Below are 72089 nucleotides of genomic sequence, written 5' to 3'. Positions count from 1 at the left end.
AAGGAGAAAAGCTCAATCGTTGAGCGTGTGCTCAGATTGTCTGAGTACGACAATCACTTGAATCAAGTGGGAGTTAATCTTCTAGATGAGATAGTGATGGTTCTCCAAAGTCACTGCCACCAAGCTGTGAGAGCTTCGTGATGAACTATAACATATGAAGGATAGATACAATGATCCTTGAGCGATTCGCAATGTTTGACACTTCGGAAGTAGAAATCAAGAAGGAGCATCAATAGTTGATGGTTAGTAAAACCACTAAGCTTCAAGAAAGGCGAGGGCTAGAAGGGATACTTCATGAAACGGCAAAAGAGTTGCTGCACTAATGAAGAGACCCAAGATTAAACCCAAACCCGAGACTAAGTGCTTCTGTAATGAGGGGAACAGTCACTGAGGCGAAGCAACCCTAGATACTTGGTAGATAAGAAGGCTGGCAAAAGTCAAAATAAGTATATTTGATATACATGATGTTGATGTGTACTTTACTAGTACTCCTAGTAGCATGAGGGTATTGGATACCGGTTCGGTTGCTGAGTGATTAGTAACACGAAATGAAAGCTACGACATAAATGGAGACTAGCTAAAGGCGAGGTGACGATACGTGTTGGAAGTGATTCCAAGGTTGATATGATCAAACGTCGCACGCTCCCTCTACCATCGGGATTGGTGTTAAACCTAAATAATTGTTATTTGGTGCTTGCATTAAGCATGAACATGATTGGATCGTGTTTATTGCAATACGATTATTCATTTAAAGAGAATAATGGTTACTCTATTTTCTTGAATAATCACCTTCAATGGTTTATTGAATCTCGATCGTAGTGTTACACATTTTCTTGATATTGGTGCCAAAAGACACGAGGTAATGATGATAGTACCACGTACTTGTGGCACTGCCGCTTGAGTCATGTTGGTATAAATTGCATGAAGAGGCTCCATGCTGATGGATCTTTGTACTCACTTGTTTTTGAATCACTAGTGACATGCAAATCATACCACATGAGCAAGGCCTTGTTTTTCATTGAGATGAAATAAGATAGTAACTTGTTGGAAGTGATACATTTTGATGTATGCAGTCTAATGGGTGCTGAGGCACGCAATGGATATCATTATGTTCTTACTTCAATGACGATTTGAGTAGATACTAGAGTATTTACTTAATGAATCACAAGTCTGAAATATTGAAAAGTTCAATTCTGTTTTGGAGTGAAGTTCGTCGTAACAAGAGGATAAACTATCTACGATATGATCATAGAAATGAATATCTGAGTTACGAGTTTTGGTACACAGTTAAGACAGTGTGGAAATTGTTTCGCAGTTCATGCCACCTAGAACATCATAGTGTGATGATGTGTCTGGACGTCATAGCCACACACTATTTGGTATGGTGCATGCTATGATGTCTCTTATCGAATTACCACTATCGTTTATGGGTTATGCATTAGAGACAACCGCATTCACTTTAAATAGGGCACCGCGTATTTCCGTTGAGATGACACAGTATAGACTGAGGTTTAGAGAAATCTAAACTGTCGTTTCTTGAAAGTTTGGGGCTTCGACACTTATGTGAAAAAGTTTCAGTTTGATAAGCTCGAACCCAAAGCGGATAAATTCATCTTCATAGGATATCCAAAACAGTTGGGTACATCTCCTATCTCAGATCCGAAAGCAAAGTGTTTGTTTCTAGAAACGGATCCTTTCTCGAGGAAAGGTTTCTCTCGAAAGAATTGAGTGGGAGGGTAGTAGAACTTGATGAGGTTATTGAACCATCACTTCAACCAGTGTGTAGCAGGGCGCAGGAAGTTGTTCCTGTGGCGTCTACACCAATTGAAGTGCAAGCTGATGATGGTGATCATCAAGCATCGGATCAAGTCACTACAAGCCTCGTAGGTTGACAAGGTTGCGTACTACTACAGAGTGGTACGGTAACCCTGTCTTGGAGGTCATGTTGTTGAGCAACAGTGAACCTACGAGTTATGGAGAAAGCGATGGTGGTCCCAGATTTCAACAAATGGCTGGAAGCCATGAAATCCGAGAGAGGATCCATGTATGAAAATAAAGTGTAGACTTTGGAAGAATTACTTGATGGTCATAGGACTATTGAGTAAAAATGGATCTTTAAAAGAAGACGGACGATGATGGTGATAAGTCACTATTAAGAGAAGCTCGACTTGTCGCAAAGATGTTTTCGACAAGATCAAACAGTTGACTATGATGAGACTTTCTCACTCGTAGCGATGCTAAAAGTCTGTTAGAATTATGTTAGTAGTTGCTGCATTATTTATGAAATATTGCACGTAGGATGTCAAAACATTGTTTCCTCGATGGTTTCCTTGACCAAACATTGTATGAGATACAACCAGGAGGTTTTGTCGATCCTAAAGATACTAGCAAGTATGCAAGCTCCAGTGATCCTTCAATGGACTGGTGCAAGCATCTCAGAGTTGGAATATACACTTTGATGAGATGATCAAAGTTTTTGGGTTTGTACAAGGTTTATGAGAAACTTGTATTTCCAAAGAAGTGAGTGGGAGCACTATAGAATTTTTGATAAGTATATGTGGTTGACATATTGTGGATCAGAAGTAATGTAGAATTTCTGTAAAGCATACAAGGTTGTTTGAAAGGTGTTTTTCAAAGGAATACCTGGATTGAGCTACTTGAACGTTGAGCATCAAAGATCTATGGAGATAGATCGAAAGCGCTTAATGGAAGTTTCAACAAGATGCATGCCTTGACAAGTTTTTGAAGGAGTTCAAAATAGATCAGCAAAAAGGAGTTCTTGGTTGCGTTGTGAGGTGTGAATTTGAGTAAGACTCAAAACCCGACCCCGGCAGAATAAAGAGAATAGACAAAGGTCGTCTTCTATGCCTTAGCCGTAGAATCTAAAGTATGCCATGTTGTGTACCGCACCTGATGTGTGCCTTGACTCAAAGTCTGTTGAGAGGTACAGAGAGTAATCCATGATTGAATCACTAGCAGCGGTCAAAATTTATCCTTAGTAACTAATGGACTAAGGAATTTTTCTCGATTATGGAGGTTGTTAAAGAGTTCGTCGTAAAGGGTTACGTCCATGCAAGCTTTGACACTAATCCGAATAACTATGAGTAGTGAAACGAATTCGTATAGTAGAGTAGATATTTGGAGCATTTCCGAATAGCACGTAGTAGCAGCATCTATAAGATGACATAAAGATTTGAAAAGAACGCGCGGATCTGAAAAGTTTCAGAACCGTTGACTAAAACCTCTCTCACGAGCAAGACGTGATCTGACCCCATAACTATATGAGTGTTGGATTCGTTGGAATCACATGGTGATGTGAGCTAAATTATTGACTCTAGTTCAAGTGGGAGACTGTTGGAAATATGCCCTAGAGGCAATAATAAATTACTTATTATTATATTTCTTAGTTCATGATAATCGTTTATTATCCATGCTATAATTGTATTGATTGGAAACACAGTGCATGTGTGGATACATAGACAAAACACTGTCCCTAGTAAGCCTCTAGTTGACTAGCTCGTTGATCAAAGATGGTCAAGGTTTCCTGACCATAGGCAAGTGTTGTCACTTGATAACGGGATCACATCATTAGGAGAATCATGTGATGGACTAGACCCAAACTAATAGACGTAGCATGTTGATCGTGTCATTTTGTTGCTACTGTTTTCTGCGTGTCAAGTATTTGTTCCTATGACCATGAGATCATATAACTCACTAACACCGGAGGAATGCTTTGTGTGTATCAAACGTCGCAACGTAACTGGGTGACTATAAAGATGCTCTACATGTATCTCCGAAGGTGTTCGTTGAGTTAGTATACATCGAGACTGGGATTTGTCACTCCGTGTGACGAAGAGGTATCTCGGGGCCCACTCGGTAATACAACATCACACACAAACCTTGCAAGCAATGTGACTTAGTGTAAGTCGCGGGATCTTGTATTACGGAACGAGTAAAGAGACTTGCCGGTAGACGAGATTGAAATAGGTATACAGATACCGACGATCGAATCTCGGGCAAGTAACATACCAAAGGACAAAGGGAATGACATATGGGATTATATGAATCCTTGGCACTGAGGTTCAAACGATAAGATCTTCGTAGAATATGTAGGATCCAATATGGGCATCCAGGTCCCGCTATTGGATATTGACCGAGGAGTCTCTCGGGTCATGTCTACATAGTTCTCGAACCCGCAGGGTCTGCACACTTAAGGTTCGACGTTGTTTTATGCGTATTTGAGTTATATGGTTGGTTACCGAATGTTGTTCGGAGTCCCGGATGAGATCACGGACGTCACGAGGGTTTCCGGAATGGTACGTAAACAAATATTGATATATAGGATGACCTCATTTGATTACCGGAAGGTTTTCGGAGTTACCGGGAATGTACCGGGAATGACGAATGGGTTCCGGGTGTTCACCGGGGGGGGCAACCCACCCCGGGGAAGCCCATAGACATTGAGGATGGCGCACCAGCCCTTAGTAGGCTGGTGGGACAGCCCAAAAGAGCCCTATGTGCATTGGAAGAAAAATCAAAGAGAAAAGAAAAAAAAAAGAGGAGGTGGGAAAGGGAAGTAGGACTCGGTTTGGGGGGGGGAGACCTTCCCCCTTAGGTTCGGCCGACCCCCTTGGGAGTCCTTGGACCCCAAGGCAAGGCTCCCCCTCCTCCTCCTATATATAGTGGGGTTTTAGGGCTGATTTGAGGCAACTTTGCCACGGCAGCCCGACCACATATCTACACGGTTTTACCTCTAGATCGCGTTTCTGCGGAGCTCGGGCGGAGCCCTGCTGAGACGAGATCATCACCAACCTTCGGGCCGCCGTCACGCTGCCGGAGAACTCTTCTACCTCTCCGTCTCTCTTGTTAGATCAAGAAGGAAGATATCATCGTCGAGTTGTACGTGTGTTGAACACGGAGGTGCCGTCCGTTCGGCACTAGATTGTGGGACTGATTGCGGGATAGTTCGCGGGGCGGATCGAGGGACGTGAGGACGTTCCACTACATCAACCGCGTTCACTAACGCTTCTGCTGTACGATCTACAAGGGTACGTAGATCACACATCCCCTCTCGTAGATGGACATCACCATGATAGGTCTTCGTGCGCGTAGGAAAATTTTTGTTTCCCATGCGACGTTCCCCAACATTGTTTTCATACATAGCTCCTATCTCGGACTTAATGGCCTCTAGCCATTTGTTGGAATCCGAGCCCACCATTGCTTCTTCATAATTCGCAGGCTCATTGTTGTCTAACAACATAATTGATAAGACGGGATTACCGTACCACTCTGGAGCAGTACGCCATCTCGTCGACCAACGAGGTCCGATAGGAACTTGATCTGGAGTTTCATGATCATCATCATTAACTTCTTCCTCAACCGACGTCGCAATTACATGGGTTTCCCCTTGCCCTGCGCCACCATCCAGAAGGATGAGAGGTTTGACAACCTCATCAAGTTCTATCTTCCTCCCACCCAATTCTCTCGAGAGAAACTCCTTCTTGAGAAAAGCTCCATTCTTAGCAACAAACACTTTGCCCTCGGAGTTGAGATAGAAGGTATACCCAACTGTCTCTTTTGGGTAATCTATGAAGACGCACCTTTCCGCTTTGGGTTCCAGCTTTTCAGGCTGAAGCTTTTTGACATAAGCATCACATCCCCAAACTTTAAGAAATGACAACTTTGGTCTTTTGCCATACCACAGTTCGTATGGTGTCGTCTCAACGGATTTTGATGGTGCCCTATTTAAAGTGAATGCAGTTGTTTCTAATGCATAACCCCAAAACGATAATGGCAAATCGGTAAGAGACATCATAGATCGCACCATCTCTAATCAAGTACGATTACGACGTTCGAACACACCATAACATTGTGGTGTTCCAGGCGGTGTCAACTGTGAAACAATTCCACATTGTCTTAAGTGAGCACCAAACTCGAAACTCAGATATTCACCCCCACGATCAGACCGTAGGAACTTGATCTTCTTGTTACGATGATTTTCAACTTCACTCTGAAATTTCTTGAGCTTTTCAAATGTTTCAGACTTGTGCTTCATCAAGTAGACATAACCATATCTACTCAAATCATAAGTGAAGGTGAGAAAATAACGATATCCACCGTGTGCCTCCACACTCATCGGACCAGACACATCGGTATGTATGATTTCCAACAAGTCACTTGCACACTCCATTGTTCCGGAGAACGGAGTTTTAGTCATCTTGCCCATGAGGCATGGTTCACACGTGTCAAGTGACTCCAAAAGTCCATCGGTATGAAGTTTCTTCATGCGCTTTACACCAATATGACCTAAGCGGCAGTGCCATACAAACATGGCGCTATCATTGTTAACTCTAACTCTTTTGGTCTCAATGTTATGTATATGTGTATCATCACTATCAAGATTCAATATGAACAATCCTCTCACATTCGGTGCATGACATAAAAGATATTACTCATAGAAATAGAACAACCATTATTCTCTGACTTAAACGAGTAACCGTCTCGCAATAAACAAGATCCAGATGTAATGTTCATGCTTAACTCATCCTGATGGTAACTGAAGTGAAACTGTGCCGACGGCGATTGCATCAACCTTGGAACCATTTCCCACGTGCATCGTCACTTCATCCTTCGCCAGCCTTCGCTTATTCCGCAGCTCCTGTTTCGAGTTGCAAATATGAGCAACAGAACCGGTATCAAATACCCAGGCACTACTATGAGAGCTGGTTAAGTACACATCAATAACATGTATATCAAATATACCTGATTTTTCTTTGGCCGCCTTCTTATCAGCCAGATACTTGGGGCAGTTGCGCTTCCAGTGACCGATACCCTTGCAATAATAGCACTCCATTTCAGGCTTAGGTCCAGCTTTGGGTTTCTTCGTCGGATTGGCAACAGGCTTGCCGCTCTTCTTCGAATTGCCCTTCTTTCCTTTGTCGTTTCTCTTGAAACTAGTGGTCTTATTCACCATCAACACTTGATGCTCTTTACGGAGTTCTGACTCTGCGACTTTCAGCATCGCGAATAACTCGCCGGGTGACTTGTTCATCCCTTGCATGTTATAGTTCAACACAAAGCCCTTATAGCTTGGCGGCAGTGATTGAAGAATTCTGTCAGTGATAGCCTCTTGCGGGAGTTCAATCCCCAGCTCAGCTAGACGGTTTGAGTACCCAGACATTTTGAGCACATGTTCATTGACAGACGAATTCTCCTCCATTTTGCAAGCATAGAATTTATCGGAGGTCTCATACCCGTCGATCCGGGCGTTCTTCTGAAAGATAAACTTCCACTCCTGGAACATCCCGTATGCTCCATGACGCTCAAAGCAACGTTGAAGTCCTGGCTCTAAGCCATACAAGACTGCACATTGAACTACTGAGTAGTCCTCCTTACATGTTAACCAAGCGTTCCTAACATCTTGGTCAGCCGTGGCGGGTGGTTCATCTCCTAGCGCAACATTAAGGACATAATCCTTCTTCCCATCTTGCGGGAGCAACTTAAGATTACAAGCCCAGTCTACAAAGTTGCTTCCATCATCTTTCAACTTAGCTTTCTCTAGGAACGTATTAAAATTCAGGGTGACTGTCGCGTGAGCCATTGATCTACAACAAAAATATATTCAAAGTGGACTTTAGACTATGTTCAAGATAACTAGAGTTTAACTAATCAAATTACTTGCTAAACTCCCACTCAAAAAGTACATCTATCAAGTCATTTGAGTGGTACATGATCCAATTCCACTAGCTCAAGTCCGATCATCACGTGAGTTGAGGATAGTTTCAGTGGTAAGCATCCCCATGCTAATCATATCAATTATATGATTCATGATCGACCTTTCGGTCTCATGTGTTCCGAGTCCATGTCTGCACATGCTGGGCTCGTCAAGCTTAACCCGAGTGTTCCGCGTGTGCAACTTTTTGCACCCGTTGTATGTGAACGTTGAGTCTATCACACCCGATCATCACGTGGTGTCTCGAAACGACGAACTGTAGCAACGGTGCACAGTCGGGGAGAACACAATTTCGTCTTGAAATTTTAGTGAGAGATCACCTCATAATGCTACGGTCGTTCTAAGCAAAATAAGGTGCATAAAAGGATTAACATCACATGCAATTCATAAGTGACATGATATGGTCATCATCACGTGCTTCTTGATCTCCATCACCAAAGCACCGGCACGATCTTCTGTCACCGGCGCCACACCATGATCTCCATCAACGTGTCGCCATCGGGGTTGTCGTGCTACTCATGTTATTACTACTAAAGCTACATCCTAGCAATATAGTAAACGCATCTGCAAGCACAAACATTAGTTTAAAGACAACCCTATGGCTCCTACCGGTAGCAATACCGTCGACGTGGAAGTCGATATTAACTATTACAACATGATCATCTCATACATCCAATATATCACATCACATCATCGGCCATATCACATCACAAGCATACCGTGCAAAAACAAGTTAAACGTCCTCTAATTGTTGTTGCATGTTTTACGTGGTGACCCTGGGTATCTAGTAGGATCGCATATTACTTACGCAAACACCACAACGGAGATGTATGAATTGCTATTTCACCTCATCCAAGGACCTCCTCGATCAAATCCGATTCAACTAAAGTTGGAGAAACCGACACTCGCCAGTCATCTTTGAGCAACGGGGTTGCTCTAGCGATGAAACCAGTCTCTCGTAAGCGTACGAGTAATGTCGATCTGAGCTTCTTCGATCCAACAATACCGCGGAATCAAGAGAAGACTAAGGAGGGCATAAAATCGCACATCACCGCCCACAAAAACTTTTGTGTTCTACTCGAGATGACATCTACGCATGAACCGAGCTCATGATGCCACTGTTGGGGAACGTCACATGGGAAACAGAAATTTTCCTACGCGCACTGATGACCCACAAGTATAGGGGATCAATCATAGTCCTTTCGATAAGTAAGAGTGTTGAACCCAACAAGGAGAAGAAGGCTCTGATAACGGTTTTCAGCAAGGTAATAACTGCAAGCACTGAAAGTAGTGGTAACAAGTGATGGTGTCGTAAGGTGAAACGTAGCAAGCGAAAAGTAACAAGTGACAAGTAGTAGCAACGGTGAAGCAAAGTGGCCCAATCCCTTTTGTAGCAAGGGACAAGCCTGAGCAAAGTCTTATAAGAGGAAAAATGCTCCCGAGGACACACGGGAATTTCTGTCATGCTAGTTTCGTCATGTTCATATCATTCGTGTTCGTTACTTTGATAGTTTCATATGTGGGTGGACCGGCGCTTGGGTACTGCCCTTACTTGGACAAGCATCCCACTTATGATTAACCCCTCTCGCAAGCATCGACAACTACGAAAGAAGAATTAAGACAACGTCTAACCATAGCATTAAACTAGTGGCTCCAAATCAGCCCCTTACGAAGCAACGCATAGACTGGGGTTTAAGCTTCTATCACTCTAGCAACCCATCATCTACTTACTACTCCCCAATGCCTTCCTCTAGGACCAAATATGGTGAAGTGTTATGTAGTCGACGTTCACATAACACCACTAGAGGAAAAACAACATACAGCATATCAAAATACCGATCGAATACCAAATTCACATGACTATTATTAGCATGACTTATCCCATGTCCTCGGGAACAAAAGTAACTACTCACAAAGCATAATCATAATCATGATCAGAGGTGTAATGAGTAGCATCAAGGATCTGAACATAAACTCTTCCACCAAGTAATCCAACTAGCATCAACTACAAAGAGTAATCAACACTACTAGCAACCTTACAAGTAATAATCGGAGTCGTGAGACGGAGATTGGTTACAAGAGATGAACTAGGGTTTGGAGAGGAGATGGTGCTGATGAAGATGTTGATGGAGATGACTCCCCTCCGACGAGAGGAGTGTTGGTGATGACGAAGGTGACGATTTCCCCTCCGGGAGGGAAGTTTCCCCGGCAGGATCATGCTGCCGGAGCCCTAGATTGGTTCTTCTCAAGTTCCGCCTCGTGGCGGCGGCGAATCCACGAAAAAGCTCCACCCTAATTTTTTCTCGGACAAAACCCTTCATATAGCAAAAGAGGGAAGCCAGTGGGCCACCAGGGTGCCCACAAGCCCTGTTGTCGTGGCCAGGGGGTAGGCCGCGGCAACCAGGCTTGTGGGCCCCTGGCAGCTCCCCTCTGACACTTCTTTCGCCCAGTATTTTTTATATATTCCCAAAAAAATCCACGTTTATTTTCAGGGCATTTGGCGTTGCGCAGAATAGAGGACTCAAACTTGCTCCTTTTCTAGTCCAGAATTCCAGTTGCCGGTATTCTCCCTCTTCAAATAAACCTTGCAAAATAAGAGAGAAAAGTCATAAGTATGGTTCCACAAAGTATAATAACAGTCCATAAAGCGATAAATATCAACATGAAAGCATGATGCAAAATGGACGTATCAACTCCCCCAAGCTTAGACCTCGCTTTTCCTCAAGTGAATACCAAGACCCAAAACATGTCCACATGTTTAGGGATGAAGGTGTCAATAAAACAAAATACGGTCATGAGGGCATCATGATCACACATAGAACAGTAATACATCATAGAGATTCTTATGGGAAAGTAACAATTCCTTCACAAAGCAAAGTACGAAACAAAAACCTTACCGAGAAGTAGGCCACAACAGTCCATAGTCATTGAAGCAACTGCAATATATCATATTATCAGAAAGAGTCAATAAGAGCTTGTAAGGAAAATCCACATACTCAATCATCTCTTTTGTTTTCCACAATTGTTACAACTCACATGGTACTCATGATGTGAAAGTTTCAGTTGGACACAGAGAAACATAGGGGCTTATAATTTTGCCTCCCAACCATTTACCTCAAGGGTAAAGTCAACAATAATAAAGCATAAGTACTCAGCTCCAAGTTGATATATGAATATAGATCTTTCCCAAGCATATGACGTTCACCAAGAAAAAGGCTAAATAAGGAATTGGTGAAGATCACCATGACTCTTACAAAGGCAAAAAGTAAAGGTACAAGATAGGCCCTTCGCAGAGGGAAGCAGAGGTTGTCATGCGCTTTTGAGGTTTGGATGCGTCTCCTCTTAGTGCGGAGGAACGTCACTTTATATTGCCTCCTGTGATAAAGAACTTTATTATGTAGTCTGTCGCTTTTATATCTTCCTCATCACAGGTTCGTACAAAGCTTAGTTTCCACACACTAATAGATCATACATATTAGAGAGCAATTTTTATTGCTTGCACCGATGACAACTTACTTGAGGGATCTTATTCAATCCATAGGTAGGTATGGTGGACACTCATGGCAAAACTGGGTTGAAGGTTTATGGATGCACAAGTAGTATCTCTACTTGGTGCCGGAGTTTTGGCTAATATGAGGTGGAAGCAATCGTCACATGCTAAGGCATCTTTAATCATATAACATTGTTTGGAACCAAGCAAACAAAATTCATTATGTTGTCTTCCTTGTCCAACATCTACTTCTAAGCATGTAATAGTTTGGTGAGTGCTCACAATTGTAAAAAGTGCCTTAAGATGATATATATATATGTGTGTGTGTGAACCTCTATTTCCTTATAACTTCTTATTAATTGCAACAATGACTGGGGTCTATGTTGGTCTATTCTCAACAAGTTTCAATCATCATATTTATTATATGTGAAGCTATCACTTTCCATAAGATCATCTCCTCATCTTTCATGTTATCGTTCTTTTCATACTTTTGATCACGGCACAAAACAAGGCCCTTGACTGAGATACTCTTTATTATATAGCTCGCAAGCTCGAATACATCGGGGGAGACACAAATCAAAAGACTCAAACTAAAACACTAAAGACATATTCCACTAAAAGAGGAAATAAAAACTGAAAAGGAAAGAACTAAAACAAAGGTAAAAGCAAAAGATATAAAGGTGATACGGTACCAGGGCAACTCCCCCAAGCTTGGCATAAGCCAAGGGAGTTGCCCATACCAATGCTTAGTTGTCTTCCTTTGGTGGTGATGGTGGTGGAGTTGTTGAAGCAGTCTTGAGCTTGTCTAATTTCCACTCGAGCATAAAGTTTTGCTCCCTTAGATCGTCATTTTCCTCCTCAAGCTTCAACACTCTATGGCAAAGTTCCTGCTTACTCTCCTGCAAGAAACGAGAAGGGATAAACAAGGTCTTAGGCTTCTTCCTTTGGTCAGGGAGGCTTGAATTCTTGAACTCCACATGAGTGCATCCTGGTTGAGGTAGAGGAGCTTCCTCTTCATCGGAACTCGTTTGTTCCTTCCCTTTGGGATCATAGTCTTCTTCCTCGTTAGTGGTCCAACCATATGGTTCCAAGTCCCCATAGACCTTGGGGTTAGCAAGGTAATCAGCCAGATAGCTCTCCCCCTCTGAATCCTGGGAAGACATCTTGACCTAGATCTGTGGCAGAAAACAGGCTCGAAACGAAAATAGAGGAAAGCGGAGCGATACGGAGATCAAAACCCTCGGGCGAATATATAATGATTTTTTTCTGGACTAGAAGGAGTGCTCCGCAAGAAAACGGAGTCCGGGAGGCACACGAGGTGCCCACAAGCCCTGTTGCCGCGGCCAAGGGGGGAGGCCGCGGCAACCAAGCTTGTGGCTGCCTCGTGCGCTCTCCGGACTGCTTTTTATTTTTCTAATTTTCCATAAATTGCAAAACGGAGAAAAATTCCTATTGGAAAAGTTTTGGAGTCCAATTACTTAACAAAACACATACCTCTTTGTTTTCAAGGTCTAAAACAGGCTGACAAACATCCCTTATGTACTTCTTTGGAGTTATGATATTGATATTGGTCTCAACATTTATGGGAGTACCAGATGCGTAATGCTTGATTCTTTGCCCATTTACCACTCTAGGAAAATCTCCTTCCGTGTTATTGATTTTGGTGGCACCAGAACGATATACTTCCTCGACAACGTAGGGACCTTCCCATTTAGAGAGAAGCTTGCGTGCGAAGAATCTTAAACGAGAATTGTATAGCAGGACATAATCACCTACATTGAACTCTCGTTTTTGTATTCTTTTATCGTGCCATCTCTTAACCTTTTCCTTGAACAGCTTGGCATTCTCATATGCCTGGGCCCTCCATTCATCTAATGAGCTGATATCAAACAACCGCTTCTCACCGGCAAGTTTGAAATCGAAGTTGAGCTCTTTGATTGCCCAATAAGCTTTGTGTTCCAGCTCAAGAGGTAAATGACAGGCCTTACCGTAAACCATTTTATACGACGACATGCCCATGGGATTCTTATAAGCAGTCCTATAAGCCCATAGTGCATCGTCAAGTTTGCTAGACCTATTCTTTCGAGATCTATAGACGATCTTTTGTAAGATCAATTTGATATCCCTATTACTCAACTCCACTTGACCACTAGACTGAGGATGATAAGGAGATGCAACTCTATGGTTGACATCATACTTAGCGAGCATCTTGCGGAAAACACCATGAATGAAGTGTGAACCGCCATCAGTCATCAGATATCTAGGGACTCCAAATCTTGGGAAAATGACTTCTTTAAGAATCTTAATATAGGTGTGGTGATGAGCATTTCTAGTGGGGATAGCTTCTACCCACTTAGTGACATAATCCACAGCAACTAAGATGTGAGTACCCATTGGAACTCAGGAAAGGTCCCATATAATCAAAGCCCCAGACATCAAATGGTTCAATGACAAGTGAATAGTTCATAGGCATTTCCTGACGCTTACTGATGTTCCCTATTCTTTGACATTCATCACAAGACAGGACAAACTTACGGGCATCCTTGAAGAGAGTGGGCCAATAGAACCCTGATTGCAATACCTTATGAGCAGTTCTGTCTCCTGCATGGTGTCCTCCGTAGGCTTCGGAATGACACTTCTACAGGATTTGTCCCAGTTCATGTTTAGGCACACAACGTCTGATAACACCATCTACTCCTTCCTAATAAAGGTGAGGATCATCCCAAAAGTAGTGTCTAAAATTAAAGAAGAATTTCTTCTTTTGCTGGTAGGTGAAACTGGGTGGTATGTATTTGGGTACGATATAGTTTGCGTAATGAGCATACCACGGTGCACTATGTGAAGTGCGGATGACATTCAATTGCTCATCAGGAAAGCTGTCATCAATAGGTCGTGGGTCATCAAGGACATTCTCTAGCCTAGACAAGTTATCTGCTACAGGGTTATCAGCACCCTTTCGGTCAACAACGTGCAAATCAAATTCTTGTAGCAGGAGAACCCATCTGATTAGCCTAGGCTTAGTGTCCTTCTTCTCCATAAGGTACTTAATAGCAGCATGATTAGAGTGAATAGTGACTTTGGAGTCAACTATATAAGATCTGAACTGTTCACATGCAAACACGACTACTAAAAACTCCTTCTCCATAGTGGCATAGTTTCTTTGGGCACTGTCTAGAGTTTTACTAGCGTAGTGAATGACATTCAACTTCTTGTCAACTCTTTGTCCTAGAACAGCACCAACAGCATAATCACTAGCATGGCACATGATTTCAAAGGGCAAGTTCCAATCAGGTGGTTGAACAATAGGTGCGGTTATCAAGGCCTTCTTAAGTATTTCGAAAGCTTCCTCACAATCCTCATCGAAAACAAAAGGAACATCCTTCTGCAAAAGCTTGGTAAGAGGCCTAGAAATCTTAGAGAAGTCTTTAATGAACCTTCTATAGAAACCAGCATGACCTAGGAAACTTCGTATACCTCTAATATCTGTAGGGCAAGGCATTTCTCAATTGCATCTACCTTAGCCTTATCAACTTCAATGTCTTTCTTAGAGATTTTGTGTCCCAAGACGATGCCTTCATTAACCATGAAGTGGCACTTCTCCCAGTTCAAGACGAGGTTGGTATCTTTGCATCTCTGTAAGACTCGATCAAGGTTGCTGAGGCAATCATCAAAGGAAGAACCGTAAACAGAGAAATCATCCATGAAAACCTCAACAATCTTTTCATAGAAGTCAGAGAATATAGCCATCATACATCTTTGAAAGGTGGCAAGTGCATTGCACAAGCCAAAAGGCATACATCTATAAGAAAAGGTACCGAAGGGGCACGTGAAAGTGGTTTTCTCCTGATCAGATTGCGCAATAGGTATTTGTGAGAAGCCTGAATAACCGTCTAGAAAGTAGAAGTGTGTGTGTTTAGATAGCCTTTCTAGCATTTGGCCGATAAACGACAAAGGATAATGGTCTTTCCTGGTTGCCTTGTTCACTTTCCGGAAGTCAATCACCATCCTATAGCCAGTAATAATCCTTTGTGGGGTTAGTTCATTCTTATCATTAGGAACGACGGTGATACCTCCCTTCTTAGGTACACAATGTAGTGGACTTACCGAATCACTATGAGCAACAGGATAAATGATTCCTGCTTCCAGAAGCTTTAGTATTTATTTTCTCACGACCTCTTTCATCCTCAGATTTAATCTCCGTTGATGATCAGCAACTGGCTTAGAATCAGGATCTCTTTTAATCTTGTGCTGACATAGAGTGGGACTAATACCATTAAGATCATCAAGAGTATATCCAATAGCAGCACGGTGCTTCCTCAAAGTTTTTAATAACTTCTTCTCTTCGTGATTCGAGAGGTGAGCACTAATAATAACAGGATATATCTCCTTCTCATCAAGATAGGCATACTTAAGAGTATCTGGTAACTGTTTAAGCTCGAACACAGGATCACCCTTTGGTGGGGGAAGAACCCCAAGCAGTTCAACAGGCAGATTATTCTTGAGAATAGGATATTGTTCTAAAACAATTTTATCAATCTCATCGCTTTCATCCATATGCATATCATTTTCATGCTCAAGCAGATATTGCTCTAAAGGATCCATAGGAGGTACGGCAATAGAGGCAAGAGCAATGATTTCATCCCTACCAGACGACTCTTTTTCATGGGGTTGTCTTCCAAACTTGGAGAAGTTAAATTCATGAGACACACCCTCGAAACTAACAGTGACAGTCTGTTTAATGCAATCAATGTGAGCATGTTGGAATTATGCCCTAGAGGCAATAATACATATAGTTATTATTATAATTCCTGTATCAAGATAATCGTTTATTATCCATGCTATAATTGTATTGAATGAAGACTTATATACCTGTGTGGATACATAGACAAAACACTGTCCCTACCAAGCCTCTAGTTGGCTAGCCAGTTGATCAAAGATAGTCAGTGTCTTCTGATTATGAACAAGGTGTTGTTGCTTGATAACTGGATCACGTCATTAGGAGAATCACGTGATGGACTAGACCCAAACTAATAGACGTAGCATGTTGATCGTGTCATTTTATTGCTACTGTTTTGTGCGTGTCAAGTATTTGTTCCTATGACCATGAGATCATATAACTCACTAACACCGGAGGAGTACTTTGTGTGTATCAAACGTCGCAACGTAACTGGGTAACTATAAAGATGCTCTACAGGTATCTCCAAAGGTGTTCGTTGAGTTAGTATGGATCGAGACTGGGATTTGTCACTCCGTGTGACGGAGAGGTATCTCGGGGCCCACTCGGTAATACAACATCACACACAAGCCTTGCAAGCAACGTGACTTAGTGTAAGTTGCGGGATCTTGTATTACGAAATGAGTAAAGAGACTTGCCGATAAACGAGATTGAAATAGGTATATGGATACTGACGATCGAATCTCGGGCAAGTAACATACCGAAGGACAAAGGGAATGACATACGGGATTATATGAATCCTTGGCATTGAGGTTCAAACGATAAGATCTTCGTAGAATATATTGGATCCAATATGGGCATCCAGGTCTCGCTATTGGATATTGACCGAGGAGTCTCTTGGGTCATGTCTACATAGTTCTCGAACCCGCAGGGTCTGCACACTTAAGGTTCGACGTTGTTTTATGCGTATTTGAGTTATATGGTTGGTTACCAAATGTTGTTCGGAGTCCGGATGAGATCACGGACGTCACGAGGGTTTCCGGAATGGTCCAGAAACGAAGATTGATATATAGGATGACCTCATTTGATTACCGGATGGTTTTCGGAGTTACCGGGAATGTACCGGGAATGACGAATGGGTTCCGGGAGTTCACCGGGGGGCAACCCACCCCGGGGAAGCCCATAGGCATTGGGGGTGGCGCACCAGCCCTTAGTGGGCTGGTGGGACAGCCCAAAAGATCCCTATGCACCATAGGAAGAAAAATCAAAGAGAATAGAAAAAAAGAGGAGGTGGGAAAAGGGGGAAGGACTCCTCCTTCCAAACCTAGTTGGACTCGGTTTGGAAGGGGAGATCTCCCCCCCCCCTTGGCTCGGCCGAAGCCCTTAGGGGTCCTTGGACCCCAAGGCAAGGCTCCCCCTGTTCCCCCTATATATACGGAGGTTTTAGGGCTGATTTGAGACAACTTTGCCATGGCAGCCCGACCACATATCTCCACGGTTTTACCTCTAGATCACGTTTCTGCGGAGCTCGGGCGGAGCCCTGCCGAGACAAGATCATCACCAACCTCCGGAGCACCGTCACGCTGCCGGAGAACTCTTCTACCTCTCCGTCTCTCTTGCTGGATCAAGAAGGCCGAGATCATCGTCGAGCTGTACGTGTGCTGAACGCGGACGTGCCGTCCGTTCGGCACTAGATCGTGGGACTGATAGCGGGACGATTCGCGGGGCGGATCGAGGGACGTGAGGACGTTCCACTACATCAACCGCGTTCACTAACGCTTCTGCTGTACGGTCTACAAGGGTACGTAGATCACACATCCCCTCTCGTAGATGGACATCACCATGATAGGTCTTCGTGCACGTAGGAAATTTTTTGTTCCCATGCGACGTTCCCCAACAGTGGCATCATGAGCTAGGTTCATGCGTAGATGTCTTCTCGAGTAGAACACAAAATTTTTTGTGGGCGGTGATGTGCGTTTTGCTGCCCTCCTTAGTCTTTTCTTGATTCTGTGGTATTGTTGGATCGAAGCGGCTCGGACCGACATTACTCGTACGCTTACGAGAGACTGGTTTCATCGCTACGAGTAACTCCGTTGCTCAAAGATGACTAGCGGGTGTCAGTTTCTCCAACTTTAGTTGAATCGGATTTGACCGAGGAGGTCCTTGGATGAGGTTAAATAGCAACTCATATATCTCTGTTGTGGTGTTTGCGTAAGTAAGATGCGATACTACTAGATACCCATGGTCACCACCTAAAACATGCAACAACAAAATTAGAGGACGTCTAACTTGTTTTTGCACGGTATGCTTGTGATATGATATGGCCAACGATGTGATGTGATATATTGGATGTATGAGATGATCACGTTGTAATAGATAATATCGACTTGCACGTCGATGGTACGGCAACCGGCAGGAGCCATAGCGTTGTCTTTATAACTAACTTTTGTGCTTGCAGATGCGTTTACTATTTTGCTAGGATGTAGCTTTAGTAGTAATAGCATCAGTAGCACGACAACCCCGATGGCGACACGTTGATGGAGATCATGGTGTGGCGCCGGTGACAAGAAGATCATGCCGGTGCTTTGGTGATGGAGATCAAGGAGCACATGATGATGGCCATATCATGTCACTTATGAATTGCATGTGATGTTAATCCTTTTATGCACCTTATTTTTCTTAGAACGACGGTAGCATTATGAGGTGATCTCTCACTAAAATTTCAAGACGAAATTATGTTCTCCCCGACTGTGCACCGTTGCTACAGTTCGTCGTTTCGAGACACCACGTGATGATCGGGTGTGATAGACTCAACGTTCACATACAACGGGTGTAAAACAGTTGCGCACGCGGAACACTCGGGTTAAGCTTGACGAGCCTAGCATGTGCAGACATGGCCTCGGAACACATGAGACCGAAAGGTCGATCATGAATCATATAGATGATATGATTAGCATGGGGATGCTTACCACTGAAACTATGCTCAACTCACGTGATGATCGGACTTGAGCTAGTGTAAGTGGATCATGAACCACTCAAATGACTAGAGAGATGTACTTTTTAAGTGGGAGTTTAGCGAATAATTTGATTAAGTTAAACTCTAATTATCTTGGACATAGTGTAAGTCCACTTTGAATATATTTGTGTTGTAGATCATGGGTCACGCGACAGTCACCCTGAATTTTAATACGTCCCTAGAGAAAGCTAAGTTGAAAGATGATGGAAGCAACTTTGTAGACTGGGCTCGCAATCTTAAGCTAATCTTACAAGATGGGAAGAAGGATTATGTCCTTAATGCTGCGCTAGGAGATGAACCACCCGCTACGGCTGATCAGGATGTTAAGAACGCTTGGTTAGCACGTAAGGAGGACTACTCAGTAGTTCAATGTGCAGTCTTGTATGGCTTAGAACCGGGACTTCAACGTCGCTTTGAGCGTCATGGAGCATTTGAGATGTTCCAGGAGTTGAAGTTTATCTTTCAGAAGAACGCCCGGATCGAGAGGTATGAGACCTCCGATAAATTCTATGCTTGCAAGATGGAGGAGAACTCGTCTGTCAGTGAACATGTGCTCAAAATGTTTGGGTACTCAAACCATCTCGCTGAGCTAGGGATTGAACTCCCGCAAGAAGATATCACTGACAGAATCCTTCAATCACTGCCGCGAAGCTATAAAGGCTTTGTGTTGAACTACAACATGCAAGGGATGAACAAGTCTCCTGGCGAGTTGTTTGCGATGCTGAAATCGCAGAGTCTGAACTCCGTAAAGAGCATCAAGTGTTGATGGTGAATAAGACCACTAGTTTCAAGAGAAACGGCAAAGGCAAGAAGGGTAATTCAAAGAAGAGCGGCAAACCTGTTGCCAATCCGACGAAGAAACCCAAAGCTGGACCTAAGCCTGAAACGGAGTGTTACTATTGCAAGGGTACGGGTCACTGGAAGTGCAATTGCCCCAAGTATCTGGCTGATAAGAAGGCGGCCAAAGAAAAATCAGGTATATTTGATATACATGTTATTGATGTGTACTTAACCGGCTCTCGTAGTAGTGCCTGGGTATTCGATACCGGTTCTGTTGCTCATATTTGCAACTCGAAACAGGAACTGCGGAATAGACGAAGGCTAGCGAAAGATGAAGTAACGATGCGCGTAGGAAATGGTTCCAAGGTTGATGCAATCGCCGTCGGCACAGTTTCACTTCTGTTACCATCAGGATTAGTTATGAACTTGAATCATTGTTATTTAGTGCCTGCGTTAAGCATGAACATTATATATGGATCTTGTTTATTGCGAGACGGTTACTCTTTTAAGTCAGAGAATAATGGTTGTTCTATTTCTATGAGTAACATCTTTTATGGTCATGCACCCAATGTGAGAGGGTTGTTCATATTGAATCTTGATAGTGATACACACGTACATAACATTGAGACCAAAAGAGTTAGAGTTAACAATGATAGCGCCATATTTTTGTGGCACTGCCGCTTAGGTCATATTGGTGTAAAGCGCATGAAGAAACTCCATGCCGATGGACTTTTGGAGTCACTTGACTTTGATTCACTTGACACGTGCGAACCATGCCTCATGGGCAAGATGACTAAAACTCCGTTCTCCGGAACAATGGAGCATGCAAGTGACTTGTTGGAAATCATACATACCGATGTGTGTGGTCCGATGAGCGTAGAGGCACGCGGCGGATATCGTTATTTTCTCACCTTCACTGACGATTTGAGTAGATATGGTTATGTCTACTTAATGAAGCACAAGTCTGAAACATTTGAAAAGTTCAAGCAATTTCAGAGTGAAGTTGAAAATCATCGTAACAAGAAGATCAAGTTCCTACGGTCTGATCGTGGGGGTGAATATCTGAGTTTCGAGTTTGGTGCTCACTTAAGACAATGTGGAATTGTTTCACAGTTGACACCGCTTGGAACACCACAGCGTAATGGTGTGTCCGAACGTCGTAATCGTACTTTATTAGAGATGGTGCTATCTATGATGTCTCTTACCGATTTGCCATTATCATTTTGGGGTTATGCATTAGAAACAGCTGCATTCACTTTGAATAGGGCACCATCAAAATCCGTTGAGACGACACCATACGAACTGTGGTATGGCAAAAGGCCAAAGTTGTCGTTTCTTAAAGTTTGGGGATGTGATTCTTATGTCAAAAAGCTTCAGCCTGAAAAGCTGGAACCCAAAGCGGAAATGTGCATCTTCATAGGTTACCCAAAAGAGACAGTTGGGTACACCTTCTATCTCAAATCCGAGGGCAAAGTGTTTGTTGCTAAAAATGGAGCTTTTCTCGAGAAGGAGTTTCTCTCGAGAGAATTGAGTGGGAGGAAGATAGAACTTGACGAGGTTGTCGAACCTCTCATCCCTCTGGATGGTGGCGCAGGGCAAGGGGAAACCTCTGTCGTTGCGATGCCGGTTGAGGAGGAAGTTAATGATGATGATCATGAAACTCCGGTTCAAGTTTCTGTCGAACCACGCAGGTCGACGAGACCACGTGCTGCTCCAGAGTGGTACGGTAATCCCGTCTTATCAATCATGTTGTTAGACAACAATGAACCTGCAAATTATGAAGAAGCAATGGTGGGCCCAGATTCCAACAAATGGCTAGAAGCCATGAAGTCCGAGATAGGATCCATGTATGAGAACAAAGTGTGGACTTTGGAAGTACTGCCTGAGGGCCGCTAGGCTATTCAGAACAAATGGATCTTTAAGAGGAAGACGGACGCTAACGCCAATGTGACCATTTATAAAGCTCGACTTGTGGCAAAGGGTTTTTCACAAGTTCAAGGAGTTGACTACGATGAGACATTCTCACCCGTAGCGATGCTTAAGTCCGTCAGAATCATGTTAGCAATAGCTGCATTTATTGATTATGAAATCTGGCAGATGGATGTCAAAACGGCGTTCCTTAACGGTTTCCTTAAGGAAGAGTTGTATATGATGCAACCCGAAGGTTTTGTCGATCCTAAGAATGCTAACAAGGTGTGCAAGCTCCAGCGATCCATTTATGGACTGGTGAAAGCATCTCGGAGTTGGAACAAACGCTTTGATGAGGTGATCAAAGCATTTGGGTTTATTCAAGTGGTTGGAGAATCTTGTATTTACAAGAAAGTGAGTGGGAGCTCTGTGGCGTTTCTAATATTATATGTGGATGACATATTGCTGATTGGAAACAACGTAGAGTTTTTGGAGAGCATAAAGGATTACTTGAATAAAAGTTTCTCTATGAAGGACCTAGGAGAAGCTGCTTACATTCTAGGCATTAAGATCTACAGGGATAGATCAAAACGCCTGATAGGACTTTCACAAAGCACATACCTTGATAAAGTTTTGAAGAGGTTCAAAATGGAATAGTCCAAGAAAGGGTTCTTGCCAGTTTTACAAGGTACGAGATTGAGTAAGACTCAGTGCCCAGCAACTGACGAGGATAGAGAGCATATGTGCTCCGTCCCCTATGCTTCAGCCATAGGTTCTATCATGTATGCAATGTTGTGCACTAGACCGGACGTTAGCCTGGCCATAAGTATGGCAGCGAGGTTCCAGAGTAATCCAGGAGTGGATCACTGGACGGCGGTCAAGAATATCCTGAAGTACCTGAAAAGGACTAAGAAGATGTTTCTCGTGTATGGAGGTGACGAAGAGCTCGCCGTAAAAGGTTACGTCGATGCAAGCTTTGACACAGATCCAGACGACTCTAAGTCGCAAACCGGATACGTATTTATGCGGTAAGCTGGTGCAGTTCCAAGCGGAGCGTCGTAGCAGATTCTACATGTGAAGCGGAGTACATGGCTGCTTCGGAGGCGGCTAAGGAGGGTGTCTGGATGAAGCAGTTCATGACGGATCTTGGAGTGGTGCCAAGCGCACTGAATCCAATAACCTTGTTCTGTGACAACACGGGTGCCATTGCCCTAGCAAAGGAACCACGGTTTCACAAGAAGTCCAGACACATCAAACGACGCTTCAACCTCATCCGCGACTACGTCGAAGGGGAGGACGTAAATATATGCAAAGTGCACATGGATCTGAATGTAGCAGACCCGCTGACTAAACCTCTTCCACGGGCAAAGCATGATCAACACCAGAACTGTATGGGTGTTAGATTTATTACAATGTAATTCGCATGATGATGTGAGGGCTAGATTATTGACTCTAGTGCAAGTGGGAGACTGTTGGAATTATGCCCTAGAGGCAATAATACATATAGTCATTATTATAATTCCTGTATCAAGATAATCGTTTATTATCCATGCTATAATTGTATTGAATGAAGACTTATATACATGTGTGGATACATAGACAAAACACTATCCCTAGCAAGCCTCTAGTTGGCTAGCCAGTTGATCAAAGATAGTCAGTGTCTTCTGATTATGAAGAAGGTGTTGTTGCTTGATAACTGCATCACGTCATTAGGAGAATCACGTGATGGACTAGACCCAAACTAATAGACGTAGCATGTTGATCGTGTCATTTTATTGCTACTGTTTTCTGCGTGTCAAGTATTTGTTCCTATGACCATGAGATCATATAACTCACTAACACCGGAGGAATACTTTGTGTGTATCAAACGTCGCAATGTAACTGGGTGACTATAAAGATGCTCTACAGGTATCTCTGAAGGTGTTCTTTGAGTTAGTATGGATCGAGAGTGGGATTTGTCACTCCGTGTGACGGAGAGGTATCTCGGGGCCCACTCGGTAATACAACATCACACACAAGCCTTGCAAGCAATGTGACTTAGTGTAAGTTGCGGGATCTTGTATTACGGAACGAGTAAAGAGACTTGCCGGTAAACGAGATTGAAATAGGTATACAGATACCGACGATCGAATCTCGGGCAAGTAACATACCGAAGGACAAAGGGAATGACATATGGGATTATATGAATCCTTGGCACTGAGGTTCAAACGATAAGATCTTCGTAGAATATGTAGGATCCAATATGGGCATCCAGGTCCCGCTATTGGATATTGACCGAGGAGTCTCTCGGGTCATGTCTACATAGTTCTCGAACCCGCAGGGTCTGCACACTTAAGGTTCGACGTTGTTTTATGCGTATTTGAGTTATATGGTTGGTTACCGAATGTTGTTCTGAGTCCCGGATGAGATCACGGACGTCAGAGGGTTTCCGGAATGGTCCGGAAACGAAGATTGATATATAGGATGACCTCATTTGATTACCGGAAGGTTTTCGGAGTTACCGGGAATGTACCGGGAATGACGAATGGGTTCCGGGAGTTCACCGGGGGGGCAACCCACCCCGGGGAAGCCCATAGGCATTGGGGGTGGCGCACCAGCCCTTAGTGGGCTGGTGGGACAGCCCAAAAGATCCCTATGCGCCATAGGAAGAAAAATAAAAGAGAATAGAAAAAAAGAGGAGGTGGGAAAAGGGGGAAGGACTCCTCCTTCCAAACCTAGTTGGACTCGGTTTGGAAGGGGAGATCTCCCCCCCCCCTTGGCTCGGCCGAAGCCCTTAGGGGTCCTTGGACCCCAAGGCAAGGCTCCCCCTGTTCCCCCTATATATACGGAGGTTTTAGGGCTGATTTGAGACAACTTTGCCACAGCAGCCCGACCACATATCTCCACGGTTTTACCTCTAGATCACGTTTCTGCGGAGCTCGGGCGGAGCCCTGCCGAGACAAGATCATCACCAACCTCCGGAGCACCGTCACGCTGCCGGAGAACTCTTCTACCTCTCCGTCTCTCTTGCTGGATCAAGAAGGCCGAGATCATCGTCGAGTTGTACGTGTGCTGAACGCGGACGTGTCGTCCGTTCGGCACTAGATCGTGGGACTGATAGCGGGACGGTTCGCGGGGCGGATCGAGGGACGTGAGGACGTTCCACTACATCAACCGCGTTCACTAACGCTTCTGCTGTACGGTCTACAAGGGTACGTAGATCACACATCCCCTCTCGTAGATGGACATCACCATGATAGGTCTTCGTGCGCGCAGGAAAATTTTTGTTTCCCATGCGACGTTCCCCAACAGAGCATTGACAGTGTTGAGAAAGGGTCTACCAAATATGATGGGACAAAAGCTATCTTGTGTAGTAGCAAGGACAAGGAAATCAGTAGGATACTTTGTCTTACTACACAGGACTTCTACGTCTCTCACAATTCCCAGAGGGCAAATAGTGTCTCTATTAGCTAGCGTAATAGTGACATCAATGGGTTCTAACTCAGCAGGTGCAATCTCATCTTCGATTTCATCATATAGGGACCGGAGTATTGCACTAACACTAGCACCCATATCACATAAACCATGATAACAATGATCTCCTATCTTGACAGAAACAACGGGCAGGCCAACTACAGGTCCGTATTTGTCTTTCGCGTGAGGTTTAGCAATTCTAGCGGAGTCCTCACAGAATTTGATAACATGCCCGTCTATGTATTCGGCTTAGAGATCTTTGATAATAGAAACACTAGGTTCAACTCTAATTTCCTCAGGGGGGTGCAAGTGGTCTAATGTAGCCCCTATGTATCACAGTTGGAGCTTTAGAATAATCCTTTTTCCTAGCAGGGTAAGGTGGTTTCTCAGCGTAGGCACAAGGAACAATAGGATCACTAAAGGCAATGACTTTCTCTTCAACTAGATTGGGTTTAACTATGTTGACTTCTACAGGCGTATGATACTTAAACCACTTCTCTTTGGGAAGATCAACATGAGCAGCAAAAGATTCACATAGAGAAGCTACTATCTCACAGTCAAGTCCATACTTAGCGCTAAAATCTCTAGAAGTGTTTGTTTCAACAAAAGATTTAACGCAATCAAACTGCAAATTCATACCTGACTCCTTACCTTCTTCAAGCTCCCAATGTTCAGAGTTAAGTTTGATTCTTTCCAATAAATTCCTTGTGGTTAATATCCTTCTTCATAGAAGAACCGGTACAAGAAGTGTCAAGCATGGTACGATCTTCACGAGAAAGCCGAGCATAAAAGTTTTGAGTGATAATTTGTCTCGAGAGCTCATGATTGGGGCATGAATATAGCATTGATTTAAGCCTCCCCAAGATTGAGCTATGCTTTCCCTATCACGAGGCCAAAAGTTATAAATATAATTCCGATCACGATGTACTAAATGCATAGGATAAAACTTTTGATGAAATTCCAATTTCAACTAATTGTAGTCCCATGATCCAGTATCATCACATAGCCTATACCATGTCAACGCCTTATCCTTAAAAGATAAAGGAAAGACTTTCTTCTTTACCTCATCCTCGGGCAAACCTGTAAGCTTAAATAAACCACAAACTTCATCTACATAGATTAGATGCAAGTCTGGATGGGAAGATCCATCTCCTGTAAAAGGATTAGCCAGCAGTTTCTCAAGCATACCCGAAGGAATTTCATAAAAGATATTCTCAGTAGGTACCTCAGTTTGAGGAACAAATCCTCGTGCTTCCGTTCGTGGTGAAGATACCCCGAACAAATTCCTCAAAGGAATAGTTTCCATAGTGACAAGTGACAATAAATTTCAGCACAGTAAATAAATGTTTCCTTACCAAATTCCACTTACCAAAGGCGCTCCCCTCCCCGGCAACGTCGCAAGAAAAGAGTCTTGATGACCCACAAGTATAGGGGATCAATCGTAGTCCTTTCGATAAGTAAGAGTGTCGAACCCAACGAGGAGAAGAAGGCTCTCATAACGGTTTTTAGCAAGGTAATAACTGCAAGCACTGAAAGTAGTGGTAACAAGTGATGGTGTCGTAAGGTGAAACGTAGCAAGCGAAAAGTAACAAGTGACAAGTAGTAGCAACGGTGCAACAAAGTGGCCCAATCCCTTTTGTAGCAAGGGACAAGCCTGGGCAAAGTCTTATAAGAGGAAAAACGCTCCCGAGGACACACGGGAATTTCTGTCATGCTAGTTTCATCATGTTCATATGATTCGCATTCGTTACTTTGATAGTTTGATATGTGGGTGGACCGGCGCTTGGGTACTGCCCTTACTTGGACGACCATCCCACTTATGATTAACCCCTCTCGCAAGCATCTGCAACTAAGAAAGAAGAATTAAGACAACGTCTAACCATAGCATTAAACTAGTGGATCCAAATCAGCCCCTTACGAAGCAACGCATAGACTGGGGTTTAAGCTTCTGTCACTCTAGCAACCCATCATCTACTTCCTACTCCCCAATGCCTTCCTCTAGGCCCAAATATGGTGAAGTGTTATGTAGTCAACGTTCACATAACACCACTAGAGGAAAAACAACATACAACATATCAAAATATCGAACGAATACCAAATTCACATGACTATTGTTAGCATGACTTATCCCATGTCCTCAGGAACAAAAGTAACTACTCACAAAGCATAATCATGATCAGAGGTGTAATGGGTAGCATCAAGGATCTGAACATAAACTCTTCCACCAAGTAATCCAACTAGCATCAACTACAAAGAGTAATCAACACTACTAGCAACCTTACAAGTAATAATCGGAGTCGCGAGACGGAGATTGGTTACAAGAGATGAACTAGGGTTTGGAGAGGAGATGGTGCTGATGAAGATGTTGATGAAGATGACTCCCCTCGGACGAGAGGAGTGTTGGTGATGACGAAGGCGACGATTTCCCCCTCCGGAGGGAAGTTTCCCCGGCAGGATCATGCTGCCGGAGCCCTAGATTGGTTCTTCTCAAGTTCCGCCTCGTGGCGGCGCCGAATCCACGAAAAAGCTCCACCCTAATTTGTTCTCGGACGAAACCCTTCATATAGCAAAAGAGGGGGCCAGTGGGCCACCAGGGTGCCCACAAGCCCTATTGCCGCAGCCAGGGGGGTAGGCCGCGGCAACCAGGCTTGTGGGCCCCTGGCAGCTCCCCTTTGACACTTGTTTTGCCCAGTATTTTTTATATATTCCCAAAAAAATCCACGTTGATTTTCAGGGCATTTGGAGTTGCGCAGAATAGAGGACTCACACTTGCTCCTTTTCTAGTCCAGAATTCCAGTTGCCGGTATTCTCCCTCTTCAAATAAACCTTGCAAAATAAGAGAGAAAAGGCAAAATTATGGTTCCACAAAGTATAATAACAGTCCATAAAACGATAAATATCAACATGAAAGCATGATGCAAAATGGACGTATAATGCACGAAGACCTATCATGGTGATGTCCATCTACGAGAGGGGACTCTGATCTACGTACCCTTGTAGATCGCACAGCAGGAAGCGTTGAGAAACGCGGTTGATGTAATGGAACGTCCTCACGTCCCTCGATCCGCCCCGCGAATCGTTCCACGATCCGCTCCAATCTAGTTACGAACGGACGGCACCTCCGCATTCAGCACACGTACAACTCGACGATGATCTCGGCCTTCTTGATCCAGCAAGAGATACGGAGAGGTAGATGAGTTCTCCGGCAGCGTGACGGCGCTCCGGAGGTTGGTGGTGATCTTATCTCAGCAGGGCTCCGCCCGAGCTCCGCAGAAACGCGATCTAGAGGAAAAAAACGTGGAGGTATGTGGTCGGCTGCCATGGAAAAAGTTGTCTCAAATCAGCCCTAATACATCACTAAATATAGGAGGGAGGGGAGGGACCTTGCCTTGAGGCTCAAGGAGCCCCAAGGGGTCGGCCGAAGTGGGGGGAGGAGGATTCCTCCTCCAATCCTAGTCCAACTAGGATTGGAAGGTGGAGTCCTTCTCTTCCTTCCCACTTCCCCCTTTTTTCTCTTTGATTTTTCTTATCTCCTGCAAAGGGGCCTTCTTGGGTTTGCCCACCAGCCCACTAAGGGCTAGTGTGGCACCCCTAAGGCCTATGGGCTTCCCCGGGGTGGGCTGCCCCCCCCCCCCCCCGGTGAACATCCGAAACCCATTCATCACTCCCGGTACATTCCCGGTAATGCCGAAAACTTTCCGGTAATCAAATGAGGTCATCCTATATATCAATCTTCGTCTCCGGACCATTCCGGAAACCCTCGTGACATCCGTGATCTCATCTAGGAATCCGAACAACATTCGGTAACCAACCATATAACTCAAATACGCATAAAACAACGCCGAACCTGAAGTGTGCAGACCCTGCGGGTTCGAGAACTATGTAGACATGACCCGAGGGACTCCTCGGTCAATATACAATAGCGGGACCTGGATGCCCATATTGTATCCTACATATTCTACGAAGATCTTATCGTTTGAACCTCAGTGCCAAGGATTCATATAATCCCGTATGTCATTCCCTTTGTCCTTCGGTATGTTACTTGCCCGAGATTCGATCGTCAGTATCCGCATACCTATTTCAATCTCGTTTACCGGCAAGTCTCCTTGCTCGTTCCGTAATACAAGATCCCGTGACTTACACTAAGTCACATTGCTTGCAAAGCTTGTGTGTGATGTTGTATTACCGAGTGGGCCCCGAGATACCTCTCCGTCACACAGAGTGACAAATCCCAGTCTTGATCCATACTAACTCGACGGACACCTTCAGAGATACCTGTAGAGCATCTTTATAGTCACCCAGTTACGTTGTGACGTTTGATACACACAAAGCATTCCTTCGGTGCCAGTGAGTTATATGATCTCATGGTCATAGGGATAAATACTTGACACGCAGAAAACAGTAGCAACAAAATGACACGATCAACATGCTACGTTTATTAGTTTGGGTCTAGTCCATCACATGATTCACCCAATGATGTGATCCAGTTATCAAGCAACAACACCTTGTACATAGTCAGAAGACCCTGACTATCCTTGATCAACTGGCTACCCAACTAGGGGCTTGCTAGGGATAGTGTTTTGTCTATTTATCCACACATGTATCTAAGTCTTCATTCAATACAATTATAGCATGGATAATAAACGATTATCTTGATACAGGAATTATAATAATAACTTATTTATCATTTCCTCTAGGGCATAATTCCAAAAAAACCATGATAACAATGATCTCCTATCTTAACAGAAACAACAGGCATGCCAACAACAGGCCTATGTTTGTCTCTAGCATGAGGTTTAGTAATTCTAGCAGCATCTTCATAGAAGTGAATATTATGTCCGTCAACATCGTCGGACAGAAGATCTTTGATAATAGCAATGCTAGGTTCAACTCTAATTTTCTCATGGGGTGTGGGTGTTCTAATGTAGCCTCTACGTATCATAGTTGAAGCTTTAGAATGATCCTTTATCCTAACAGGGAAAGTTGGTTTCTCAATGTAAGCACTGGGAACAATAGGATCATTATAGGCAATGACTTTCACTTCAACTGGATTGGGTTTAACTACATTGACTTCTAAGGGAGGTGATATTTAAACCACTTCTCTTTGGGGAGATCAATATGAGAAGCAAAAGATTTACACAATGAAGCTACAATCTCAGAGTGAAGTCCATACTTAGCGCTAAAGTCACAAAAAGTATTTGTTTCAACAAAGAATTTAACGCAATCAAACTTGAAATTCATACCTGACTCCTTACCTTCATCAAGCTCCCAATCTTCAGAGTTGCGTTTAATTCTCTCCAATAAATTCCATTTGAAGTCAATATCTCTCTTCATAAAAGAACCGGTACAAGAAGTGTCAAGCATGGTGCGATCATCATGATAAAGTCGAGCATAGAAGTTCTGAATGATAATTTCTCTCGAGAACTCATGGTTGGGGCATGAATATAACATTGATTTAAGCCTCCCCCAAGCTTGAGCGATGCTTTCTCTGTCACGAGGCCAAAAATTATAAATATAATTCCGATCACGATGTACTAAATGCATAGGATAAAACTTTTGATGAAATTCCAATTTCAACCGATTGTAGTTCCATGATCCAGTATCATCACATAGCCTATACCATGTCAACGCCTTATCCTTCAAAGACAAAGGAAAGACCTTCTTCTTGACCTCATCCTCGGGCAAACCTGCAAGCTTAAATAAACCACAAACTTCATCTACATAGATTAGATGCAAGTTTGGATGTGATGTTCCATCTCCTGTAAAAGGATTAGCCAGCAGTTTCTCAAGCATACCCGAAGGATAATTCAAAGCAAATATTTTCAATAGGTGCAGCAGGTTGAGGAGCAACTCTTTGTGCTTCCGTTCGAGGTGAAGATACCCCGAACAAGCCCCTCGAAGGATTAGTTTCCATAGTGACAAGTGACAATAAATTTCAGCACACTATATGAATGTTTCCTTACCAATTTCCACTTACCAAAGGCGCTTCACTCCCTGGCAACGGCGCCAGAAAAGAGTCTTGATGACCCACAAGTATAGGGGATCTATTGTAGTCCTTTCGATAAGTAAGAGTGTCGAATCCAACGAGGAGCAGAAGGATCTGACAAGTGGTTTTCACCAAAGTAATATCTGCACGCACTGAAATTATCGGTAACAAGTGATTGTGCGGTGAGATGATTCGTAGCAAGCAACAAGTAACAAAAGTAGCAACGGGGCGGCAAAGTGGCCCAATCCCTTTTGTAGCAAGGGACAAGCCTGGACAAAGTCTTATAGGAGGAAAAACGCTCCCGAGGACACACGGGAATTTCTGTCATGCTAGTTTTCATCATGTTCATATGATTCGCGTTCGTTACTTTGAAAGTTTGATATGTGGGTGGACCGGCGCTTGGGTACTGCCCTTACTTGGAAAAGCATCCCACTTATGATTAACCACTCTCGCAAGCATCCGCGACTATGAAAGAAGAATTCAGACAAAGTCTAACCATAGCATTAAACTAGTGGATCCAAATCAGCCCCTTACGAAGCAACGCATAAACTAGGGTTTAAGCTTCTGTCACTCTAGCAACCCATCACCTACTTACTACTTCCCAATGCCTTCCTCTAGGCCCAAATAATGGTGAAGTGTTATGTAGTCGACGTTCACATAACACCACTAGAGGAAAAACAACATACAACACATCAAAATATCGAATGAATACCAAATTCACATGACTACTATTAGCATGACTTATCCCATGTCCTCAGGAACAAAAGTAACTACTCACAAAGCATAATCATAATAATGACCAGAGAGGTAATGAGTAGCATCAAAGATCTGAACATAAACTCTTCCACCAAGTAATCCAACTAGCATCAACTACAAAGAGTAATTAAAACTACTAGCAACCTTACAAGTACCAATCGGAGTCGTGAGGCAGAGATTGGTTACAAGTGATGAACTAGGGTTTGGAGATGAGATGGTGCTGATGAAGATGTTGATGGTGATGAGTCCCCTCCGATGAGAGGAGTGTTGGTGATGACGATGGCGACGATTTCCCCCTCTGGGAGGGAAGTTTCCCCGGCAGGATCGTCCTACCGGAGCTCTAGATTGGTTCTGCTCAAGTTCCGCCTCGTGGCGGCGGCGAATCCTCCGAAAAAGCCTCCTCCTGGTTTTTTTCGGAATGAAACCCTTCATATAGCAGAATAGGGAGCCCACAAGCCCCCTAGGCGCGGCCAGGGGGGTGGCCCCGCCTACCAGGCTTGTGGCCCCCTGGTTGCACTCCTCTGGCACTTCTTCGGCCCAGTATTTTTTATAAATCCTGAAAAAAATCCTTGTTGATTTTTACGATGTTTGGAGTTGCGCATAATAGGTATCTCAACTTTGCTCCATTTTCATGCCAGAATTCCAGCTGCCGGCAATCTCCCTCTTCATGTAAACCTTGCAAAATAAGAGAGAAAAGGCATAAGTATTGTACCGTGAAGTGAAATAACAGCCCAAAAAGCGATAAATATCAACATGAAAGCATGATGCAAAATGGACGTATCATGGTCCACCTGTCGGGAAGGGTTTCTAGTCGTATGCACGCCGTGATGGCCCAATAGGCGTCATTTTTTTACTTTATTAATTTTTAGTCCTAGTTTATATTTTAATCATTTGCTATTAAAGATTATTTTTCTCTTTTATTTTAGTTTTCCATTTAAGATTTTAACAAAACAACTTTATGAAGATTCTTTTGAGTTGATATTTTTTTGTTTTTTTAGTTAATGTATTACTTGATTCTTTTTAACAAATAAAACACTTTGATAATTGTAGTTCATTTTTTTAATTCTTTATTTTTAGTTAATGTTTTAGTTGACTCTTTTTTGTTTTCTATTAAATATTTTAACAAAAAACTTTATAAAATTTTTGACTTCATTTGGTATTTTTCGTGCATTTACTTTTTTTTTTAGCTAGTTGACCCTGAAATTAAAAAGCACTACAAATGAACTCTGAAAATGTTGAAAGTTGGCAAGGTATCATAATTTCACTCACATAGCATGTGCTAAAAAGTTGAGAGGGTTACGAGAAAAACTGGATGCACTTCATGTACAAAACGGACAATCTCTCTCGAAGTATCACGGTTTCGAACGAGAACTCATCTGTTACAAAAGGGATTTCATTTTTTTGAACTTATTTGAACTCCATACTTTTTGTCTGTTAAAAATGCACCATTCAAAGGCACGTCACAAACTTTCAACAATTTCTGACTTCATTTGATATTTTTCATGCATTTACTTAATTTGTTTTGAGCTAGTTGACCCTGAAATTGAAAAGCACTACAACTGAACTCTGAAAATGTTGAAAGTTGGCATGGTATCATCATTTCACCCACATAGCATGTGCTAAAAAGTTGAAAGGGTTACGACAAAAACTGGATGCACTTCGTGTACAAAACGGACAATCTCTCTCGAAGTATAAGGGTTTCAAACGAGAACTCATCTGTTACAAAGGGATTTCATTTTTTTGAACATATTTGAACTCCATACTTTTTGTGTGTTTAAAATGCACCATTCAAAGGCACATAACAAATTTTCAACAATTTATGACTTCATTTGGTATTTTTCGTGCATTTACTTATTATTTTTTGAGCTAGTTGACCCTAAAATTGAAAAGCACTACAAACGGACTCTGAAAATGTTGAAAGTTGGCATGGTATCATCATTTCACCCACATAGCATGTGCTAAAAAGTTGAGAGGGTTACGACAAAAACTGGATGCACTTCGTGTACAAAACGGACAATCTCTCTCGAAGTATCAGGGTTTCGAACGAGAACTCATTTGTTACAAACGGATTTCATTTTTTTTGAACTTATTTGAAGTACATACTTTTTGTGTGTTCAAAATGCACCATTCAAAGGAACATCACAAATTTTCAACAATTTATGACTTCATGTGATACTTTTCGTGCATTTACATTTTTTTTTGAGCTAGTTGACCCTGAAATTGAAAAGCACTACAAATGAACTCTAAAAATGTTTAAAGTTGGCATGGTATCATAATTTCACCCACATAGCATGTGCTAAAAAGTTGGAGAGGGTTACGACAAAAGCTGGATGCACTTCGTGTACAAAACGGACAATCTCTCTCGAAGTATCAGAGTTTCGAACGAGAACTCATCTGTTACAAAGGGATTTCATTTTTTTGAACTTATTTGAACTCCATACATTTTTTGTGTTCAAAATGCACCATTCAAAGGCACATCAGAAATTTTCAACAACTTCTGACTTCATTTGGTATTTTTTGTGCATTTACTTTTTTTTGAGCTAGTTGACCCTGAATATGAAAAGCACTACAAATGAACTCTGAAAATGTTGAAACTTGGCATGGTATCGTCATTTCACCCACATAGCATATGATAAAAATTTGAGAGGGTTACGATAAAAACTGGATGCACTTCGTGTACAAAATGGACAATCTCTCTCGAAGTATGAGGGTTTCGAACGAGAACTCATCTGTTACAAAGGTATTTCATTTTTTTTGAAATTATTTGAACTTCATACTTTTTGTGTGTTCAAAATGCATCATTCAAAGGCACATCACAAATTTTAAACAATTTCTGACTTCATTTGATATTTTTCGTCCATTTACTTTTTTTGAGCTAGTTGACCCTGAAATTGAAAAGCACTACAAATGAACTGTGAAAATGTTGAAAGTTGGCATGGTATCATCATTTCACCCACATAGCATGTGCTAAAAAATTGAGAGGGTTACGACAAAAACTGGATGCACTTCGTGTACAAAACGGACAATCTCTCTTGAAGTATGAGGGTTGCGAACAAGAACTCATTTGTTACAAAGGGATTTCATTTTTTTGAACTTATTTGAACTCCATACTTTTTATGTGTTCAAAATGCACCATTCAAAGGAACATGGCAAATTTTCAACAATTTCTGACTTTATTTGATAATTTTCGTGCATTTACTTTTTTTGAGCTAGTTGACCCTGAAATTAAAAAGCACTACAAATGAACTCTAAAAATGTTGAAAGTTGGCATGGTATCATCATTTCACCCACATAGCATGTGGTAAAAAGTTGAGAGGGTTACGGCAAAAACTGGATGCACTTCGTACTACACATCTCATAAAGTTTAATACATCACATAAAGTTTAATACATTAGTACACATCACATAAAGTTTAATACATTACATAGATTTATATTTCGATCCCTTGCCTATGATCGCTTTGGACGTAACCATGGAGCATCTTCATTATTTAACGGGATCCTTGGGTCAATTCTCACTATGAAGGGCGGAATTTTACAAAACTTATTATAATCTACAGACATGTCTGTCTTGTCCCCGATCCCCGCGATGTTTCTTTTCCCTGAAAGAACTATGTGACGCTTTGGCTCATCGTCTGATGTATTCATTTGCTTATTTTTTTGGTATGGAGGACATGTCTTTCACGTAGAAAACCTGAGCCACATCATTGGCTAGGACGAATGGCTCGTCTCTGTAACCAAGATTCTTGAGATCAACTGTTGTCATTCTGTACAACTGGTCTACCTTTACCCCTTCTCCATTCATGTTCACTCAACTACACCGAAACAAAGGGACCTTCAAAGTAGGTACGTAGTCAAGTTCCCACATCTCCTCTATGTAACCATAGTATGTGTCCTTTTTCCCATTCTCGTATGTCGCATCATAGCGGACACCACTGTTTTGGTTGGTGCTCTTTTTATCTTGGGCGGTTGTGTAAAAAGTATTCCCGTTTATCTCGGACCCTTGGAAATGTATACAGTTGAAGAAGGTGACGCGGCCAACAAGTAGAGTTGATCTCCAACAGTGCTGTCATTCATGAGACGTGCTCGCAACCAACTGCCGAAAGTATCCATGTGTTTTTCTTCAATCTAGGAGATAGCCTTCCCCGGGAACTCGGAGCGTACAAAATTCTTGTGCTCCTCGATATACGAAGCCACGAAGGTGGAACTTTTTAGAACCGTGCAGTGTGCTTGAGTGAAAGAATGCCCGTCCCTACATATCACTGCTTTCTTTCCTAGTGTGCCTTTTCCACTCAGTCTCCCCTCATGTCGCGATTCAGGAACACCAATCGGCTTAAGGTCGGGAAGAAAGTCTACACAGAACCCTATGACCTCCTCTGTTCCATAGCCCTTGGAGATGCTTCCTTCTGGCCTAGCACGGTTATGAACATATTTCTTTAAGACTCCCATGAACCTCTCGAAGGGGAACATATTGTGTAGAAATACAGGACCGAGAATGGAAATCTCGTCGACTAGGTGAACCAGGAGATGCGTCATAATATTGAAGAAGGACGGGGCGACACCAACTCAAAACTGACAAGACATTGGACCACATCCTTCTGTAGCCTTTCCAGACATTCTCGATCGACTACCTTCTGAGATATTGCATTGAGGAATGCACATATCTTCACAATGGGTAATCGAACATTTTCCGGTAGAAGCCCCCTCAATGCAACCGGAAGCAACTGCGTCATAATCACGTGGCAATCATGAGACTTCAGGTTCTGAAATTTTTTCTCTGCCATATTTATTATTCCCTTTTTATTAGACGAGAAGCCAGTGGGAACCTTCATACTGCTCAAACATTCAAAAAAGATTTCCTTCTCTGCTTTGGTAAAAGTGTAGCTGCTTAAGTATTTACGCCCTTTATCAGTCTTCTTGTCGTATGGGTATTTCATACGTTGCTGCTCCTCCCGTGCTTCTGTTGTATCTTTTGTCTTCCCATACACGCCCAGGAAGCCTAGCAGGTTCACGCAAAGATTCTTCGTCACGTGCATCACGTCGATTGAAGACCGGACCTCTAGGTGTTTCCAATAGGGTAGCTCCCAAAATAAAGATTACTTTTTCCACATGGGCACGTGTCCGATAACGTCGTCTTTCGGAACACATTGACCACCAGGACCCTTTTCAAAGATTACTATTTGATCCAAATCCTTGACCATAGCTAATAACTCATCACCAGTAGGGAGGTTAGGCTTCTTCCGGCGATCTGCCTCACCGTTGAAATGCTTGCCTTTCTTTTTTATGGGATGATTGGTCGGAAGAAATTGACGACACCCCAGATAGACAACCTTCTTAGATTTTTCCAAATATGTACCTTTAGTCTTATCAAAACAGTGCGCGCATGCATTGTATCCCTTGTTTGACTGTCCTGAAATGTTACTAAGAGCACGCCAATCATTGATGGTTACAAACAACAATGCTCGTAGGTCAAATTCCTGCTGTTTGTGCTCATCCCACACACGTACACCTCGATTGGCCCACAACTGCAAAAGTTCATCAACTAATGGACTTAGGTACACATCAATGTCGTTGCCGGGTTGCTTCAGTCCTTGGATGAGCACTGGCATCATAATGAACTTCCGCTTGATGCACAACCAAGGAGGAAGGTTGTAGATACATAGAGTCATGGGCGAGGTGTTGTAACTGCAGCTCTGCTCCCCAAAAGGATTCATGACGTCTGTACTTAGACCAAGCCATAAGTTCCTCGGTTCATCTGCAAAGTCTGGCCACTCCCTCTCAATTTTCCTCCACTGCGACCCATCTGCGAGGTGTCTCAACTTTTTCCCGTCTTTCTTACACTCGTCTTTGTGCCATCGCATCAACTTGGCATGCTCATTGTTTCTGAACAGACGTTTCAACCGTGGTATTATAGGAGCATACCACATAACCTTAGCAGGAACCTTCTTCCTGGGGGGCTCTTCATCGCCCTCAACATCACCAGGGTCATCATGTCTGATCTTGTACCGACTTGCAGTGCATACCGGGCATTTATCCATATTCTCGTACTTCTCACCACGGTATAGGATGCAGTCATTAATGCATGCATGTATCTTCTGCACATCTAATCCAAGAGGGCAGATAGCCTTCTTTGCTTCGTACGTAGTCTCGGGCAATTCGTTATCCTTTGGAAGCTTTGGCTTCAATATTTTCAGTAACTTCTCAAATCCCTTGTCAGATAAACCAGTTTCCGCCTTCCATTTCAATAGCTCCAGTGTGGTACCGGGCTTTGTGCTGCCATCTTTGCAATTTGGGTACAACAAATTTTTATGATCCTTTAGCATGGCCTCCAACTTCAACTTCTCCTTTTCTATATTGCATTCTCTCTTTGCATCAGAAATGAACCGACCAAGACCATCAGCGGGCTCATCTCATGCCGGTTGTTCTTAACCTCCTTCTTCTTCATTGTCTTCCATTGTAGTATCACCGTGTTCTTCAGTGAACATAGGATAGTTGTCATCATCTTGTTCTTCTTCATTGTCTTCCATCGTAACCCCTCTTTCTCCGTGCATGGTCCAACAATAATATGTGGGCATGAAACCTCTCTGAAGCAAGTGGAGATGAATGACTTTCGAGCTAGAGTACTCCTTCACGTTTTTACAACCAACACATGGGCAAGGCATAAAATCATCCACTTTGTTTGCCTGAGCCACATCGATAAATTTATGCAGGCCTGCAATAAATACGGAACCGTGTCGTTCGCCGTACATCCATAGCTTCCGTGCATCGATCTGGCATCATGCATGAATAGTGAAATGACCATCGTACATTGACACATGCAATATTTTTATATCAATTACAGATGAAGAAGGTTGCTAACCTCGGTCGAGGATACCATTTTGTGTGAACTTTAGTGTGACTCGGGCATTAGTCCCGGTTCATAATGTACTCCGAAGTACACCGGTCACCGTACATCAATTAGCGGTTCATCTCTATTATGAAATTAAGTATATCAAAAAACCATTGCAAAACATCATGAATAGAGAAATGACCAAATGATCAAATGTTATTATTGCAAAAATAAATACATAAAATTCTCTCATAAAACAACATACAACTATGTAAAACATTTAAATGCAACAATAAATACGATCAAAATCGCAACTAAGGTAACAATTGACCCAACAGCATAATGATACCAAGCCTCTTTATCAATGGCATATTTTCTAATATTCCTAATCTTCAAGCGCATTTCATCCTTCTTCAAGCGCATTGCATCCATCTTCAACCGCATCGCATCGATCTTCATCTTGCGATCATCGATGACATCGGCAACATGCAACTCCATTTCCATATTCTTCTCCTCAATTATTTTCAATTTTTCCTTCAAGTATTTGTTTTCTTTCTCAACCAAATTTAACTTCTTGAGAAGCATTTCTATGTGGGTTGGAATTTCCGGTTCACATACCTCCTAGATTAAAAATATATATATGTCATGTTGGTTGTCATAATTGTCATAAACACTAAATAAGACAAATAGTTATAAAAGATAATATATACCACATCCGAATCATAGACAGGACGAGGACCGACGGAGGCAGATACCAAAACCATAGCACTATATCTCTCCCTAATAATAAAGCAAGGAGTGCTTCTGTCGTCCGCCGTGGTCGTTTTGCAGAAAACCTCCTCGAGTTTCCCAAAATCAACCCGCAGTCCGGATTTAAGTGAGAAACGAATCGTTTTTTGCATTTTTACAGGAAACCCCCCGTGATTTTCCGAAATCAACCCGCGGTACATAATTTAGTGAGAGAACGAATCGTTTTTTGGAATTTTTGTACAAACCTCCTTCAATTTTCGTAAAATAAACCCGCAGTACATACTTGAGTAGAAAACAATCGTTTTCCGTATGTTTTCGAAAACACCCCTACAATTTTTAGTTAATTATGGTGTAGTTCAATTATAAGTGCAAAATACTTTAAAAAATCATATCTTTTAAACGGTAACTCCTACATTATTATATATGAAATTTTCTTAAAAATATGTAGGATCTGAATATAATGTTAGTTTATCTATTTAATTTTTAAAAAAATCAGTTTATAATGTAATTTTAATCAATAGTGATGCGCACAATCTAAATATAATATTATTTTATCTATTTAACAATTTTAAAATTATATTTATGTTGTAGTTTAATTAATAGCGTACAATCCATTTTTTCATAACGAGGCTGATCCATGTTGTTAATTAATCCGCGGTACAATTATAATTAACAAATACTTTAAAAAATTATATCTTTTAAACTGTAACTCTAATTTTAAATTGTTACATATAAACTTTAATTCAAAAAATGTGTTGAATCGAAATATAATGTATCTTACCTATTTAATTTTTAAAATTTCTATTTATAATGTAATTTGAATCTATAGTGATGCGTACAATCTAAATATGATGTAATTTTACTTATTTAAAAAAAAATCTATTTATGCAGTAAATTTAAATAAAGGTCTCAAGTCATGATTATTAGGTTAAGACGTGTTGTATGGTTTGCTTCCGTTGCAACGCACGGGCTCTTTTGCTACTAATAACAAAAAATAATGAAAGTAAGTAATTTATACAAGTATGTATCTAAATCATACAAATAAGAAAAAAATTATTTTTTAAAAAGAAGATAATTAAGAACAAGAGGCTCACCACGGTGGTGCTCGCGACGAGATCGGCACGGGCGATCGACAACAGTGAGGACGGGCACGGGACGGCACCCTATATGTGCAGACTCTAAGAAGTTAATTTGAGCATTTGAAATGAGCTAAACTAGCAGTGACAGATGAAAGGATGAAGTAGCTAACCTTTTAAAACATTTGTGTAGTTGGTGCACGGCCAAACATAGACAAATATTGAGGAAAATGGAGCTTGAAGATGAGAAAGCTTAAGTAGTGTGGCTCGGGCATTTCAGCGAACACGTCATGTGCATGAACTAGAGCATGGCAAGAGCATGGCATGGGCACACCTCAACAGCCAAAAACAGAGTAGAGGGTGGGCTGGGCGAGGGCTTATATAGGCAACGCATTAGTCCCGGTTCGGGGATAAAACCGGGACTAATAGCCTATCCTTTAGTCCCGATTCTTGCCACAAACCGGGACTAATGCTCACATGGCAGTCGATGGATCTTTAGTCCCGGTTTTTGCCCCGAACCGGGACTAATGAGGTGAACCGAACCGGGACCAATGCCCTGGCAAACTGAACCGGGACCAATGTCTGGCATTGGTCCCGGGTTTTGTTTGAACCGGGGCTAATGTGGTTTTCGGCTTCGGCCGAAAGACCCATTTTCTACTAATGAGGGCTGATTGTAACCGAACCATATTATCTATACCTAATGATAAAGAGGCTATCGCTTCCGTCGGAAAACCCACCGTGGTATTTTTATTAAAAAAACCTGTGCTTCTGATTGAGCCGATTTTGTTTGACGATTTTCCCTGACCGGTCGTCTTCGCAATCTAGGAGCAAACAAAACAAAAGGCCGCTTCTTCCTCCCCACGCCACCCAGCCTCCTGCTCCCCCAAGGGTCAACGCCATCGATCGGCATCTCGTTTCCCCTCCTCCCGTGCCGCGCGTTCCCACTCGTCATGGCCGCGGATGCCGCCCCTCCCTCCCGCACTATCCCCGCATGCCTGCTCCTCCTCCTCTTCCTCTCAGCGCGCGCGGCGGACGCGGCCCCCCTGGCGGCGGGGCTCGTGTACCCAGGCTTCACCGCCTCTGGCTACGAGTACATCGACACCCGCGGCGCCTTCCTCGAGTCCAACAACGGCGCCTTTCGGGCGGCCGTGCACAATCCGGGCAATCAGCTGGCCAATTTCTACCTCGCCGTGCTGCACGCGCCGACCGGCACGCCGGTCTGGTCCGCCAACCACGACGCGGGTTGAGGCACCGCGTCGAGCACGTAGCCGGAGTGCACGCGCCGATCGACACGCCGGTCTGGTCCGCCAACCACGACGCGCCGACGGCGTCCTCACGTCGCGTCCAGCTCTCCGCGCGCGGGCTCTCCATGACGGATGCAGATGGCAAGACGGTGCTCCCTCCGCAGTCGTCCCCGTCGCCGCACTCCAGGCTGCTGCTGGTCAGGAGGTCCAGCGGGGGAGGCATCGCGTCGAGCACGCAGCCGGAGTGTGTGGGTAGGTCGCGCCGAGTGAGGGAAGGGTCGGCTCTGCCATGTCTGATTTGGACTCTGTTTCTGTCTGTGACCGTGTCCTGCTACAACTCGGTGCTACCTGACGAGGATTGGTCTTCTCTCCTATAAGAAGCAACGATTTTGAGCTGAAATCTCATCAGGTTGTGTACTTGGACCAGAAAAAAATACATCAAAACCCTGGAGTTGGACGAAATAAGCATCATGTGGCCTTCAAGTTCGACGGAGGCAGAAGCGACAAGTTCGCCGGAGGTAGAAAAATATCCATCGAGCCATCCAATATCGTCAACAATGGCTACACCACAAGTATGTAATATAATACATTGTCGGTCAGATATTCATTGGTAGATATGTTCAGTGTGTGCGAATTTTTGACTGCTGTTGTGTGTGAATTTGTTCTGCCCACTATGTATATAATCACTAAGCATTCTAAATTTGATTATCTAGGCAGCTTTTAGATCACATGAACTATAATAAGAAACGACAGTGCAGGCTTCCAGGCTCTGCACGTCCCTTAGCCTACATGCCTCGAGATAGCCTGATAAATTCACTCTCTAGGCCAACTAGATCTGAGAAAGACTTGATGAAAATTATATCTTACCTCTTAGGCAGAGAAGAAGCAACGACAAGGCAGCGTTCTTGGGTCAAATGGCTAAAAGAAGGTGATAGAAGCACTGGCTTTTTTCTTGCAACAGTTATAGGTCGAGTCAGGACCTGTATCTCTTTTGGTTGTGTGCCGAGGAACTCAGCAGCATGCTAAAATTCAGTGGACCTTTATGCTTTCACCCAAGGAACCAAGAAATAGTATCTTAAGCAGGAAACTGTATATATATACTTAAAGCCATCCATATTCCATCACCCTGTTTTGTTGTCCTTTAATTTTACTACCTGCATCCACGTGATGTACATTTTGCTCTTACACTTTACGGACAATGCCACGAAAAAGACATAATTGATATATGGATTACAAGATAATATACTAATATGGTTGTATGTATCTCTATAGTGGAGCTTCCAGTTAATTTGCTTGAGTTTTTTACCTTTCCGAAGTACTAAAAAATAAAATAGTACAATCATTTCTCTCTAATTAATTATTTTTTGTGACTGCAGAAAATAGATGACAACAGTGAACTTAATATTGCAGAGGATTTCGATAACCGACCTACCAAAAAAGCAAAAAAATCTGAATGCATGTTCTCGAGTCATCACCTATGTTAACATGTACTCCTCTTTCTGATTGTTTTGAATCGATTGTGCCGAAATCAGATATTCAGATAGATCATGATCCATTACCATCAACTCCAGCCCCATCTAGCTCCACATTATCTCCTGTTTTTCCATTACATGATGTTAACGAACCAGATTTACATAAAGAGATCAAAGTTGATGAGAAAAATGATCCAGGCCCATCCAGCCCCACAATATCTTCTAATTTTCCATTACATGATTTTAAGGATCCAGATTCAAATAGGAGATCAAAGATGATTAGTCATATTATTACCTCCCACAAGGTATTTGTGTAACTTATGATGTGTATTTTCATATCCAATATATATTCTTTAATTGTTTTTTTTTTGCAGAGTATACATTAACCAATCATGATCTATGTGCTCATATAGCAATAGAATCACATCCGGGAAAAAATTGTTGGTTCACATAGATGGAAGTATCTATACCTAATAATAAAGCGGCTATTGCTTTCGTCGAAAAATCCACCGTGACACTTTTATAAAAAAAAAAGCCCCTGTATTTTTTGTTATTCAACCCGCGCTCCATCATTTATCTGCAACGCAAAAGGAAAAAACGATTCGCTGAAAAAATTATACCCGTACGCATCGCCTCCTCCCGTCGACCCTGGGCCACACTGGCCTGTGCCCGCCGCCCCACCAATCGCCGCCGCGGCCGACCTCAACCGCCACCGCTGCCGATCTCAACCCACCCGCCTCCACGGTCATACCTCTCCCCGCTCACCGCCCCCGTTGCGGCGCTCGAGCGCATCACGTCGACCCTGGTCCACTCTGGCCTGTGCCCAGGCCGCTGCCACACCACTCGCCGCCGCGGCCGACCTCAACCCACCCGCCTCCGCGACAGTACCTCTGCCCGCTTGCTTCCCCCATTTCGGTGCTCGAGCACAGCTTCTGATCAGATCAACGCGACAGCTACAATGACTGGGGATGATGCGTCTGCTCGATGCAGAACGGCGGCGGCGGCGGATAAGGCGCGGCGGAGCGAAGTACTTGCATGTGAAGGCGGGCCTCCATGGCTCACACGGGGAACTCCGAGGTTATGGCAACGGCGACTCCTTATGGCCCGATAGAGGCGCCTAACCCTTGCTCCCCTCATCGTATCCCCTCCTCCGGCAGGAACTCATCATCTGATGAGATCCCCTCCCCATGCCTCCAACCGTGTGCCAAGCGTGTGGTATTTTTTTCTTCCGTTGCAACGCACGGGCCCTTTTGCTATACCTAATAATAAAGCAACTATTGCTTCCGTCGGAAAATCCACCGCAACATTTTTATTTATCTGCAACGCAAAAGGAAAAAAACGATTCGCTACAAAAATTATATAATATTCATCGATACAGAGCCTGGCGATTGGTGGCGAAGACCCTTCTGCATATGAGCTAGATAGCCGAGTGACCATCTGATGATTGGCGCCATTAACAGGTCATCATGCCCTTCATATAATAATCAGCACTCTAGCAGAGAATACGAGGACTCACAAACTACAAGACGTGCAGTTGGCTGATGCTAAGTCGTGGGGACTCCCTACGTACGCAGCTATCCGGCGACCACCTGCGTACACATCCATCTGTCCCGCTAACCGGCGTCATTAGCAGGTCATGATGCTCAATGATCTGGCGGAGAACATGAAGGCCGGCCTGAAATATAACACGGCTCCTTTTTTTGTGCGTAAGACGTGCTCCATGTTTTCTTGTAGTTCGTCATTGTCAGGTAAACATAGATGCATGACGCTCGCCTGCAGTTCGTCATTGTCAGGTAAACATAGATGCATGACGCTCGCCCGCTATCATGTGTATGCACGTCCGCAAAATCAGGCAGGATGATTTCTCTCTTACACGCGTCCCAGACGCCCACCTAAGAGCTATGCACTCGTACGTACATCACAACCAACACATATAGCCGCCGCCACACCATTCGTCGTCGCAGTCGACCTCAATCGCCACCGTTGCCGATCTCAACCCATCCGCCTCCGCGGCCGTACCTCTCCCCACTCACTGCCCCTAATGCGGCGCTCGAGCACATCGCGTCGACCCTGGTCCACCCTGGCATGTGCCTAGGCCGCTGCCGCGGCCGATCTCAACCACCACCGTTGTCGATCTCATCCCACCCGCCTCCACGGTCGTACCTCTGCCCGCTTGCTGCCCCCGTTTTGGCGCTCGAGCACAGCTTCTGGATCAAATCAAGGCGACAACTACAGTGACTGGGGATGATGCGTCTGCTCGATGCAGAACGGCGGCGGCGCGCGAATAAGGCGCGGCGGAGCGAAGTACTTGCAGGTGGAGGCGGGCCTCCATGGCTCACACGGGAAACTCCAAGGTTATGGCGCGTCAACGGCGACTCCTTATGGCCAGATAGAGGCGCCAAACCTTGCTCCCCTCATCGTATCCCCTCCTCCGGCAGGAACTCGTCATCTGGTGAGATCCCCTCCCCATGCCTCCAACCGTGTGCCAAGCACCGACAAGAAATTTTGTTTTGTGGGGATTTGTTTGCTGATGAATGAATGTATTGAATGTAAGATTGTATTGTTGTAGAGACAGAGAATGGAACACCACCTTCAGTTTGTCATGTGATCCCACATTCTCTACCCCATGAGTGAAATAAGATAACAGTCTATTGATCAATTCACGTAGCTTGTTTGTTTTGCTTTGCTTGTCCCGTTCAATTTCTCATCATGGTGGAATTAACAATGGACGGGTTAATTTCTCAACAAAATAGGATAGGACTGACTACAATAGTTAGTTAGCTTATTATTTTAATAAAACAATTAAAAGTATGTGGTATTTTTTTTCTCCCGTTGCAACGCACGGGCCCTTTTGCTAGTGTTGAATAAACTCCTGTTTCGATGCAAAAAAAATGTGAGTAGAAAGAGAAAAAAACTGTTATGAGGCCGCGTCATGCACGGCACATTTAAACATAATTAATACTTAGGGTTCTATCCCTTCACCGCGGTAAACCCTAAACTTAGGGTTTAGGGTTTAAAAAGAAAAAAAAACAGTTATGAGGCCTAAGCACCGGACGTGATTTAATGTTTGTTGCGATCTTCCACCACCGTTTATCTACGGTTAACATGTGGACGTACGTGTATATAAATCCGCTGCGTGCCCCTATCGTTCGGTATCTTCTTCCTTCGGTGATATTTGGTAGAGCCCACCATGTCACAGGAAAGCGACAGCATCTCCGCCTCCACCATCTCCACCACGGCGACCACCGGCGGCTGCCACCTGCTCAAGATCACCGGCTACTCGCAGAGCAAGCAGCTCCCCGATGGCACGAATCTGCGGTCATGCGAGTTCGAGGCAGCCGGGCGCTCGTGGTGCATCGAGTACGTCCCACGACCCCCGAAAAAAGCCGAGTACGTCGCTCTCGCCCTCGAGCTCATCACCGAGGGCGTCGGCCAGCCGATCAACACCACCGTCCGGTTCACGCTGGTCCCTCATCACGGCAAGCCGGAGCCGGCCACGGCGCCGCACTACCGTAGCGACCGGTCGCGCTTCCATCGCACGGGCGTCGATCGCAAGGGCGCCTACTGGTCCTATCCCTTCATCACGTGGGAGGGGCTGGAGGGGTCGGGGTACCTCGTGGACGACTGCTTCTCCGTCCGGTGCGACATACATGTCATCGACACGTCGGCGGTGGCGGACGAGGTCGTGCAGGCGCATGACCTCGAGAGGATGGGGCTGGCCTGCTCCTGCACGGACGACCTCTGCAAGCGCCGCCATGCATCCAGTTTGGCATTGGACTTGAAGAAGGAGACGCCTTCCGATTCCGCCTCGGGCTCGGGGTCCACGACGACGTCGGTGCAGCGCCGCATTAAATCAATCTGGTTTCGCCTCTTCGGCCGTAAACATTAGCTCAGTTTTAGAATATGAGTGCTCAGGATCTGCATGTTTTGGATTCAATACATTGCGCTCATAAATAGTTTCCCCATTTTCAGTTTAGATAAACGAAGGTTGCTTTTGGATCTTATCTTAGTACAAATAATATTTTTGTGGATCTAGATATATTTTTTTAGATGCGAATTTGAATGTATGCTGCATCATGTGTGGGTTCAGAAACTGTGATAAGAATCAGAATGTCGAGGTTTAAGAAAAAAGATGTCTTTAGCATGATGGCCCCCTGTCATCACCGTTAGATATATAATCGATTTTGCTAAATCACACTTAGATGTGACATAAGTATTGCACATCTAAATCCTATATTATTAATTTTACATGAAGATTCATGTGAATATTTTTTTCTTTTTCTTTTTCCTTTTATGTATTATTTAATCATTTAAATGTGCAATAACTATATACAAAAGGAAAGAGGAAAGCAACTGTGAGCAAGCATAACCATAAAGTCAAAAACTACTATGGTGAAGAGTTATATCATGGATGGATGGTAAGTAAGATTTTTTCACTAAGCTTGTGATCTCTCATGAACATAGTAAATGTGTTCTACCAAGACATTATCAAATATTGTGTCAAAAATAATATTCTCATATGTGTTTGATATGGTTCGATTAACCAATATGATGTCGTATTGTATTATAAGACACCCTTGTCTGTTCTTGAATGTGTAGTTCTGGGTCTCGTTTTTGTGTCAAGGCTCTGGGTGAAAACCCTTATATGCTCTCAGACTTGGCAGCAACGACGCATCGCGCGTCATGCTTTTAGGGGCGTTGTCATGGAGTTTTGGTGTCGTATGTTTGTCCTGGGCGAGTTGTTAGGCTAGCTCTAAGCTTCTTGTTGTATCTTGTGATCCGCTTTATAAGAGAGTTTCTCTTCATCTTATATCGTTTGGCCGTGAACCGTTCGTTGTTGCTTTATATATAAAGCAGGGCGAAAGCCTGTTTCGAACGTATTATAAGACAATATATATAGGGTATGTTTAGGACACATCTAGATGTGACATAGTTATTGCACATCTGAATGACTAAATCAAGCATGAAAAGGAAAATAGAAAGAAGAAAAAATACCCACACGAATCTTCACGTAAGATCGATGACATAGGACTTAGATGTGCAATACTTATCTCACATCTAGATGCGTTTTAGCAAAACGATATACATATTGTTGTGAGCACCATATATAGGTTTAGTTGTGTTTTCTGCACTATTACCTTCCAATTTGTCTTTTAACAACTTTTTTTCCTCCAGTTTTCTTACTACAGAATTTTCAAAGGTATGATTATTTGTTTTAGTAGTAAGGAAATTACTTGCTGTGTGTATATTGAGCTGTTGTAGAGTGCACGGTATCCTCAGGCAAGCTATAGCCATGGCAGTACCCAAGTTCAACAAGGTATCCGCAAGAAATTGAACTATAGGTTTACAGTGCAAAGCAAGATATTTAAGGATAATTGGCAGACCACACATAACAGGTCCAGACTCCAGAGTACAGGAGGGGGCAACAATGCAAACATAACATGAAAAATGGAGGAGTACCTCACAACAAAATTTACAGCATCATCATCACGTATGCTACTCAACGAACAAATAGTTGCTACACCAAAGAGATGTTGCAGAGGCCAAGATAATCCTCCTTTTCGGAAAATAAACCGAAAGAGATGTTTCAAGGACACAGAGAGAGGTGAAATTATCTTTCCACAACAATGAAGTGAAACACACCCAGCCACACAACAGAAAAGGAAAATTCGGCAAGGTAAGCTAAGAACAAAGGCAATACGAGTCACCAAATTCAGTCACATGAAAGGAACTTCTGAACCACATGGTTCATGCTCGGTCTCTGGCTCCTCTCCTTCTCCAAGCACAGTGCAGCCACCTCCAGCATCAACAGAACCTCCGAATGCACAAAGTCACCATTCAACCTAGGATCCACAAAGCCATCAACCCATGTCAGGTCGTCACTTCCCATCTTCTCTTTGATTGTCCACTCTAGCTGCCGCAGTGCAGCCTCTGCATCCTCGCGGCCATCGGTAGCCCGCTCGGATACTCGAGACCCCATGACTAGCTCAAGCAGCACCACCCCGAAGCTATAAACGTCCAATTTCTCAGTTAACGGGGCGGTGGACACCCATTCTGGGGCCATGTAACCTCTGGTTCCACGAACCTTGGACATGCTGCCGGGATCAGCCTGGCCTCTCTGCAGCAGCTTTGCAAACCCGAAGTCGCTGATCTTGGGGTCGAAATCCATGTCTAGAAGTATCTTCTCAGGCTTCACGTCGCAGTGAATGATCCAATCCATGCACTCATGGTGAAGGTAGGCGAGGCCTTTGGCCACACCAGCCGCGACCTTGTACCGCTGGTGCCATAGCAGCGGCCCTTTGTCACCAAACAAGAACATGGCCAGTGAGCCATTCTCTACATACTCGTAGACCAGCAGCCGGTGACTGCGCTCTGAGCATACGCCCATCACTCTCACCAGGTTCATGTGGTAGATCTTACCGATCACGCTCACCTCGGCCTCAAACTCGTCTTCACCTTGCTTCACGTCGTTGAGCTTCTTGACTGCGACTACGCGGCTGTCATGTAAGATCCCCTTGTACACAGAGCCATGTCGCCCATGGCCGAGCTCCTCAGTGAAATTCGTGGTAGCCCTCCGCAATTCCTTATGGGTAAAACTACGGAAATGATCCGTCACCACCCTGTAGCCTTCCTCTGCTGCCCAGATCTCTGATCGTGCTGAGTGTTGTCTTGACATGAACCACCAGCCAGAACCAATGAAGCAGACCTCCACAAGAAAGAATACAGCGAGGAACCAATAGTAGTAGTACCACATTGTACCCTTTTCATCATTGGTGTGTTTGGTATAACTCACGGTCTGCTTGTTTGATGCATCACAAGCATGACCATGATGAAGATCAGAATCAGATGTGTGCGACTGCGACTGAGACAGAAAGCTCTCGGGAACCTTGAGATATGCCGTGCCGGGGTATCCTGGAAGTGTCTTGCCATTGAAGAGAGCAGACTTGAGGAAGCAGGCATTTGGAAACGTTTTGTACTCAAATGCCACACATGCACAACTCTCCAAGCACATCTCCTTGCAAGAATGCATGGTTGTCGACATGGTGTAGTTCAGATCGGAGCCCCAAAAGTCGGTCTCAGGAATGGGCACGAAGCCCACACGCTGGCCGCAGGTGAGGTTGAACACTGGCTTGCAGCCCTTGCTCCAGTCTCTTGGATCACTGACCGCATAGCCACGAGGACAAGAGCAGCGTGGTATTGGCGAGTACTCACATATTCCATTCCAACCACATAGGCCATGTATGTCACAGGGCTGGGAGAAAGCCACCCAAGAAACGTACCACCTCCGATCAAATTCATCGAGGCTGTAAAGCCTGAGATTACCATCGTAGTCTAGAGTTAGCCTCCTCTTGATCTCCAAGCCCCAATCAGAGGCACGAAAGGTGGTATTGTCAGTAGCTACAAATTGCCCCAGCTTGTCAAGCACAGCTATCCTACTACTGTTATAGGAGATTCTATAGTTCATCCAGCTACTATGATCAGGGTTAGGCCAGTAGTGGTTAGAAATATCCGGCCCCTCATAAGCGAGCGACAGGACATACCGGTCGTCAAAACACAATGTATAGTAGCTTGAAGGATGGGAGAGATCTTTTGATACCAGCTTTGCAGTGGCCGTAACTGGCTGGCCTGGTAGCAGAGTGTCGGTCGGATGGTCGAAGCTTTGCCACAGTATGTTGCCACCATGATCCTTCATCACAAGGTTCCCAGAGTCCATGAGCTCCGCGTGATCGGCCTCTGCGGACAACGCGTTGGTCCGCCAGACCACCGTACCATCATAGTCTGTGAGGACCATGCTTCTTCCATCAGTGTTCAGCTTGACCTTGGACCCGACCCCGTGTACGGGGCGATCTCGGTTCGCGCTCCAGGCGATGGTCCTGTCGGCTGACTTGGTGAACCAGATCGACAGGGTGAAGGCAGTGGATGAAAGGTTGTAGAACCCAAATGAGAAGGTGCCGTCAGGTGACTCTATGACATGGGAGGCATGCTCCACGGCTAGTGAAGATCCTTTGTGCAGATAGTTAACACGACCAACTTCTGCTGCTGTGGGAGCTACAAAGGAAGAGATCAGAAGGAATGTGAGGTTCAAGATCCAAAATGAAGCTGCCATAATGGCATGAAAGGAAGCTGCTGCTGCTGCTGCTTGATGATGAGAGAGGAGATAAATCACTTCCATGTATGGTGTTTTTGTAGTTTTGTATAATCAAGTTGCATTCAAAGTGTTAAACAACACAGTCAGCACATGCGAGTGATTAAGAAGAGTAATTAATAATCATAACCTAATCGGTTGGACCGACTTGCAACATGATCATTTGGACGATTGTCCCAATTAATATTTCTCCCCTTGGAATTCCACAACCTCTGTATGATTGTTTTCACACATCTCCATCATAACTAATTTCTTTACTTGATCAATCTGGCAGTCATGTAAGGTGGTGAATTATTAAGTTCAGGACCGTCAGGTCTTCATCTTGGTTCTACATAAATATATTATACATTGCTATAAAATCCAAAGGCATGGTTGGCTGATAGTATTAGAAAAACACATATGATTTTATATGGGGAACAGTAATATATGGAGCGAGATTAACAATGTATTTGTTTTTGCGCTATCAGCATTGACGAAAAGTCACACTCTGTTTTAGTTTCTTCCATTCATTTTCGTTACTTGACTATTATGATGGTAGTCTTTGTGTGACTGTGGCTGTGACTGCTGGATTTTTCATTTAATGATAGTTTTGTGATGGCAAATTTTAACATGCTCGCTCTTACCTTTCTTTTTACAAATTAGGTAAGAAGGTAAGATTTAATCAGACCGCTAATTAATGAGATCGATGGCTCAGATCTGTTATCTACTCTCACCTCTCATGTAAAAATAGGGGGTAAGAGGGAGCATGCTAAAACTGCTCAGTTCTGTGATACATTAAAGAAGTTTAGGGGACGATGCCTCTCCTGTAAGTCCATTGATAAAAGTTATATACCCCATTGATGCTGAGGTTGGTTGCAACCTCTTGGCATGGTAGTATGATATTCCCTCTATTTATTTTGGCAATCAACTACAACTATTTCAACCTCACTCAATTTTAGTATGTAACCTTTTGTTTTTTGTCAAACTCCCCCCCCCCCCCCCCCCCCGCCATCTTGGGCTCAAACGTTTGTTACTCTTGGTGTAGGTTCAATTCGATGGGTTTCACATGGAGAGGATGCTTCCTGCGAGCGTGATGTATGTTGCGCATATGATGGGGTTCACATTGGATGGGTTAAGCATTGATGAGAAAACTCCACCGAAGATGAAGTCCTCAAAGAGCATTGCTCCCTGTATGTTGCGCATATGTAGCTCAAGCATATTGCAGACATGACCCTGGTTCTTGTTGCTTCTCATCGTCTTACTTTGTTCCATTTTATTCATTGAACTACATTTAACTTCATTATTGAACACATTCTCTGAAATATGAATAGAGAAATCACCAGATTCAGGGTACAAATAGCATTCTGGAAGAAGCATATCCTGATGATATCCATCCCAAACTGCCAACGTTGAATCAAATAGGTAGGGGTTTGTTGTTGTTTTATGAAAACTTGGCATGCCATTTGCTAGAAAGCTTTGGATAGTTTTGCGCTACCTTTTGTGACAATGTACTAACACATTATATATTTTCAAAACGACAAAAAACATCACCGAATATATCTGGAGACTAGCAACTGAAGATGTATGTAATTTAAGCACCTGGGTTAAACCCAAGTATGCATGAACAAGGAGATCTAAAATGCTGTATGTTCTTTCTTGTGGAGAAGCCACTGGACTGGTGTATGCATCTATTATTGTATTTACTTCTTGATTGGCAGCTTGAACTTATGTATGTGTTATGTTTCTGATCGACTTTAAGGAAAATATCCTTTATGGGCATTTCAGGTTTGGATAATTTTGTTGTTTCACTTTTAGTTCCTAAATATTCATTCACTGCAATGCTGTAAAAATAAAACTATTAGGCAAGACGTTGCATTCACGTGCATTATTACTGTCATAGAAATTACTTTTACTGTGTTGAAATAATAGTTAGTCTATGACATACTATGTTAATAATTCAATTACATGTGGGGAAAAAACCTGCAACTGCAGTAACACCAAGACCAAAGTATAGTTCAACATATTTATTTTTCTAAATCTTGAGTTGACTTTTTTTCAGCGGATCAAATTTATGGTTGCTGATGGGACCTCAACAAGATTTTGGGAAGATACTTGGCTTGGGGACACTCCTTTAGCACTTCAATATCCTATGCTTTATAATATTGTACAACGTAAAGAGGACTATGTGTCCACGGTATTACAATCGATCCCTCTCAATATGCACTTCAGGCGAGCTTAAGTGGGAGCACGCTGGACTGCATGGTTGCATCTGGTCAGAAGACTTATGCAGGTACAATTATCTGATCAGACAGATAGTGTTCGGTGGACTTTACCTACGAATGGTGTATTCTCAGTAAAGTCCATGTATACGGATTTGATAAACACTGGACCACTGCCCAGATCAATACATATTTGGAATATCAAAGTGCCTCTAAGGATTAAAATATTTATGTGATTTATACACAAAGGGGTGGTATTAACCAAAGATAACTTAATAAAACGCAGATGGGGAGGAAGACCTAACTGTTGTTATTGTGATCAGAATGAAACAATAAGACATCTATTTCTAGACTACATCCTTGCAAAACTACTATGACGTACTGTTCATATAGCTTTTAATGTTACCCCATCCACATGCATTACCTCGTTATTTACAACGTGGCTCAACGGAGTAGACGTTAAAATATCGAAAATTATCAGAATTGGGGTCTGTGCTTTATTTTGAGCTATATGGAATACCAGGAACGATATGATTTTTAATGGCAAGAACTTTAATAACTTTTTGCAGGTTATCTTCAGAGCAACGTCTTGGATCCATACGTGGTCATTACTCAGCCATGCGGACTCCAGAAGCTTATGAATATTGGGTGCAACCGATGGGAGATGGTCGCACGGGCTATCTTCAGCCGGTTTGGATGGCGTGCTAATAATAGGTTAGGTGTATAGGCATCGTAGTCTGCTTTTAGCTACGCCAAATATGGCAATTATATTGTCATTTTATCTTTGTTTTGTTTTGATTTTCAATTTCGGAACATGATGGATTTAAGACTATGTTTGATATTATCTTAATAAAGATGGCTGCATGCATCAATTGATGCAGAGGCCGGGACTAAGTTCCTCCTTTTCTAAAAAAAAAAATCTTGAGTTGACATCACATCCTCTGTCTAATAGTGGATTTGCAATATTTACCATATTATGCTTTTGTCGAGTCTGCAAGGTGTGTTGCTAAAAAAGGAGGGAAAGGGCTGACAATAGAGGATAGGGTGTACAAGCTCCAAGGGAGTGCTATGATGGCGCGGAGCAACATGGCGGTGGGAGGAGGAGCCGAGGAGGTGAATAAGAGGGTTGGGTGACCGGGATACAATGTCGGTGATAACCACATGCAATCCTTAACAGATTCAGATGTGGACTTAATCGTCACCACATGCAACCACAACAGATTGAGATGTGGACTTAAATTAGGTTTATGCGTATTAGTGATTCGAAAGTCATGGGATACATTGTTACTTTACTGTATATGTCAATGCACAAAAAAATATTCTATTAATGGACAGATGCTTGCGTATTCAAATTCTGAAGTATGCTTGCTGGTGTAAATAATTATTGTAAGAGCGTTTAGATTACTAAAATAGTGTTCTAAATGCTTCTATTTCTGTTTTCCTACCTTAAATGAAAGTAATCAGCTTCTTTCCACAGATGGAATGGATGTTCCCATGGTTATCGATGCTAAACAAACAGACACTGTGCAGTAAAAAAAATCCTCAATTACCAACCACAAAATTGTACATCCAGATAAGTAAAAACGACGCAAACCTGCAAGAGCCTCTTTTACTTCCAAGAAATGGATTAAAGCTAGACATCTAATACAACTACTCAGACGTTAGGATACCACCACTAATCGATTACAAGATTCGACATCAGACAACCAAACTCCAGTTCCGAACCTACCAAGAAATCACTACAAAAATAGTACAGGGCAATCCAACGAGAAGGACGCAACAGTTCATGGTGAACAAGGGACTGGATCAGCGTCCGTGTGCTGAATGGACGCGTCGTCTTCTTTCGCCGTTGCAGCTTCATTCGGGGAAGCTGGTGTTTTCGGCGCCGCCGCCGCAGCAGCTTTCTTACCATCCTTACCAGCAGACCGGGAACTCTTGCTCTCGTTCTGCTGAGTGCTCATCGAGAGCCTTCTACCAGGGGACCCGTTGGTCACGCTGCCATTGGGCTTTGGGCTAGGTACCTTCTTTGCACTGGCCACTCTATAGGGACTGACACGTGTCCCAAACGGCCCTTCACGGTCGATGTTCAGTAACTGCTCGGTGTAGCGCTTTTGTTCCTGGAATGTGAAAGGAACAGAACGATGACAGCTGATTGCAGTTGCAACATTTGATCAAAAGCGTGAATAAGTATCACTGGAACATCCTTTTTGGTTTATATGCAAACATCACATATCTTCAACCAAACACAAACTAATTCAGAATTGTGGCAAACTGACAACTGACAGAGAGATTCAATATGAAAAGGAGGCATACATAAACTACACATATTGGCTAGCGTGGCAGATTGATATCTAAAAAATGCAAGCAAGCAACATATTGTAACTTACATGGCATTTATCAGAAAGAGAGAACAGTATATAACTTTTTTCTAGGGTAACTGGAAGGACACAATTGCATTCAGGTTCTAGTTCAGTGTCCAGTTGGCACTAAAATTATTCCATGAGTACAATAAAGGAAGTAACACTAACCCGCATTTTTCTCTTCTCTTCCTCCTTCTCTTGCCTAAGCATCACATACTCATCCAACATAGCTAGAAGAGGAACGCCATCATATGTGAAGGGTAGACCATGATTCTCTTCCCAAGAAGTTGTCTTGGCCACTAGAGTTTCAACAAGGCCTAGAAGAATGCTTACATCAGCAAACAGACAGGAAACAAAATAATTCAAGGAAAAAAGCATTAGTCTATTGCCCTCGAAGCAGCTCTTCTACACTTGGACGGTAGTAAATGCATCAAAAGACGGCATACGATTATTCAGCGTCACAGCAAAGATTATTTGCTTATGCATCGTTAAAAGCACCTGGTATTTTGTTAACTTGAATACGAGCCTTTTCGGCACGCTTGAGATTTAGGTGTGCCCCTCGGCCTGAATTATATCTGTTATCATCCTGCAAAAGGAATTTGCTATAAGAAACAATGTTCCAGACAGGAAGGGAATTTAGCCACACCAGTTCACACAGAATTCAACAAGCATGATAACATGATTTACTAGGAATAGGAACTAGCATACTCGATTATAATCTTCAAGCCAGCTTTCTTCCTCACATGCAGATATCCATCTCTCAACTTTATCTAGAATTTCCTTTCTGCTTAGAGCTTCTTCCTTTGCTTTCACTATCTGATTATCCATATCAGCAATCAATTCTGTAGGTTCCATGTTCCCTGATTCGATCAGCGCAAATATTTTATCATGCGCAGCTGCTGTGTCTATTACTATGTGAGCACCGGCATAAATGTCTTCTAACGTGGTTTGCTTCTTATAAGCTATCTCTTTCATCTTGCTGTATTTGAGCCCATCCAATCTTTGAACCTCAATCTCAGCCTGAATATTGGAGAAAAAGGTTAAACAAGAATACTAGAGGAATAAAATGATGATATTAATCCATCTTACTTGATTAATTATGTCTAGAGCAAGCGCTCCAGGTGCAGTGACTTCCTCAACACTCGCTGTTCTATTACAGGTAACATGGTCAAACAAGCTTCTTTCTTCCATTGGTGTATCCATGAGATCCCATAGATCATTTAGCTGAGTGGCAAGCTCTTGAAGCTGGAAATGATATTGTGAACATATTGCCAAAACTGAACGTAAAAATAGAGTAGTTGTTGGTTGGCAAGCACATAAGTGGACATATGCCTTACCTTCTTTAGCCTCAGGGTTTTGTCCTTATTAAGAGTAGCTATTGTCCTATCAAGTTTTGACAGGGTATCATTGCTAATGCTCTTGTGGTCCTTACCAACAGAGTCGTCTAGACTGTCATGAACTTCAGTTATTATGCTAAAATGTTCCATCTTCAATACAGAACAGAGATCTTGTACTGTACTCACATGCTCAAGTACCTTCTTCAGCCTCTCTCTCTGTAACATCAAGAAAAATGTATCTTATCTTCTCCATGAAACCAAAGATACGACAATCAATAAGCACTAAACACTACTACAAAGCAAATGAAACAGAGAAATGCATACCTTCTTTTTCTCAAGCTCTTGGAGCTGAGACTGGAAATCCCGAAGTTTCTCATCTGTCAAGTCATCCTCATTAATTTGTGGTATTGGTACCTGCTGGCCTATCTCGAGATTGCCAGCAATCTCACCCCTTATTTGCTCGATTCTTGACATTATATCAGCAAATTTCTTTATTCTCTCCTTTTTCTGCTTGCCCAGTTGTTCAAGTGTTGGAGCTAAAGCAGCAAGCTGTTGCTTGATTGTTCGTGCTGTTTTCTCAGGCTGCAAACATTAAGAACTATCAATCTTACACCCTTTTGTAATCATTATGAAAACATGTGAAAGTATCATCTGACATCTGGCATGCTGCAAATAAGTAACTAGAAAGGTCAACTGCTTCTGAACTGAACTTATGGGGAAGTAGCAACAAGATAAGCACTGAAAGTAATCTAGCATGGCAGCAAAGAACACACAAAACTACATGACATTGAGAATGCAGAAAACTCTAGTGGGTCAAGCATGCCTCGTTTCTTCAGAGTTATGGTCAGGCTGAATTAGCCTACGATTATTGAAAGCAGACATGTATTTTCACTTACACTTGTTGCTATGGATTTCTCTCCAAGGGCAGAAGCGAGCCTGGCTAGCTCCATCTTTGAGTAGTCCAGTGCTTGGAGAAGAAGGTCCCTTGACTTGAGTGCCTGATCAACTTTCCTCTTGTACACATCCAAGCATTCCTGATCCAGCTGAAACAGAACCTTGTCGCGGTCCTCATCGCTCTCACCAACTTCATCCCATACTAACTGAAAATCCAAAAACAGAAAACAAAGAAGAAATGTCACCTTACGATCAAATCAGATGCCAAATGGAAGAATCTGTTTTTTGTTATGGCATTATAAAGTAACGAGCAGTCTGAGCACGCACCTGCAGTTTTTGTAGCAATGACCCACACGAGGTTTGGCCCTGCAAAGCATCCATTCTACAATAGACGAATCCTTTCGTTGAGGGCTGAAGGATATAGGATTGTAGAGAAGTCTAGCTTATGGTTAAGGCGATGACGAAATGTGCTTCTGAACCTCCCAACGCCAATGCTTAATCGAACAGCACCTGCTGGTTGAGCACTCGAATCGGTCAGAAACAAATATATGGTGAAACGAAGACACGCATGGGCATACCAGCTAGTACTACCGATCTTAACAGGTCCACCCTAAATTGGCAGGCATTCAGTTAAATGTTAAATATAGTATACTTTACTTCAACAAGACACCAACTAATGGCCCAAGCAAAACTGTACTACGTAATAAATGACTGCCACACAGCAAGCGAAACAGGTAATGTACAGTTGGGACTTGGGAGTTTCAACAGCCAACGCCGGTCCAAAACCTAAAGGATCCACCGGCGCAATGCGGCCGGAGACCGAGAAGGGGCGGCGTCGAGAACGTCGCGACGGGCCGAATCACGTAGGTCGCACGAATCCGAAACCACAAACATGGCACAGATTTTTTCACCAGTCCCAGTACTGGAAGCAGGCACTTCCTAAAACCACCGGAAACACCGGGCTATCTGCACCAGGGGGCAGAAACAGAAGCACTCCGCCGCTGCGGCGATCGCGTCTCCCAGGCCGAGGCCGTCCCCGCGATCCCACATTCACGCGGAACTCTCCGCTCGCCCACGCTAAGCGTCGCCTCGCCAGATCTCGGCGTGAACAGTGGAGAGAGAGAGAGGCTTACCAGATACCAGATACCAGATCGCGGGAAGGAGAAAGCGGACGGCGGGCGAGGCCGAGGGGATGGGGAGGCGGGGAGGCGGCGGGAGCTGGCCGTCGCTGAGCGGCGCTAGGTGAGGGGAATGGCGGAGGAGGAGGGGCACCGTCGCCAGGGGAGGTACAACACTGGTCGGTGGTCGCACCACTGTGTTGCTGGTGTGGCAGTGTTGGCTCTGGGCTGTGGCCGTAGTGGAGCTGGTCTGTGGGACCGGTGCGACGTGGCGGTCGACGAAGCGGTCGATCGCCGGACGGTGCGGCCCGGGCCAAGGAGGATGCGGCGGTCGCCGCTTGACGCGCTGACCAGATAACACGACTGAACCTTTTTTTTTTTCCTTTTTTGTGAATAGATAACACGGCTGAACCAACTACAGAAAAATGGGTAACACAATTGAAATCAGACAAAAATAATTCACGCTATTTTTTTTTTGGGATACAAACGCTAATGCATAATACACGTACATACACACCTACCTCCCCTAATCTCCCCTAAGAGTAAAGTCTGAAAACAACCCTGTCTTCATACGGTCCGTCGGATTCTAACCCCCACCTTCCAATCCGTGAAATCGACACCCCCACCTCTCCAATCCCGATGGTTAGCGCCCTTCAGCTCGTTCCCAAACAAGGGATTGCGGATGTGGTCGGGATCTCTGTTCCCCTCCCGTCGCTTTGTTCTGTTCCCCTCCCCTCGCTCTGTTCCTCTCCCTCGCTCTGTTCGTCTCCCCTCTGTTCTCTCCCCCTCGCTCTGTTTTCCGCGGCAGCCATGGCGAACGACGACTAATCGCGCGGCTCTCCGACAAGCACTACAGCAAATCAAAATCAGGTATGCGATATGCATCTGTTCTGTGTATTTGGTGTTTTTTCCCTCTGTATGGATGCTAGGTTTAGGGTTCTGCAGTGGGAAAGTTGCGGTTTTTGTGGGTGGGAATTAATTGGGGTTTTGATTTTCACTGATGCATGAGTTACTTTGTAATGTAGGTGTTTGTTGTTCAAATCATGGACCCGGCAGAGATCTTGAATGTCAGATTTCACTTTGGGGGGAAATTCATCAGGATTGGTCCAAATCTTGACTATGCGGGGGGAGATTCTGGACTGCCAGAGATCGAGCGTGACAAGCTCTCTTTACAGGAGGTGAAAGGGTTTTTAAGAGATCATATGACAGTGAAGGAGAGCATGAAGTATTATTTCCTGTTGCCTGGCAGAGATTTGGCAGATGGATTGGTCTTTTTACATGATGATTTTGGCTGCATCAAAATGTCTGACTATATTACAGATGGAGGAGTTGCTGACATATATGTGGAGTATAATGGTGAAGAAGATGAAAGGGAAGAAACAGACAGTGGTTCAGATTTTGAAGATGAGCTAGATGAAGCGATGAACATGGGCAGTGAAGAAGAACCTGATGCAGTCATCACATCAGAAGAACCTTGTGTAATTATGACAACACAAGAACCTGATCACATTCTGAATGCCACTGAGCATATACTTGTTCCTGATGTAGGTGGTGTTATCACTCAAGTGATAAGTAGTCCAGTTAAGCAAAATGTGAAGCAACAAAAAATGGTTCAGATTCCAGTTTCTTATCCTAGTCAGAGTTCTCAAGTTGTTTATCCAACACAACCATGTGAAGCAACACAAAATGGTTCAGATTCAGAGGAATCAGAGGACTATGAGTATGTTCCACATAGTGAAGATAGTGGGGAAGAATCAGAAGTTGTTGAGATGAGGAAACATGCAAGAACATTCAGGAAAAAAATGAGAGATTCCAAGATGTGGGCTGATACAAATGCAACAGGGGCATTGTTGGAATTATGCCCTAGAGGCAATAATAAATGTATAGTTATTATTATAATTCCTGTATCAAGATAATAGTTTATTATCCATGCTATAATTGTATTGAATGAAGACTCATTTACATGTGTGGATACATAGACAAAACACCGTCCCTAGCATGCCTCTAGTTGGCTAGCCAGTTGATCAATGATAGTCAGTGTCTTCTGATTATGAACAAGGTGTTGTTGCTTGATAACTAGATCACGTCATTGGGAGAATCACGTGATGGACTAGACCCAAACTAATACACATAGCATGTTGATCGTGTCATTTTGTTGCTGCTGTTTTCTGCGTGTCAAGTATTTATTCCTATGACCATGAGATCATATAACTTACTGACACCGGAGGAATGCTTTGTGTGTATCAAACGTCGCAACGTAACTGGGTGACTATAAAGATACTCTACAGGTATCTCCGAAGGTGTTAGTTGAGCTAGTATGGATCAAGACTGGGATTTGTCACTCCGTGTGACGGAGAGGTATCTCGGGGCCCACTCGGTAATGCAACATCACACACAAGCCTTGCAAGCAATGTAACTTAGTGTAAGTTGCGGGATCTTGTATTACGGAACGAGTAAAGAGACTTGCCGGTAAACGAGATTGAAATAGGTATGCGGATACTGACGATCGAATCTCGGGCAAGTAACATACCGAAGGACAAAGGGAATGACATACGGGATTATACGAATCCTTGGCACTGAGGTTCAAACGATAAGATCTTCGTAGAATATGTAGGATCCAATACGGGCATCCAGGTCCCGCTATTGGATATTGACCGAGGAGTCTCTCGGGTCATGTCTACATAGTTCTCGAACCCGCAGGGTCTGCACACTTAAGGTTCGACGTTGTTTTATGCGTATTTGAGTTATATGGTTGGTTACCGAATGTTGTTCGGAGTCCCGGATGAGATCACGGACGTCAAGAGGGTTTCCGGAATGGTCCGGAAACGAAGATTGATATATAGGATGACCTCATTTGATTACCGGAAGGTTTTCGGAGTTACCGGGAATGTACCGGGAATGACGAATGGGTTCCGGGAGTTCACCGGGGGGGGGGGGCAACCCACCCCGGGGAAGCCCATAGGCATTTGGGGAGCCACACCAGCCCTTAGTGGGCTGGTGGGACAGCCCACAAGTGCCCAATGCGCCAAGAGAAGAAAAATCAAGAGGAAAGAAAAAAAAGGGAAGGAGGTGGGAAGGAAGGGGGACTCCTCCCACCAAACCAAGTCCAACTCGGTTTGGGGGGGGAGTCCTCCCCCCCTTGGCTCGGCCGACTCCTTGGGGGTCCTTGGACCCCAAGGCAAGGCCCCCCTCCCTCCTCCTATATATATGGAGCAATTAGGGCTGATTTGAGACGACTTTCTCACGGCTGCCCGACCACATACCTCCACGGTTTTTCCTCTAGATCACGTTTCTGCGGAGCTCGGGCGGAGCCCTGCTGAGACAAGGTCATCACCAACCTCCGGAGCGCCGTCACACTGCCGGAAAACTCTTCTACCTCTCCGTCTCTCATGCTGGATCAAGAAGGCCGAGATCATCGTCGAGCTGTACGTGTGCTGAACGCGGAGGTGCCGTCCGTTCGGTACTAGATCGTGGGACTGATCGCGGGATTGTTCGCGGGGCGGATCGAGGGACGTGAGGACGTTCCACTACATCAACCGCGTTCTCTAACGCTTCTGCTGTACGATCTATAAGGGTACGTAGATCACTCATCCCCTCTCGTAGATGGACATCACCATGATAGGTCTTCGTGCGCGTAGGAAATTTTTTGTTTCCCATGCGACGTTCCCCAACAGTGGCATCAGAGCTATGTTCATGCGTAGATGTCTTCTCGAGTAGAACACAAAAGGTTTTGTGGGCGGTGATGTGCGCTTTGCTGCCCTCCTTAGTCCTTTCTTGATTCCGCGGTATTGTTGGATTGAAGCGGCTTGGACTGACATTACTCGTACGCTTACGAGAGACTGGTTTCATCGTTACGAGTAACCCCCTTTGCTCAAAGATGACTGGCAAGTGACGGTTTCTCCAACTTTAGTTGAATCGGATTTGACCGAGGAGGTCCTTGGATGAGGTTAAATAGCAACTCATATATCTCCGTTGTGGTGTTTGCGTAAGTAAGATGCGATCCTACTAGATACCCTTGGTCACCACGTAAAACATGCAACAACAAAATTAGAGGACGTCTAACTTGTTTTTGCAGGGTATGATTGTGATGTGATATGGCCAACGATGTGATGTGATATATTGTATGTATGAGATGATCATGTTGTAATAGAAATATCGACTTGCATGTCGATGGTACGGCAACCGGCAGGAGCCATAGGGTTGTCTTTATACTAACGTTTGTGCTTGCAGCTGCGTTTACTATTTTGCTAGGATGTAGCTTTAGTAGTAATAGCATAAGTAGCACGACAACCCTGATGGCAACACGTTGATGGATGATCATGGTGTGGCGCCGGTGACAAGAAGATCCTGCCGGTGCTTTGGTGATGGAGATCAAGAAGCACGTGATGATGGCCATATCATGTCACTTATGAATTGCATGTGATGTTAATCCTTTTATGCACCTTATTTTGCTTAGAACGACGGTAGCATTATGAGGTGATCTCTCACTAAAATTTCAAGACAAAATTGTGTTCTCCCCGACTGTGCACCGTTGCTACAGTTCGTCGTTTCGAGACACCACGTGATGATCAGGTGTGATAGACTCAACGTTCACATACAACGGGTGCAAAACAGTTGCGCACGCGGAACACTCGGGTTAAGCTTGACGAGCCTAGCATGTGCAGACATGGCCTCGGAACACATGAGACCGAAAGGTCGATCATGAATCATATAGTTGATATGATTAGCATAGGGATGCTTACCACTGAAACTATACTCAACTCACGTGATGATCGGACTTGGGATAGTGTAAGTGGATCATGAACCACTCAAATGACTAGAGAGATGTACTTTTTGAGTGGGAGTTTAGCATATAATTTGATTAAGTTGAACTCTAATTATCTTGAACATAGTCTAAGTCCACTTTGGATATATTTGTGTTGTAGATCATGGCTCACGCGAGTGTCATCCTGAATGTTAATACGTTCCTAGAGAAAGCTAAGTTGAAAGATGATGGAAGCAACTTTGTAGACTGGGCTCGTAATCGTAAGCTAATCTTACAAGCTGGGAAGAAGGATTATGTCCTTAATGCTGCGCTAGGAGATGAACCACCCGCTACGGCTGATCAGGATGTTAAGAACGCTTGGTTAGCGCGTAAGGAGGACTACTCAATAGTTCAATGTGCAGTCTTGTATGGCTTAGAACCGGGACTTCAACGTCGCTTTGAGCGTCATGGAGCATTTGAGATGTTCCAGGAGTTGAAGTTTATCTTTCAGAAGAACGCCCGGATCGAGAGGTATGAGACCTCCGATAAATTCTATGCTTGCAAGATGGAGGAAAACTCGTCTGTCAGTGAACATGTGCTCAAAATGTCTGGGTACTCAAACCGTCTAGCTGAGCTGGGGATTGAACTCCCGCAAGAGGCTATCACTGACAGAATCCTTCAATCACTGCCGCCAAGCTATAAAGGCTTTGTGTTGAACTACAACATGCAAGGGATGAACAAGTCTCCCGGCGAGTTGTTTGCGATGCTAAAAGTCACAGAGTCTGAACTCCGTAAAGAGCATCAAGTGTTGATGGTGAGCAAGACCACTAGTTTCAAGAGAAACGGCAAAGGCAAGAAGGGCAATTCGAAGAAGAGCGGCAAGCCTGTTGCCAATCCGCCGAAGAAACGCAAGGCTGGACCTAAGCCTGAAACAGAGTGCTTCTATTGCAAGGGTATGGGTCACTGGAAGCGCAATTGCCCCAAGTATCTGGCAGATAAGAAGGCGGGTAAAGAAAAATCAGGTATATTTGATATACATGTTATTGATGTGTACTTAACCGGCTCTCGTAGTAGTGCCTGGGTATTTGATACCGGTTCTGTTGCTCACATTTGCAACTCGAAGCAGGAACTGCGGAATAGACGAAGGCTGGCGAAAGACGAAGTGACGATGCGCGTGGGAAACGGTTCCAAGGTTGATGCAATCGCCGTCGGCACAGTGTCACTTCAGCTACCATCGGGATTAGTGATGAACTTAAATCATTGTTATTTAGTGCCTGCGTTGAGCATGAACATTATATCTGGATCTTGTTTATTGCGAGACGGTTACTCTTTTAAGTCTGAGAATAATGGTTGTTCTATTTCTATGAGTAACATCTTTTATGGTCATGCACCGAATGTGAGAGGATTGTTCATATTGAATCTTGACAGCGATACGCATATACATAACATTGAGACCAAAAGAGTTAGAGTAAACAATGATAGCGCCATATTTTTGTGGCACTGCCGCTTGGGTCATATTGGTGTAAAGCGCATGAAGAAACTCCATGCTGATGGACTTTTGGAGTCACTTGACTTTGATTCACTTGACACGTGCGAACCATGCCTCATGGGCAAGATGACTAAAACTCCGTTCTCCGGAACAATGGAGCGTGCAAGTGACTTGTTGGAAATCATACATACCGATGTGTGTGGTCCAATGAGCGTAGAGGCACGCGGCGGATATCGTTATTTTCTCACCTTCACTGACGATTTGAGTAGATATGGTTATGTCTACTTGATGAAGCACAAGTCTAAAACATTTGAAAAGTTCAAGCAATTTCAGAGTGAAGTGGAAAATCATCATAACAAGAAGATCAAGTTCCTGCGGTCTGATCGTGGGGGTGAATATCTGAGTTTCGAGTTTGGTGCTCACTTAAGACAATGTGGAATTGTTTCGCAGTTAACACCGCCTGAAACACCACAGCGTAATGGTGTGTCCGAACGTCGTAATCGTACTTTGTTAGAGATGGTGCGATCTATGATGTCTCTTACTGATTTGCCGTTATCATTTTGGGGTTATGCATTATAAACAGCTGCATTCACTTTAAATAGGGCACCATCAAAATCCGTTGAGACGACACCATACGAACTGTGGTATGGCAAAAGGCCAAAGTTGTCGTTTCTTAAAGTTTGGGGATGTGATGCTTATGTCAAAAAGCTTCAGCCTGAAAAGCTGGAACCCAAAGCGGAAAAATGCGTCTTCATAGGTTACCCAAAAGAGACAGTTGGGTACACCTTCTATCTCAAATCCGAGGGCAAAGTGTTTGTTGCTAAGAACGGAACTTTTCTCGAGAGGGAGTTTCTCTCGAGAGAATTGAGTGGGAGGAAGATAGAACTTGACGAGGTTGTCGAACCTCTCATCCCTATGGATGGTGGCGCAGGGCAAGGGGAAACCTCTGTCATTGCGACGCCGGTTGAGGAGGAAGTTAATGATGATGATCATGAAACTCCAGTTCAAGTTTCTGTTGAACCACGCAGGTCGACGAGATCACGCGCTGCTCCAGAGTGGTACGGTAATCCCGTCTTATCAATCATGTTGTTAGACAACAATGAACCTGCAAATTATGAAGAAGCAATGGTGGGCCCAGATTCCAACAAATGGCTAGAAGCCATGAAATCCGAGATAGGATCCATGTATGAGAACAAAGTGTGGACTTTGGAGATACTACCTGAGGGCCGCAAGGCTATTCAGAACAAATGGATCTTTAAGAAGAAGACGGACGCTGACGGTAATGTGACCGTTTATAAAGCTCGACTTGTGGCAAAGGGTTTTTCACAAGTTCCAGGAATTGACTACGATGAGACTTTCTCTCCCGTGGCAATGCTTAAGTCCGTCAGAATAATGTTAGCAATAGCTGCATTTTTCGATTATGAAATCTGGCAGATGGATGTCAAAACGGCGTTCCTTAACGGTTTCCTTAAGGAAGAGTTGTATATGATGCAACCCGAAGGTTTTGTCGATCCTAAAAGTGCTAACAAGGTATGCAAGCTCCAGCGATCCATTTATGGACTGGTGCAAGCATCTCGGAGTTGGAACAAACGCTTTGATGAGGTGATCAAAGCATTTGGGTGTATACAAGTGGTTGGAGAATCTTGTATTTACAAGAAAGTGAGTGGGAGCTCTGTGGCGTTTCTAATATTATATGTGGATGACATATTACTGATTGGAAACAACGTAGAGTTTTTGGAGAGCATAAAAGGTTACTTGAATAAAAGTTTCTCTATGAAGGACCTAGGAGAAGCTGCTTACATTCTAGGCATTAAGATCTATAGGGATAGATCAAAACGCCTGATAGGACTTTCACAAAGCACATACCTTGATAAAGTTTTGAAGAGGTTCAAAATGGAACAGTCCAAGAAAGGGTTCTTGCCAGTGTTACAAGGTACGAGATTGAGTAAGACTCAGTGCCCAGCAACTGATGAAGATAGAGAGCATATGCGCTCCGTCCCCTATGCTTCAGCCATAGGTTCTATCATGTATGCGATGCTGTGCACTAGACCGGATGTTAGCCTGGCCATAAGTATGGCAGGTAGGTTCCAGAGTAATCCAGGAGTGGATCACTGGACAGCGGTCAAGAATATCCTGAAGTACCTGAAAAGGACTAAGGAGATGTTTCTCGTGTATGGAGGTGACGAAGAGCTCGCCGTAAAAGGTTACGTCCATGCAAGCTTTGACACAGATCCGGACGACTCTAAGTCGCAAACCGGATACGTATTTAATCTTAATGGGGGTGCAGTAAGCTGGTGCAGTTCCAAGCAAAGCGTCGTAGCAGATTCTACATGTGAAGCGGAGTACATGGCTGCCTCGGAGGCGGCTAAGGAGGGTGTCTGGATGAAGCAGTTCATGACAGATCTTGGAGTGGTGCCAAATGCACTGGATCCAATAACCTTGTTCTGTGACAACACTGGTGCCATTGCCTTAGCAAAGGAACCAAGGTTTCACAAGAAGACCAGACACATCAAACGACGCTTCAACCTCATCCGCGACTACGTCGAGGAGGAGGACGTAAATATATGCAAAGTGCACACGGATCTGAATGTAGCAGACCCGCTGACTAAACCTCTTCCACGGCCAAAACATGATCGACACCAGAACTGTATTGGTGTTAGATTTATTACAATGTAATTCACATGGTGATGTGAGGGCTAGATTATTGACTCTAGTGCAAGTGGGAGACTGTTGGAATTATGCCCTAGAGGCAATAATAAATGTATAGTTATTATTATAATTCCTGTATCAAGATAATAGTTTATTATCCATGCTATAATTGTATTGAATGAAGACTCATTTACATGTGTGGATACATAGACAAAACACCGTCCCTAGCATGCCTCTAGTTGGCTAGCCAGTTGATCGATGATAGTCAGTGTCTTCTGATTATGAACAAGGTGTTGTTGCTTGATAACTGGATCACGTCATTGGGAGAATCACGTGATGGACTAGACCCAAACTAATAGACGTAGCATGTTGATCGTGTCATTTTGTTGCTGCTGTTTTCTGCGTGTCAAGTATTTATTCCTATGACCATGAGATCATATAACTTACTGACACCGGAGGAATGCTTTGTGTGTATCAAACGTCGCAATGTAACTGGGTGACTATAAAGATACTCTACAGGTATCTCCGAAGGTGTTAGTTGAGCTAGTATGGATCAAGACTGGGATTTGTCACTCCGTGTGACGGAGAGGTATCTCGGGGCCCACTCGGTAATGCAACATCACACACAAGCCTTGCAAGCAATGTAACTTAGTGTAAGTTGCGGGATCTTGTATTAAGGAACGAGTAAAGGGACTTGCCGGTAAACGAGATTGAAATAGGTATGCGGATACTGTCGATCGAATCTCGGGCAAGTAACATACCGAAGGACAAAGGGAATGACATACGGGATTATACGAATCCTTGGCACTGAGGTTCAAACGATAAGATCTTCGTAGAATATGTAGGATCCAATATGGGCATCCAGGTCCCGCTATTGGATATTGACCGAGGAGTCTCTCGGGTCATGTCTACATAGTTCTCGAACCCGCAGGGTCTGCACACTAAAGGTTCGACGTTGTTTTATGCGTATTTGAGTTATATGGTTGGTTACCGAATGTTGTTCGGAGTCCCGGATGAGATCACGGACGTCACGAGGGTTTCCGGAATGGTCCGGAAATGAAGATTGATATATAGGATGACCTCATTTGATTACCGGAAGGTTTTCGGAGTTACCGGGAATGTACCGGGAATGACGAATGGGTTCCGGGAGTTCACCGGGGGGGCAACCCACCCCGGGGAAGCCCATAGGCATTTGGGGAGCCACACCAGCCCTTAGTGGGCTGGTGGGACAGCCCACAAGTGCCCAATGCGCCAAGAGAAGAAAAATCAAGAGGAAATAAAAAAAAGGGAAGGAGGTGGGAAGGAAGGGGGACTCCTCCCACCAAACCAAGTCCAACTCGGTTTGGGGGGGGAGTCCTCCCCCCCTTGGCTCGGCCGACTCCTTGGGGGTCCTTGGACCCCAAGGCAAGGCCCCCCCTCCCTCCTCCTATATATATGGAGCAATTAGGGCTGATTTGAGACGACTTTCTCACGGCTGCCCGACCACATACCTCCACGCTTTTTCCTCTAGATCACGTTTCTGCGGAGCTCGGGCGGAGCCCTGCTGAGACAAGGTCATCACCAACCTCCAGAGCGCCGTCACGCTGCCGGAAAACTCTTCTACCTCTCCGTCTCTCTTGCTGGATCAAGAAGGCCGAGATCATCGTCGAGCTGTACGTGTGCTGAACGCGGAGGTGCCGTCCGTTCGGTACTAGATCATGGGACTGATCGCGGGATTGTTCGCGGGGCGGATCGAGGGACGTGAGGACGTTCCACTACATCAACCGCGTTCTCTAACGCTTCTGCTGTACGATCTACAAGGGTACGTAGATCACTCATCCCCTCTCGTAGATGGACATCACCATGATAGGTCTTCGTGCGCGTAGGAAATTTTTTGTTTCCCATGCGACGTTCCCCAATAGGCAGTGCCCATTGATTTGGTAGCAAATGTGGAGGAAGTTGTGGAGGACATGGAGTTTGAGTCATCAGACGAAGACTACTCCTATGATGAGGATGAAGATGGCAACATGGTTAGGAGGAAGAGCCAGTTTGTCAGGTTTAACTCAAGATCTGACATTCCTCATTTTAGTCTTGGAATGGTTTTCAAAAGCAAGAAACAGTTGTGTAGAGCTATCAAGAGATATGGGCTTGCTACCAAAAGAAGCATTTCATTCTTGAAGTCAGAGGAGGTCAGAGTTAGAGCAAAATGTGATTGGCCTGGGTGCCCCTGGATGTTATATGCAGCTAAGACCAGTAGGTGTTCTAGGTTTCAAATCATCACATTTGAAGATGAACACCAATGTGCACAAAACAGAGACAACAAACTGGTTACTGCTAAGGTCATTGCCAAAAGTACCATATCATCTTTAAATGAATGTATTAGCACAATACAGATTTGATGCTGTTAAATGAAATGCAGTTTTGATGCATATAATCTTTAGCAGATTTGGTGCTGTTAAATGAACTGCATATCAGGTTAGACAATATATTCAGTTGATAATTCAGATCAACTAAATGAGAATTCAGACAATATATTCAGTTAAATGAACTGCATAATCAAGTTGTTGCTGTCAAATAAAAAGCATATGATATCTCACTAAATGAGAATTCAGATCACTTCATTCATTTTCATTGGGAATGTCCATCATACATGGTTCAGATCGATTACATTGCAATCCCTGCTAGCTCACTAAATGCATTATATTGCATTCCTCTTCTAAAACTAAGATAATATCATGCCTGCAACAAACCCAGCCAAGAAGAGAACCAAAGCATAAATCATAGATTTGTACATCTGACTCTCAACTTCTTCTCACACCTAGCAACAATTTCAGAAATTACTACAGTCTTCTTTTCCAATTCCTTTCTTAACACAGCAACATCATTCTCAGTTGGCAGTTGGGTAGCTTCCTCTTCCAGCATCCACACTTTGTCCCGGAGATCTCCAAGCAAATCACGAAGAAATGGCGTTGTTGGGCCATCATGCCACTCCACAAAACCATGCTGGCCAACTAAATCACACTGTTAATCCCCATGTTTTGGTGCTTAGTTCAAACAGAACAGAGAAAAGAAAGAGAAAGAAAGCACAGCTCGAGCTTACCTGAGCTTCCACGCATGAATAATACCTCCTTCCAGGATTTGCTGGACTCCATGAGATCCACCTTGGCGCCTTCTTCCCGCACAAGCTGCAATTCTTCGCCGTCTCGTAGTCCATCGGCTGCTCTCTGTAGGGCACCGGCGACCGAGCAGGCCCGCCTCTCCTTCGAATCTGACCGCCGCCGGAGTAAGCCGAAGCAGTCGACCCGGACATCAGGTGCGCCGCCGACAATCACCGCCCTCTCTCAATCGCAGAGGAATCCCGCCGTCGGAGTTCCGCTCCCTGCCTCACACGAATGGGGATAAGAAGAGAGGAAGTGAGTCAAAGAGAGAGAGGGGGGGTGGGGGTGTGGGGGCGTCATTAATTCGTCAAATCCCACCCTTAAACCAGGTTAAGGGCGCTGACCACCGAGATTGGAGAGGTGGGGGTGTCGATTTCAGGGATTGGAAGGTCGGGGTTAGAATCCGACGGAGTGTATGAAGACAGGGTTGTTTTCAGACTTTACTCCTCCCCTAATAATAAAGCGTCGAGCGCTTCTGCCGTCCGTCATGGTATTTTTACAATAAAACCCTCCTGTTTTTGGTAAATCAACCCGCAGTCCTGTCTTAAGTGGATCTGAGAAAACGCTTCATTGTTTTAAAAAGCCCCCTACATTTGTAAGAATTTCAATCACGATCCTTTGTTTCATCTTATCCAGACGCTCCATCTCCAGCACCGGCGAGGTGAGGGAGGAACAGCGCTGCGACACCGCGAGCTCGGCGTCGTGCGCGCAGAGGAAGCCGCCCGTGCCCTCGAGGCCGTGCGGCCGCGCGCCGACGCCCCCGCGTGCGCAGGAGACGCCTCCCCAGCCGGCGCTGGCGACGTCGAAGCCACGCACACACGGCCCTCCTACGCACTGTGCGTCACCACCGA

General features: G+C 44.0%; 3 protein-coding genes across 3 annotated transcripts in view; 2 read left to right on the top strand and 1 right to left on the bottom strand.

Moving 5' to 3' along the window:
• The first annotated feature begins 46356 nt into the window (after positions 1 to 46356).
• Positions 46357 to 47055, top strand: LOC123405632 (BTB/POZ and MATH domain-containing protein 1-like). Its single transcript, XM_045099252.1, has one exon. It carries the CDS (start codon positions 46357 to 46359, stop codon positions 47053 to 47055), a length of 699 nt encoding a protein of 232 aa, XP_044955187.1.
• Positions 47056 to 48587: 1532 nt separating this feature from the next.
• On the bottom strand, positions 48588 to 59429 carry LOC123405631 (putative receptor protein kinase ZmPK1). Its single transcript, XM_045099251.1, has 12 exons — positions 59235 to 59429; positions 58429 to 58611; positions 58104 to 58307; positions 57532 to 57789; positions 57208 to 57423; positions 56960 to 57115; positions 56579 to 56890; positions 56369 to 56456; positions 56039 to 56187; positions 55410 to 55627; positions 54969 to 55029; positions 48588 to 51342 (listed from the first exon to the last, which is right to left on the bottom strand). Exons 2-12 carry the CDS (start codon positions 58480 to 58482, stop codon positions 48880 to 48882), a joined length of 4179 nt encoding a protein of 1392 aa, XP_044955186.1. The 5' UTR covers positions 58483 to 58611; positions 59235 to 59429; the 3' UTR covers positions 48588 to 48879.
• Positions 59430 to 71472: 12043 nt separating this feature from the next.
• The window catches only part of LOC123405630 (SUPPRESSOR OF GAMMA RESPONSE 1-like), a 2964-nt gene continuing 2347 nt past the window's right edge, over positions 71473 to 72089 (top strand). The window contains exons 1-2 of the mRNA XM_045099250.1: positions 71473 to 71493; positions 71875 to 72089. The exon at positions 71875 to 72089 is cut by the window's right edge and continues 115 nt beyond it. Of these exons, the coding sequence (XP_044955185.1) occupies positions 71473 to 71493; positions 71875 to 72089 (236 nt within the window). The remainder of the gene's footprint in view (positions 71494 to 71874) is intronic.

Source organism: Hordeum vulgare, chromosome 6H, assembly GCF_904849725.1.
Source record: "Hordeum vulgare subsp. vulgare chromosome 6H, MorexV3_pseudomolecules_assembly, whole genome shotgun sequence".
Classification (NCBI taxonomy): Eukaryota; Viridiplantae; Streptophyta; class Magnoliopsida; order Poales; family Poaceae; genus Hordeum; species Hordeum vulgare.
The sequence above is the reverse complement of the archived record's forward strand: the minus strand, read 5'-3'. Positions and strand labels throughout refer to the sequence as shown.

Bases quoted from the DNA above. Each gene is read 5' to 3' on its own strand.
- LOC123405632 (XM_045099252.1), top strand. From the start codon at position 46,357: ATGTCACAGGAAAGCGACAGCATCTCCGCCTCCACCATCTCCACCACG.
- LOC123405631 (XM_045099251.1), bottom strand. From the start codon at position 58,482: ATGGATGCTTTGCAGGGCCAAACCTCGTGTGGGTCATTGCTACAAAAA. The intron at 56,891-56,959 runs GTAAGATGGATT...TCCAATATTCAG, and splicing joins CTCTAGACATAATTAATCAA to GCTGAGATTGAGGTTCAAAG. The intron at 55,030-55,409 runs TGCTGCGGCGGC...ACTGCACAGTGT, and splicing joins GGTAAGGATGGTAAGAAAGC to CTGTTTGTTTAGCATCGATA.